The 64169-nt window shown below is 41.9% G+C and overlaps 2 protein-coding genes across 3 annotated transcripts; both read left to right on the top strand.

The window, feature by feature from the left end:
* The first annotated feature begins 11549 nt into the window (after positions 1 to 11549).
* LOC128415131 (polymeric immunoglobulin receptor-like) lies at positions 11550 to 24767 on the top strand. Its single transcript, XM_053390995.1, has 8 exons — positions 11550 to 11667; positions 14101 to 14442; positions 16134 to 16463; positions 18191 to 18343; positions 19515 to 19626; positions 21612 to 21730; positions 23152 to 23286; positions 24169 to 24767. Exons 1-8 carry the CDS (start codon positions 11628 to 11630, stop codon positions 24243 to 24245), a joined length of 1308 nt encoding a protein of 435 aa, XP_053246970.1. The 5' UTR covers positions 11550 to 11627; the 3' UTR covers positions 24246 to 24767.
* A 7867-nt stretch (positions 24768 to 32634) lies between these two features.
* On the top strand, positions 32635 to 59258 carry PIGR (polymeric immunoglobulin receptor). Of its 2 annotated transcripts, none has more exons than XM_053393389.1 (11): positions 32635 to 32775; positions 47721 to 47824; positions 49098 to 49436; positions 49889 to 50218; positions 51505 to 51828; positions 55265 to 55579; positions 56342 to 56477; positions 57127 to 57245; positions 58086 to 58214; positions 58370 to 58425; positions 59130 to 59258. In XM_053393389.1, exons 2-11 carry the CDS (start codon positions 47767 to 47769, stop codon positions 59217 to 59219), a joined length of 1896 nt encoding a protein of 631 aa, XP_053249364.1. In that variant the 5' UTR covers positions 32635 to 32775; positions 47721 to 47766; the 3' UTR covers positions 59220 to 59258. The 2 variants fall into 2 exon arrangements, with proteins under 2 accessions (XP_053249364.1, XP_053249365.1); XM_053393390.1 differs by lacking the exon at positions 32635 to 32775 and adding an exon at positions 44699 to 44791.
* The last annotated feature ends 4911 nt before the right edge of the window (positions 59259 to 64169 follow it).

The following is a 64169-nucleotide window of genomic DNA, read 5'->3' as shown; positions in this document are numbered from 1 at the left end:
TTGTTACATTGATATCAGCGTCTTGGTTTCCTTTGGATCGGTTTCTACACATTGAGGAAGGTAAAAGGAGAACTGCCTGGTTGCTAAGAAGTGAGTAGATCATAGGGTCATAGGGTTTCTGCTAAGAACAGTAGACCAAGATCACCTGGCCCATTTAGCTCAATATTTGTTGACTTTGACTGACAGTGGCTCTCCAGCATTTTGAATAGTGCTGCCTTTTCCTCAGTGTTGCCTACAGATGCCAGGGACTGAGCCCTAACTAGTACAGTGTAGACATGGGAAGTCAAAAATAATGCCACAGATCCCTGATCTCTAGTCATATTTTGAATTTAGCAATGTTCACATAAATTTGCCTAGGGTCAAATTTGATGGCTGTCAAATGCCACATTAAATGATTTTAATTTGGAGAGACTATAGAGATTTATTTGACTCCTTGCTGCTGCTGGAAAATACTGTTCTTGTATCTGTTAAATGTTTCTGTTTATTTCAACCATGTGTGTTATCTTGAAAGGGAGCTTTAAAATGTTTTCAATCAATAAAGATATAGGAAGTTCCTGATTTTGGCTATTGTTTCTTTTAATAACCAGTCTGCGGATTTTGATCACCATTTTGTTTGTCAAGGTGCCTTTACCTGAGTTCCAAACAATGCATGTCAAACTTTTAAAAAAATAAAATAAGCAAAGGCGGACACAGACGTAAGCAACCAGTTGGATTGCAACAGCCCAATCCTTAAAGGGCATTGCTGACATAAGCTCCATTATCTTCCACCTAAGGATTCTGAGTTACACAAGAGAAGTGTTTGAATAAAATTAAAAAACAAAACCCTGCCTAGAGCCTACCTCTGTGAACAGGGCTAAACAGAGTTAGGGAACAATGACATTGATGACTGCATATCGTGTCTGACTTTGCATTCCCTTTCCTCCAGCAGACTCTGTTTTGGGGCTTTGATTGGTCTGTTGAGTTGGCAAGTTAAAACTAGTGTGAGGAATGAGCAGCTGCAGGAAAGGTACTCACCCAGCCACAAACTCTTCAAGCTGCAAATGAAATGAGCAAACACTGTAGTCAGTGTAAGGGGAAGTAATATAAATGAGAGGTCAAAAACCTGGTGAATGTGTGCTAATCTTACATATGAATTCATATCAGCTGTAAATCAGAACTATCCAGATGCACTCTCATTCCTTTGCCTTCATTCTCAGCTCAGTTCCACATTCCATCCCATGTCTCTAGTTTCTGAATTTTAGCCAAATGATTGTTTCTTCCTCAGTTGTGCTTCAGGGCTCCCTGTTAAATCGTCTGATGATCCAGATAACTACCTGCCAGCTCATTCTACCACCAGTGGCAATCAAGGTCAGAATTTTAGCAGCAGGTTTGTTGATAGAAAACACAAGGCAGAGAACAACACAGCTCTGCCTCCAGTTACCACATCTGCCTTGCAATGTACTGTTTACAGGTGTGATGGGAAACACCTTAGCTACAGCCTTCAAGTTTTAAAAAACAAACTATCAGGCTTTGCATGTAATCTGATAACCTGCTGGGCACCATCCAAAGTGAAGCATTTGGGTCCCACTAATTATTATTTGAGAGTGCTAAGTGCATGTGCATCCTCAGCAAGTCTGTTGAGATACGCAGGACTTAAATGTTCCTAATGATGGTTGGATCATGACCCTTGTCTTTGTCTTCTGGACCATGAATGGAGTGCTGCATCCCATTCTGGGTGCCACCAGGTTTTAAGAAGGGGATTTACAAACTACAGTGTGTGTTGAAAGGGGAGCAACCAGCATTATAAGATGTCTGGAAGAAATCTTAATGGGGAAGGGTTTGTTCTGTTTAGCCTGGAGAAGGGAAGGTCAAGAGGAGACATGATAGCTATGTTCAAATATCTGAAGGGGTCTCATGCAAAAGATGGAGCAGGCTTGTTTTCTTTCCCCCCAGGTAGCAGGACAAGAACTAATGGGTGGAAATGGCAAAGAAGAAGTTGTCATTAGGAGAAATTGTGGGACAAGCTGCCTTGGGAAGTGGTGGACTCTTCCTTGCTGGGCATTATGTCGGCAGAGGATTGATGGCCATTCAATGATGTTGTAATTTGTAAGATTTCTGCATCAAACAGGGGGTTGGAGTAGATTACCTCCAATGTCCCTTCTAACTCCTAAATTCTGTGAAGAAGAACATTGTGATGTAGCCTTGAATTATCTAAAAGAGCTAGAATGCAGTTTCATCACCTGTGACTCTGTTGGTTACTCTGACCAGGAGCCTACAATGCCTTACATATTTTGGGGCACTGTATCCCTATCCACAGGGACTGTTTACTAGTTTCCAGGCTCTGTTGTTTTTTTAAAAATCCCATCAACGTAGTTATGTAACTAACTGTTAGGTAATGGTGATTTCCAAGGAAACAACTTTGTGTCTAATGAATACATTTTGCATCATCGTTTACAGGATGCTTCTGGCAAAGTTGGCACTTCGTACAATGGTGCAGAAAAATTCAAGTAGCAACAGCCCTTATGGAAAACACCATGGCACTGTGGCTACTTCACTGCAATTCTGAGACAACATGTCAGAAAGAATTTCCACATGTTGTTGCTTAGCTGAGCAGCAATTAACAGAATTTTCATAAAGCTATATCACTCTCTGCAGTGTTACTGTTCACCTCCATATACACCAACCAGGCTTTCACCCTTGGGAGCTCACCTGGTACTGCTAACACAGCGGCTTGACTTTACCCCCAGAGGCACACTCCATTGCCTTTCAAGACAGACAGATGCCAACAACTAAGTGTTACTGCAGAGAAGTCAATGCATTTTAGGACTTCAAACAGCATGACAGTGAAGAATTGTTAGGGAAAGAGATGACAAGAGATATAGCAATGGAAATTACAGAATAGAAGAAGAAGAAGAAGAAGAAGAAGAAGAAGAAGAAGAGGAGGAGGAGGAAGAGTTTGGATTTGATATCCCGCTTTATCACTACCCTAAGGAGTCTCAAAGCGGCTAACATTCTCCTTTCCCTTCCTCCCCCACAACAAACACTCTGTGAGGTGAGTGGGCTGAGAGACTTCAGAGAAGTGTGACTAGCCCAAGGTCACCCAGCAGTTGCATGTGGAGGAGCGGGGATGCGAACCAGGTTCCCCAGATTATGAGTCCACCGCTCTTACCCACTAAACCACACTGGCACACTAACGTTGAAGGGGAGCTTGTAGACTAACTTTTACAAAACTGACACCCTCCAGATGCTGCTGGACTACAGTTCCCACCAGGGGAGTTGTAGTCTAACAACATCTGGGCGGCGTCAGGTTGGTGAAGGCTGCTGTTGTTGATCATCTCCTGCTCAGCGCAAAAAATTCAGGATCACAGCATCCCCAGCAGAAAACGGTCTCATTTCTACCTGAAAAAGTTATCATGAGGAAGAGCCCAGCCACGTCACTAGGTATTTAGTTCTATCAGTAAGCATTTTTCTTAATGTTCAATTAGAGTCCTTTTGGCGTTTGCCTCCAAGGATGGGTCATAGGAAAGGGTTAAATGAGTGTGATGTGATTGGCCAGTGGGAATGCAAGGGGTGGAGTAAAAGTTAGAGTGGGAGGTTTTGAAAGTTAGTTGAGGTTTGGGAATTGGAGAAGGAAGAGGGAGGAATAGGCAGTGGGTTGGTCAAGTTGTATTGTGAGTGAGAGGAATTGTTAGGCGGAGTCAGATAGATAGTTGGGGATAATCAGTTTGAACTTGTTAGGAACTAAGATTAAGAAACTGTCAAGAAAAACTAACTGAAACCATAAGCTTGTTCCTGCGTGTAAAAATAAACTTGATTATTTGTTTATGTTAACAACTGTCTGGACTCCGTGTGTCCCCGTGAGAAACGGGGTGGTGGCAGCGAAGAAAGCAATCACAGTGGTGGCACAGGGTCAATAGACCGTCAAACGTCTGGGGGCCCTGTGTGATCGCCACAGTCCTGTATCTTAAGCCCATTAGATCCTGTTCTCTGTGGTAGCAGAAAACAAGTCTTTGTCATCTTCTACAGGTATGTGGTATCACCTTTCCCTGTCAAGGTTCTCTTTCCCAGGCAAACTGTACCCATAGGAATCCCTCATAGGATTCTTTTCCTGTGATGCCGATAACCTTTGTTGCTCTTCTCAGAATCTATTGCAATTTGTCTTAAGACACAGTACTTCAGATGAGGTCTGACTAGCACAGAATGAAATGGAACTATTACTTCTTGTGACTGAGAAACTATGCTCCTATTAATGCAGTCTAAAGTGGCATTCACCTTTTCTGTAGCTGTAGGACACAGCTGACTCGTGTTTAGTTTATGAAGATAAAAAGCATCACAAGACTTTAAGCGGAGGCATTTTAAACTGGCTTCTGTCAGGTCATTATACCTGATGCCTATTAAAGTGCCTATTCAGGCCAGTCTCACAATTCCTTGATTTTAGCTTGCCTTCATCTGTGCTGCCTTCCAGGTAGATACCACAGTCAGAAAGTCCCTTTATGTTCCTTCTGATGTCATTTGATTGCAAAATGTCTTCTGACAGTTACTGCATCAAGGAAAATCTGGCCCTGCCTAAGTGATATTTGTCACTTCATTGCATATGCATTTTTCTTTGGGTACATCGCAGTCCAGATTCACGAGACAGAGATTTGGGAGATATTAGAGTTAATATTTTCCCTAGGGAAAAGTGGGACATTATGGGATCAAATCAGAAACTGGGACAGCCTCTGTAAATCTGGGATTGTCCCTGGAAAATAAGGGGCACTTATGTTTATCAGACTTATGGAAGCAATTTATCTATGACCAGCTCTTGGACACCTGGGAGATCAGCTAATCAACACAGTTGTACACTCAGTGGCCAATTGCATGGGTCTTTTCTACAGAATCAGCACTCACTCACAATGGTGGCAGGTCAGGAGTAAGATACATGCAATCAGGCTCAGACCATGTGGATAAGCAGCTACTGTTTGGCTGGAAGAAAGTAAGCAGCACAGTCAGAGGTCCATCTAGTGGAGATATTTTAGAAACAGGTAAAGTAAAATCCTTGAGTCAGGATTTTGCTAAAGTAACTCTGTGGAATTCTGAAGAGCAACAGTGTAAATGGACAGGAGAAGACAGGTGCAGAATTCTAGAAAAAACTTTCACTCACATCCATTGCTGCTGGGGAGATATTTTGTTAAACTGTTTAGAAGAGTAATTAAATGTTTCAGTTCTGCCTCCAAACTGTTGCTTTTCTGTGAGTGGGATTAGATCATATACTAGCAAATTTAGCTTACGGAATTACAGTGGATTTGGTGCTCTTGTGCAATAAACCTGCTTCCACAAAACAGAAATAAAAATTGGGCTATTTCTGGTAAGAAAAGTGACAGGGAAACATGGAGTAACAATTGCTTGACACAATGTTGTTGTTGTTGTTGTTGTTTAGTCGTTTAGTTGTGTCCGACTCTTTGTGACCCCATGGACCACAGCATGCCAGGCACTCCTATCTTCTACTGCCTCCTGCAATGTTACATAACCTCATAGAATTACAGAGTTGGAAGGGACCTCAAGGGCCATCTAGTCCAACCATCTGCAATAACCTCCAAAGGGTGTGCCTTCCACTGTTGAACAGCAAACCAACTGTCATTGCAAATGAATAAGAATGAATGCTCTATAAATAGGTTGCCTGGATGTGCTTTTAGTTAACGCTCACTGATGGTTTTTTAATTTCTGAAACAATCTCACCAGTGATATCTGCACTGGTGGGCCAAATCTGGACCATGGGCTGGAGTCCCCCTCCCTGCTCAGCTTAGCCAAGACCTTGTGAGTATGTGGGCTCCCGGAAAAGACCTAATCATTTTGCTCCTCTTTGCTCCTTTTTACTGCTGTGCTGAGCTAAGCAAAGGTTTGGCATAGCATGTTGTCTGAACCAGGACACATGGTTAAACTAATCAAGAGCTGAAATCACATCACGGTGTAAATTCATGTCACTCATATTAATGATGATGATAATACATTTACTTTAAACAACAGCAAAAGCTATTTAAACACTTGGGAATGCTACAAAATCTTGAAACTCTGCTCTGTGTCAATAGGAAAAACTAGGAAAAGAAGTGTACACGCAAACAAACCAGACTTTTTAAATAAAAAAATCAGATGAAAGTTACACACAAAACCTCCTTCATGCTTTTCACATAAAAGCCCACAACAAAACCATTGATTGGAGCACAGGCCATCATAATACCCTTAAGGAAGACCATAGAAAGGCCAGTCAATCAATATATCAATGTAAAATAATGTTTGGTGTCAATGCCTTTGTCTTATGCTCAGTGAGGAAGAAAAAAGAATATTACCTGCAAGTGTGATAATAAATTTTTGCTTATATCATTTCATTATATGCTTATATCATTTCATCATTATTATTCTACTTTGAATGCTGTAGGTTCAGTTTCAAGATGGTGATTGATGGAGACTGAGAACTTACTTAGGCTTGTAACCCAGATCCGTTCTGTCAGAGCTTTATACCCTTCTAAATAGTTTGCTTCTAAGGATATTAAATTTGTTCAGTTGGGCAAGCTGGCAAGATACACTGAAGAATAGCTTTATAGCTTTATGTAATATGTAAAACAGACAATAAATATCAAAATATGATTTTAAAAATGCAGATCACAGGGAAACAAATCCCATAATGTAGTGGTAACATATGAATTGGACCTAAGGCTATGTGTATTTGGAATAATGTTTACTTTGCAGTGTTAAATTTACACACACTCCCCGTAAAAACAAGACAAAAAAGCTATGGGTGCATCTCTTCAAATGGGCTCTGTTATTCATGGCAGTGTTTTTCCAGAGCCACTTGATGGCAGCATTGTTCTGCACTTGCTGTGTAATAAGAGAAGCAAAATAGTAGACCATTACCACAAATTATGAGGTGCTGAAGTGTCTTGCTGCAAGGTGTTGTCTGATACCAATCTGATTAAAGCACACTGTGTGTGGGGAAAACACCAGGATTGGGTTGAGAAGGCTGGGTAGTAGTAGTACCTACTAGTAGTTCAGAATGCCCTTCTTCTGGGAGCTGGTACATTACAGGTACAATATCCATAAAGGCACATTTGATAAAAATGGGTCTACATATCACATTAGTTTTATAGTTACCAATATTGCCAAGATGGAAGCAGCAAAATAAGATAAAGAATAAGATAAAGACCTTGTTCACACCACCTTCTGACGCAGGAAGTTCTTGCATGGTGATGGAAGGGGAGGTACAAAGACTGAGAGTGAGATCGCTATTATTTTTCTTGGCAGCCTTATATCAACCAATCATTAACATTACCAGAGAAACAATTAGGCTTGGTCCTATCAAATCGCACGATATGGTTATTATTTATCTACCAACCTTTGAGCTAGCAAACACACTTTCCAAAGTAGGACAAAATGAAGAAAAACAAAACCAAACCACAAGAGGAGTCTAAAGGGATTAAGTGATTCAGCCCCATTGATAAAGCATCAAGGCAAACAGTTAAGCATATAGGCCAGTTGTATAAATTTAGCAACTAGTATAAATTACCAGTAAATCATTTAAAACTAGCAAACCACAGTTGCTTTTTATAGATACTTATTATCAATTTGATATGTGGATGTTAAGAAATGAAAAGAAATATGTAGATGTTAACATATGAAGCCCAATAAACAACAATGACCGAAACGAAAGAAAGAACGAAAGAACGAAAGAAAGAAAGAAAGGAAGATGGTTTTGAAGGTAGAAAACGGATGTACCATGGTACCTCGGGTTACAGACGCTTCAGGTTACAGACTCCACTAACCCAGAAATAGTACCTTGGGCTAAGAACTTTGCTTCAGGATGAGAACAGAAATAGTGCAGCGGTGGCAGAGGGAGGCCCCATTAGCTAAAGCGGTACCTCAGGTTAAGAACAGTTTCAGGTTAAGAACGGACCTCCAGAACTAATTAAGTTCTTAACCTGAGGTACCACTGTATGGGCTATCTAGTGTCACATGCACGACTATTTGACTGCAGGACAGAACCTATGTGTTCGGTGCAGTTAGCTCCTGACACAAATACATTCTCCTGAGGCCTAGGGGTACTGAAGGAACTTGTGCATGTAATCTCAGAGCCTCTGTCTACAATCTTTGAGATTTTTTGGAGAACAGGTAAGGTCCCTGTGGACTGGAGGCGGGCAAATAACCCTCAGGGTCCCTTCCAGCTGTACAATTCTATGAAAGTGAGCAGGGCGAGAAGCAAAAGTGGGTTAGCAAGAGACAGGACTTATACCTTTTTACAGCAGCCGCGCAAAACCCTGATAGTTCCATACCACACACCCCCACTATCTCCCCATCCTCCATCCATGCAAGCAAGCAAGCAAGCAAGCGGCATGGTCACAGTCCAAGGACACGCACATTCCTGCCAGGTCAAAGTGTTCAAGATTATTATGGAGCAGGGTTAATAAGATGTGTGGAAGGGGAAAGGGGTCCTGAGGGCCAGAAAGAGAAGCCTGGAGAGATGCATTAGGAACATTGTTTTATCAGGGCTCCTGTAGGTGCAGAAGGTTCTAATTGTGTTGGAGAGAACATGAGTAAAAGCCCTCTGCAGATCTTCTCCACTCAACATGGGAAGGTTGGGTACTGAGCGGATCATGCCAAAGCATACAGGGGACATTGAAGGTGAGGCCTGTATGCATGTCTTGTCTCTCCTCCCATTCAAACATCCCATGTTCAGGTGAATGTCTAAGCACTCTCTTGACTCCTATAGGGTTTGAGCAAAGAGAGGCCTTTTCTTATCACCCACAAAGTAATTACATGAACTTCAAATTATTATGCCACCTATTTTGTACTGCCTCCTTTTTGCGGTTTAGGGGTTCACTTCAAGTTCAAGGTAATGAACCGTTTCTAATTTACTGAATGAAACTCTCCCTGGACTGGCTTATGTGAATCAGCCACAGTTCTGTTCTCTAGTGCCCAGAAAGCAGGGGAATTTTTTTGTTTCGTACTCTGACCATAGATCCTTCCTCTTCTTTTAAATCAAGAACTTCATTATATTACTGACTGCGGTGACCTGAGATGCATTAGACTAGACTTGAGGCTTCCTCTTTTTAACACACAGCTTGTTTCATTTATACTCTACTTATTGAAGATAGCAGAGTGTGAAACAGAAATTTTTAAAAGGTAGGACTGAAATCAACTTGCAGCTTCATGTGTAGTATTTAAATATTCATTCAAAAAACCCAAAATTTTCAGGTAGGTGATGCTATTATCAAACCTGCACTTTGGAAAATCAACGTGCTTTTAATAGTCATCATAAGGTAAGGAAAAGTCATGTTGTCAATGATAAATTAACAGTGTAAAAAGACATTCTTTCAAACCTGTCAAGGTAGCCATTGCTTATATTGGATCCAATGTGTTTTGTTCTCTAATGCTAAATGCTGACTTTGCGATTACAGCTTTTATAACTTGCTAGGTTTGACCAGTTCTCCCAATATAGCATACTGTACAATGAGAAGTTTTAATTGCCAGGATGTTTTTTTCTCCACTGAAAGTTACAGGCTGGTTGAATAAATTCTTGCAAATGGTAAAAATAGGAAAAGTGACATTTAATGAATGAATGGAGGATACTATATAAGGATCTTTTTGAGAATAAGTAGGACTTTGAATTGCTACTATTTGGAATATGCTAAAAACCTGCTGAGAATGCATATCACTTTAAAATAATGATAACAGCTTTTTCCAAAACTGCATTCCTAGGCACACTTACCGTGTTGTCAGCCTGTTGAATGGTGAGACTGATTTCTGAGTAAACGGGCACATCTTCCTGTGAGTATTTCTCCTCCAACTTTTGTGGGTAACGAAAGGTCCCATGAAAGTATGGGTGGATATATGGCCCCAACTTTACTCTGATCCAGCAAGACAGAGCTTTGGACACAAGCAGGGTTCTGTGCACTTGTTGCATTAAAGTGCTCAGATCTGTGCGGTCAGAAGTTTGTCTTGGCTGGAAGCCGGCAGTCAAGAATTGGGACTGAACATGAAGTCCTCAGTGTTGGATTAGGAACCATGCACACAATTGTGCACAACTGTTCCTCTCCCATTTCAAGGGAGTGGGGAGCCTTACTTGGGGAAAAGGAAGAGGGTAGCAAATGGCAGGAACTGAAGCTCCATCACAAATTCCAGAGTTTCTGAAAGGAAATAACACATTTGTGTTGGAAAAGCAGTTCCTGCAGATAGGAGTGCCCTGCCCTGCTGCCATCACATGTGCACACTAACCTGGGAGTAAGCTGAACTGAAAAGTGGGATTGTGATTTATGCATCTAAAATACGCAACAATCAGGCCTGAGTAAGATTCGTTGAAGGTTTGGAGCTATACTAATTTGCAGCCCCCCAAACCCCACCCATGGTTCTTTATAGTACAATGATGCATCACTCTAGTTAAAGGAAGAAAAAAATGGTGCCTGTGGTACAGTCAGTTTATTCTTCCTTCTGTATCTTCACAACAGTTATGTGAGGGAGACTGAGCTGAGAGTTGGTGACTAGCCAAGGCAAGAACTAAGCAAATGTTCAAGAGTATTTTCTTTTTTATCTATCAAAGCTGATAAAATGGTTTTTTTTATTTGTGTTTTGCTGAGTGTTATAAGACCCCATAGGCTCAGAATATTTTTTGTAGTCCATAAAAGCTAATGCCATGATGAAATTGATAGTCTTTAAAATACCACAAAACTTATTTTGTGGTACCATATGTTATGCATCCATGTATACATTCGTGGGGCAAAAATGTGAACAAACAAGTTTAGTTTGGGCCCCAGAAAGGAAGTTGTGCAAGGAGCTGTGTGACTCCATTTGGTTTTGAAGTCATACTTAACCATTGAATTTTGGGGTAACACAGTGCTGATCTGGTTAAATTCTCTGACCCTAGCTTGGGGGACACAATGCACTGTTAGAACTAAATGCTTATTTCCTTTTTGGTCCTATTTTATCCCCCACGTCCTTTGCAGAAGCAAGAAAGCTGACAACCTCATCTATCTTCTTCATCACGGGCATGGATGTGTGTGCTTGTGAAATGTACAAATTCTACTGTCTTCAAGTGAAGACACTTGAAGCAGCAACTTCTTAAAATGAAACACACAAACAAACTAAAAAGGGGATTTTAACATGCATGAGGAAGTTCTCCAACTTTCCAGAGCTTGCAGCCACACACATGAACATTATCTTTATTCAGAGTCACTGCTGCTGACAAATTTACCCAGAAATTCCAGAAAGAAGCAAAATAGGGAAAGGGAAAGGGAAAGGGAGTTGTCAGCAGGCTTTGGGGGAGAAAACACTTTAGGGGGTCTGCTTTATTCTGCAGAAAACATTTCATTTTTTTCACCTGTAACAGCAATTATGAATGCTAGATATATTTCACAGATGATCGGCTTTCTTGGACTATATAATTGTGTGTGTGTGTGTGTGTGTGTGTGTGTGTGTGTGTGTGTGTGTGTATATATATATATATATATATATATATATATATATATATATATCTTTTACACTTCAATATCTTTAATAAATGTAATGATTTTTTGAAAAACCCTTCATATTTCTGCCAGGTTTTGTAGGGGTATTCAGAGCCTGTCCTACTCCTTGCATCCAGTTTAGATGTATGATTTTGAATAAATCCGAAATCAAGCACAATGATGAATACCTTTATTTTTTTCCTTGTTCTCATACACGGTGAGTAGACAAAAGTTGTGTCATCTTCAATAAGTTTGATAAGTTTGTTTCAGGGTTGTGAAAGAATTGGGGTTCATAACAACTATCCTCCTTCTGGTCTATCTTTGGCACTTCTGTGTTTTCTGCTTGCTCCTTCAAGAACAAATCTTTAGTCCAATATAGCTAGTAAATTGTCATTTCTCCCCTCTTTCACTCTCTTTGCAGCCAGTTTCATATATGCTTAAGATATACTTTGGCTTTAAATTTATAAAATCAAAAAATGCAAACAGAACAACAAAAATAACAACAACCAGAGTTACTCTATTGGTAACTTGGAAACTTTCTGTACACTTAATAATATTAAAGTTCATATTTAAGTCTCTTTTCCATAGTCTGAGGAAAGGATTAAATAAATTTGCTGCAGGTGCCCCTGATTTACATAGGAGGTTTCCCTAGCCACTCTGGGGGGCTTACAACATATCTAAAAACATAATAAAAACATTAAAAACTTCCCTAAATAGGGACATCTTCAGATGTCTTCTAAAAGTCAGAAAGCTGTTTATTTCCTTGACATCTGAAGGGAGGGCATTCCACAGCGAGGGTGCCACTACTGAGAAGACCCTCTGCTTGGTTCCCTGTAACTTTGCTTCTTGTAGTGAGGGTACTAGCAGAAGATGTTCAGAGGAGGACCTCAGTGTCCTGGCTGAGAAATAGGAGTGGAGATCCTCCTTCAGGTATACTATGAAATATTTGAGCTTTACTTTGACTTTCACAGATAAATCTGTTAGACTTTTTCTAGGAAACTATTTTTACATTAGAGAAGATCCAGACAAAGCAGGATCTTTCAAAATATATTGGAATGGGATTAGGATTTGAGCTAGAAAGCCTCAAGGTCATCTCTGGTTCATTGACTCTACAGTAATACAGTTCAGTTCTGGTCTGTAGAAGGACTGCTTCAGTGCTCAAGGCTGCCAAACAGGTCTAGCTTTGTTCAGTAGTTGGTTAAGTATAAGCAATTTGTCAACATAGGAATATATATATATATATATATATATATATATATATATTGTCCAGTAGCACCTTAGAGACCAACTAAGTTTGTTCTTGGTATAAACTTTCATGTGCATGCACACTTCTTCAGATAGGAACTCATAGTTTGAGACCCTTCTGAAAAAATAATATTTTGTTCCATAGCCACTTGAAGGTAACAGGACACAGGTAGTGTCTAGTACAGTCAAATCAAGGCTAGCCAAGGTAGAGAAAGTCAAATCACAGCTGGCAAATCAGATTAAGGTTATTCTATACAGAGAGCAGAGAAAAACAGGACCTTGGATAGCTCCAAATGAACTGATGCTACAAAACCCTGCTGAAGCTTTATGTAGAATGGAAAAGTTTGTAGGTGGTTGGCTCTACTTTCCTGGAGGAACTGGCTAAGTTTTTGATGGACTTTGACCTGATTTTACAGTATTTGACTCCTACATGCTGGGGAAACCTCCAAGGGTGAGTCCAAGCATGGTTGCCGGGCTGTATCCTCTGACTGGGAGGTTCCCTAATATACTACCAACAGTTATCCACCTGAATCTCATCCTTATTGGTGTCCTCTGTTGTGCACTGCAAGGGTCAGGGGCCATTTGGTAAACAGGGCTTAGCTTTCTCCCCCACCCCTTCTCTGGGGATGATGTCGTCCAACTGTGTCTGTGTGGCCTGAACCTGAAGTTGGGGTCGTACTAAGACTGTCTGAGGGAAAGGTTGGAGTTGGAGGATGTCTTGGGAGCTGTGCAGTACCTGGGTTTCCTCAAAACCAAATACGGAACTAGTATCTATTAGTGTGTGAAAGCTGTGAATCTCCACCCATGCGCAACCTGTATATACGTGTAAATAAGCCATGTGCCACAAAACATAGTAAGTCTCCAGTAACCCAACTGCAACTTGGATACATGCTATACCCTTGGAGTTATCACTGTTCAGAGGATTGTGTAAGAGTATGTTCCTTACTGGGAACCATCAATGCTTCAAATGATTAACCAATTAGCAAAATATAAACATTACCAAAGCTTTGTTGGGATACTACTTCCTTGTTCAGATAGTGAATGAAGTGTGAATTAAATTACACTTTAATAAGCAATCATACCATTCATTGCAGTCCTGAGCTCTTCCCCATTGTGTCCCACCCATTCTAAAAATATACCTGGTAGCAGTGGCAAATTTGACCCTCAGGACTGTAGCAGCATACTGCTTGCAATGATACATGCGAGATACAATTCCCATCGATCCTTAATAGGGTCAGCAGGATCAATGGGAACTGCTTCTCACATGGAGCGACATCTCTTCCCAATCCATTCAAATCACTCCCAGCCTCGTTCAAAGGGGGCTTGAATCGCTCCATGACCCTATATAAATTGTCTTATTGCTTGAATAATGTGTTGATAGCTTTTGTACCCTTATTTAAAACAGTTTCAGGAACATTATATGCTCCAAGGCTGCTGATAAGCCATGCTGGAAGATCAGTGACAATCAAGTGCTACTATGAAACCACATCAGCCAATAGACATGGCAGAAAATACTGGTGCAAGGAGTCAACCAACCGTCACTCTTGCCAGACTATCATTTCAACTAACGATTTCATTCACAAAGACTATGAAGGAAGAGTGTCAATGCATGATAGCCCTCAAAGTGGGATTTTGCAAGTGACAATGACACAGCTGGTGAAGACAGACTCCAGTAATTACAGATGTGGCATTGGCAACAAAAATGCTTATGGTTTTTATGCTGGAGTGAATCTAACCATTTGGGAAGGTAAGCAAGCCATTGGAATTCAATTCCCCCCCCCAAAAAAAAACTTAAGGGCTATTTTAACAATTTGTTTTGTTTCTGGGGTCTACTTTCTCAGTTGCCTTGATGAGATAATTTTGCCTGCTTTTTCTTTTTTTGGCAGTGTAGGGTGTGTGTTTTGTCTCTGTTGGTCTGTGTTTTAGTCTGTGTGTATTGGTGCTGTGCATGGGGTTTTGGGGGTAGGGGGAGGAGAAGGATCTGAGTATTGCTTCTTTGTTTTTCTTTTAAATGGGTATTTTGTGTATCCACAACAGGTTTTTCCAAAACTCTTTGGAAGGCAGTTGCTTTGCCACCTATTTTCTAAACAAACCAAATCCAAAAGTGCTATTAGGGATATCCTGGTTTAGAAAAAGCAAAACAAATATATATTTGGGTAAAATTCTATGCTAAGAAGTTAGTTCAAAAGACTTCTTGGCAGAAATCTGGGATTCAGATCAATCACTTTCCAGTTCTGCTTTTGCCTCACTTTTCTCTATTAACCTTCAATAATCATGGCTCTTTAAGCTCTCTCATATCTGTACTCTAATGTGGAGCCATTATCTATAGATACAGTTTTCCATTTACAGTTGTTCAAAGGGCTAATAACCCACCTGAAAAATGTAGAGGCAAACAAGGCTTTCAATAAATTGCTAGGTGGATGAGGACAAGCCCAGCTTTTGCATGTATTTGGGTTGCTTAAATGTTTTAAATGAGAAAGTCCGTTTACATTTTGTGCCTGCTTGATTGTTGTTTTATAATTCATAATTTAATTCCTGTCCTGTCCTTTCTTACAAAGGAGTCCAGGGTGGCAAACAACAAACTAGCAAAACAATACAATTACATCAAAAAAATTAAACATTTTAAAACAGGCACATATCCTCACAGCTAATGATCTTAAGGAACAGCGTCTTTCAGTCACCAAATGCCAAGGTGAACTGCAACATTTTAAAATTCTTCCTCAATGTAAATAGAGGGACGCGGGTGGCGCTGTGGGTAAAGGCCTCAGCGCCTAGGGCTTGCCGATCGAAAGGTCGGCGGTTCGAATCCCCGTGGCGGGGTGCGCTCCCGCTGCTCGGTCCCAGCGCCTGCCAACCTAGCAGTTCGAAAGCACCCCCGGGTGCAAGTAGATAAATAGGGACCGCTTACCAGCGGGAAGGTAAACGGCGTTCCGTGTGCTGCACTGACTCGCCAGATGCAGCTTTGTCACGCTGGCCACGTGACCCGGAAGTGTCTCTGGACAGCGCTGGCCCCCGGCCTCTTGAGTGAGATGGGCGCACAACCCCAGAGTCTGTCAAGACTGGCCCGTACGGGCAGGGGTACCTTTACCAATGTTAATAATGAGAGAGACAGATATGCTTGACCAGGGAGGGCATTCAGCAAATGGGACTCAGCCTCTGAGGAGACCCTATCATGGGTCAGTGTGAACTGTACATCACCCAACAGAAACACCACCAACCGGGCCTCTCCTGCTGATTGTACCAATGATGTGCCAATATCATTGATATTGGTAGAGGTGCCCTTGATTTCTTCTCTTTCTCTAGTAAAACACCTTTTTATATTTTCATATACATGCACTATTGGCTGTAGTAGGTAGTAATGATTCTTTGAAAAATTGTTTAAGACTGGCGGGGGGGGGGAGATAGTAATAAATGCTTTGATTTATTTTCTCCAAACAGGTCCAAATATGCCAAAATCACCTGAAATACTTTGGGGTAAAGTGAGAGGGTCAGTGATGATCCAATGCCCAGTGGAAACTGCCAAGTCAAGCATGAGGAGATCCTTTTGTAAGATGAGGAGATCTGGCTGTTCTCTCATAGCAGATACTAGCATGAATAAGGGAAAACAGCAAGAAGGAAGAATTGTTTTTACTGCTGGAAATAGCTCAGAAACTTTCAAAGTCTTCATAAACAAACTGAGAAAAGAAGATTCAGGAATGTATAAATGTGGAGCAGGAACGTCTGATGACAATACAAGCTCAAGCATCATACAACTGGAGGTCACAGAAGGTAAGCAGAGAAGTAAAATGACAAAATCACAAATGTCATAATGGCCCTATGAGCTGGTGGGTATGCATATACTCCCTCTGCAAATATGGGAGATAATCTTCTTCAGAGCTTCAATGATTCTTGGGCATGGGATTGGTTTTGGGGGATGCAGAATGCCTTGCTCCTCTCCTTGCTAGTCCCAACCCAAAGCAGTAGGAAGTTAATTTTTCAAATATGCTTTCCTTCCACCTCCCCTTCTAAGCCAGGCTGGCTTAGGGCTTGTTTCTGCTGTCACTTTTCTGGTCCAATTAGTGACACTAAAAGTCTTCTATAAAACCAAGCTGCCCACGAAAGAGTGTGCTGGCAGAACTAGACACACAGTTTTGCAAAAATGTTTCCTCAAGTATTAGCATTTCTTTAAAAGCAATTACAAAATTACAGTGCTTCTGGAAACCACCTGCCTAAAGGGGTTGTAAAATGCAAAAGAACATTCCTTGCCAAAACATTTAGCTTTTCCTTATCTTAGCAGCTCATCTGATAAACTCGTCAAGTCTAGACACTTCCACTGTATAGGGAATCACATATTAATCACAGCTTATTAAGTGAAGTCTAGCTTCAATTGACGTATTCTACATGACCTTATATGGAGACATCCCTTTCTGCTGGTACCCAATACATTTTTGGAAATTGCTAAATTCTTTTTCACAACCTTCTCTCATGGTAAGAAGTCCCACAGCATCTGTGCAACCGAAAAGCTAGGGGGTGGGGCAGGCAAGCTAGGAGGCACTGAGCAGGTTGCAGCACTAAAAGTGGTCCAAGACCTACTGTTTAAGACTGCTCTAATCCTATAGGCTTGAAACCACTTCCATGTGTCTGACTGTTGATAATGTTCCTGCCCTGAGCAGTGTGGATATACCCAGAGGAAGTTGAGGAGTCACAGACCTTGCCTGAGCATATACTCTTTTCATGTAAACCCACCACGGGGGGCTCTCAGTTGAAAGAGGCTGCTACTGAATAAAATCCCTTGCCTTTCTGTGTGTGGCTAAATCTGTTAGAACAGGCAGGGCCGTTTCTAAGAGAAGTTGTTCCAAATCCCTCCGGTGAGCTGTTGCCATGATACCTGTGCTCTGCTTTCTCAATCAGGGTTCTATGGGAACATGAGGCATGTATGATAGCACGTGGTTCCTGGCAGGTGTGCAGAGGTGCACTTGAATATAATATGGGGGGAGGGGAGGGCAAGTAAGCCCCACCCCATATAATAGATCACAAGATGCAGTGCTTGCACACCACTTTATCACCTTTTATCCTGGGCTGCTCTACTTTGAATGGTGAATATTTTATTGGGGAGGAGGGGCGAAGGGAACTTGGCCCCTAGGAGTTATTATTATTTATTGAATTTATATACCGCCCTATATCCGGAGGTCACAGAATAAAATCAAAATATGAAACCACAAAATACATAATTGAAATAAAAACAATGGCCCAATAACACCCTTCCCCCCAAACCCCCACATTTTAAAAGGGCATAGGATGTCAATCAAATCAGCCAAGTTAAAAGGTGTATAATGAAAGTGCCAGGCGAAGAGTTGGCTCTTAGGTAGGGTGCATGTGTGTTGGGCGGGGGACAGTGGGGAGGTGGTGCATTTTAAAAATGAATGTACAAATGATTCCCTGCGCATGGGTGACTAGATTTTAGGAAGGAAGGAAGGCTATAACTTTCTCCATGACCTCCCTTTTTAATGTGGAAGGCTGGGCTGTCCCACCCATGTGGCAGACTGAGGAAACTGTCTTGGGTGGTGGAACCCTAAGTGGCGGCACCCCCACGTCCACCCTGCCACCTCATGAGATCTTTCTGGAACCCGCTGCCACCGCCACTTCACAGGCGCTGCCACGCAACCCAGGTAAGAGAGGATTTGGTGGTTGCTGGTGCCTTTGGTGGCAGGGCAGCGGTGGGGTGGGGTGGCAAAATGGGAAAGGAGATTATAGATAGATAGGCAGATAGATACACAGTGTGTGATCAGATGAGATTCCCCACATTCCCTGTAGTCTGAAGTGGTACAGCTCAAACATATATTACTATCTTAATAAGGCACCATTACTTCACCCTAGGGGTACTTTTTGTAGCATTGCCCTTTATGCCTGCACAGTGAATCACATGCAGACATCCAATCAGGGGTCCCACAATAGCATAAAGCTCAATTCTAAGTGGACTCCAGGTGGTGAGATAGCTTGCTATGTGCAGGTCTGGCCCAATACATTTTGCCACATGGGACAAAGACAAGATGGTTCCTTCACCTTTTGATGCACAGAAGGCAACTTGGCCTGCAGTTGGATGTTATTTCAATTCTGTCAACAGTAGAACATCACTCAGTGCTTCTGAGAGGATTAGGTTGATCATGGGGGTGCAGGATAGGACACACACAACCAGAAGGCTACAGCCAGGAGAAACAGCTAGTGGGTTGCTGCTGCCCCTAGCACCTGCTGCCTGAGGCAGCTGTCTCACTCTGCCTAATAAAGCTGACCTGATGAAGTGAAACCACTGGCAGCTGTTGCATCATGATAAAGGTGGTGGATATCCCTCTTTCTGATCAATGCTAGGTGGAATAGGACAGTGCTGCTGCCCCATACAACTGTACAGTTGCTGAGTTGATAGCATCTCTGGAACTGATGCTGCTGGCATCAGAAGGGCCAACTAGCCATGTATCAACTGTGCAGCATCTTCCATGGTACTGGCTGCAGAACCTCCACTTACTCGACTGCCTCCTGGAGTCAAAAGGTAAAGGTGAGAAGGACCCAGTTCCTACATTGCCATGCTGTAGCCTCTTTCAGCTTCATCCAGCAAAGCCTTGGCCATCGTTCTTCTGACAACTCCCTCTGAATTCCAGTTAATAGCACTGAAATACTGTTCCCATAATCCCCACTCAACATGATCAATGATCAGGGCCAGTGGATGGGAGTTGTGGTTCAGCAACATCTGTGGGGCTACAAGTTGGCCACCCCTGGTGTAGGAACATTCAAGAGCATCTTGATTTTCAATGATCCTCAATTACAGAATCTTTTTCCTCCTAACAGAATTGGTTTTCTTCAACATCGTAAATGATACAGCAACCACATATGAGCCACAAACAATCTGGACATCTCCCCAAAGTTATGTGACAGCTACAAATGAAGTTTACAGGCAAAGGTAAAGTTAGAAGATGCCTTGTCTAGTTTAAGCACATTCTCATGCTCAGTGGCATCCAGCCATTTCTCTAAAATTTAAGTTTAAAAAAATGTCATCCAACCAGTCTGAAAAATAGGCGCCAGCACTTCCAGAGGGTAGTTTAGCAGCTGATGCCAAGGAAAGAATGAGAAACTGATCCAAACTAATGTGCTGAATCTTCCAGTTAAAATACTAGCATGTGTAAATGGGGGAGAGCTGCTAGTGTTCTGCACACTTAATAGATGAACTGCAGTTTCCCAGAATAGCCAGTCGAATGCTTAGAAAGTAAACGTTGAAAAAGAATTATGCGTTGCAAGAAATAAGGATGAGCCAGTAGATGGCACTCCTTTCACTGGTGTTAAGACTTATTACACTGCTGCAAATGTTATTTCAAACAAAAAAACAAAATTCAAGGTCTATAGAAAAATTAGACAAAATTGATGAACTGATGGGTGGGAAGGGTGCAATTTTGTAGACTGGGCAGAAATTGGAGCAATCATCAAAAGGGTGGGGAGGGAGTGGTAAATGTTTGAGTGTCCTGTGCATTTCTCCTCTCTCTCTCTCTCTCTCTCTCTCTCTCTCTCTCTCTCTGTGTGTGTGTGTGTGTGTGATTGGTGGTTGCATCCTTTTTTTGCCACACCCTCTGCTAGATTGAAGTCTCTGAAGAGTTAGTTTAGGGTGACTGTGGCTCTATTGTAAAGGGCAAAACATGCCAATTCCCACCACAACACAAGGGTAATTTTGAACTCTTTTGCCCCAAGTCCTAAAGGTAGCAAGGATCTTTAGAACACCAGACTATCCCTTATCTCCAGTGCTTTCTTCCTGGGGGTACGCAGAGGTATGCATACACCTAAACATTTTGTGAATCTAAATTTGGCCTCATTAAGGGGCAGTATTTCAATATGAGTAGGAAAATGAGAGTACCCCTAAAGTAAAAAACCACTGCTTATCTCCAGAAATAACCTGGTGAGCCCCTCACTCATGGCATCATGAGATGCCATCAAGAATGCTTTTAACCAAGTATTTTTACTAGCCAGTAATGCTTAAGGCACCTGTAGTGTAGGGGCCCTGTCTGTGGACCCCCCCCCACCTTTCTCTCACCAAGGTGAACTCCCGAACTCCTTTTGATTCCACTGGGTGATGCTGCTTTGAGGCATTGCTTGCCAGCTTCTACCCCTTCTGATTTGCCTTTATTTCCTCTCTCCCCTGCTTATTCAATCTCCCCCATCTTCTTGTCTCCCTTTTATCCTGGGCTGCTCAACTTCTCCTCCTCTGCTACTTGTCCTTACTATCTCCTGCCTTTTCGTCACAATTTCCCTTACCTTGGGACCTGCTATTGATGTGCTACCATTTACCAATTTATCATCTGGCTGGTTGGGGGTTTCCATCTTCACCGGAGTGTTGCCCCACCCTGTCCTTTACAGTCTGCCTGACTTACCTTCCAGGCCGGCAGCAGAACCATTGGAGTGATGAAGAAACTGGCACTCCCAGCACCAAGGTTTCACCCCAATCAACTCTGCACTTTTTATAAACAATATTGATATCTTTTTCATTGTGATGCTTACAATAAAATAATTTTGCGTGGACCATAAGGAGAAAAAGTAAAATAAATATCCACCCCACCCTGTACAAAAGATGAATGCCATTGCTATTAAGGCCCTCTACTTCTCTCTCACTATTGCTTCCTGAGCCATTCCTGTTTCCCTGTTGACATCCTCTTGGTCTGTTACTTGAGATTTTGGCTCCTGTCTTCCATCTGACTCATGATGGCAACTTCGTGGTCTAATGTTTGGGCTGCTAACTTGTATGAGCTGCTCCTGATCCCTGCACTGACACCAAAAGAGACAGATGTGTAACAGACATTCACCAGCCACTGGGGACGTAAAAGTTTACACATGATGACAAGCAAAAAAACCCAAACCCAAACCAAACCAAAAAGGTCTTTTTTGTACTATGTCTATTTTTAGATTGTCTGAAACTGAACTAAATCTACTTCCAATTGTGATACCAATTTTGCTTGGATTTCTTGTTCTGGCTGCAGCTGTTATCATTGTATTTCTTAAGATAAGGAAGCGAAAGAAAGATGGTAAGCAAAGCCGTCTATTCTCTTGGTGCTTTTGTGCATTTGGTTCTTGTTGGGGCAGCAAAATATGGCACAAGACAGCCCTTACTGGCGTCATGTTCAGTTTTCATTCACAATGGATGCAGGTTGACTAGATCTTGCTGGTCCAAAGTGCGTCTGATTTAAGCTGGAGCATTTGTCCATGTATCCATTATATCAATGCACTTGAATCACCAAAAGTACTGTAAGAGCCTATTCTTTCCTTAGAAGTAAGCCATACTGAGCTCAATGAGGCTTAATCCCAGGTAAGCAGGTATAAGATTGCAACCTAAGTGCTAAAAACATAATTCCTACAAGGTATATAAGGAAACAGCAGAAGGGCAAGAACATGTTTCTTGAAGGCCTGGCAGCATAAGACTTTAACCTTAGAAAAATGAGGCGAAAGAGCTACAGTAGCAACATGGGCCTTATAAGTGACAGTGTTTTAAAGCTGGGTTGCCACTACCAAAAAGGTCACACTTCTTCTCTCAGCCAGGACAAGCACCTGGAGGAAGCTCTCAGCAAAATGTCCTCAGTTCCTGAGGACATTGGCACGGCAGAATTCATTCTCTAAGGTATCCTGGTCCCAAGCCATGTGGAGCTTTAACAACAGTACCTTGACTTTAGCTCAGAAACAAATGGGCAGGCAGTTCTCTCAATACTGGCACAATATGGCCTGTAAAACTACCCCCAATTAGTGATTGTGCAGCTGTATATTGGACCTGCTGAATTTTCCAAACCTGCTATGCAGTAGTCTAATCTAGAAGTTACCACCATGGTATCTATGATAGGTGCAAACTCTCCCTTTTCCAGAAGAGGGTGCAGCTGGCAAGTCAACTGGAAAAAAAGGAATATTTAGTTATCAAGGAGCAGTACTGGCTTCAAGAATGCTCCTCTGCCCCAAATCTTGTGTACCTGGTTCTTACAGGGAATGTGATCCTATTCAGAAAAGGCAGAGTACCCACCACTCCTGGTTTCTTAGGTCTCCTATCTTCAGTAAACAGTGTGACTTATCAGGTGAGGGCCTAAGTTATCCATGATTTTTGCCTCAATAGAGAGGTAGAGAGCCAATCTGAGTTTGTTTTATTGTTAAATGTCAGAAGCAGTAGTGGTATGTGATGGACCCAGAGCTCCATCAGTGGTGGTGGTGTGACATTTGCCAGGACAGGATGGGTGGGGGCAAAGCATTGCTTTTAAGATGTTCAAAGCACAAGCTATTTGCACATGAATATTATTTTGCTCACTGGCTTCTCTGGGACAACTCTCACTGCCACATCTAGTAAACCTGCATAACATATTGAAACATCAATTTATTTTGAGACTAGTGGTATGTCTTCTTAGCCACAGAAGCTACCCCAGTAGTCAATGGATGAAAATGTAATTATCTGTTGGGTTTTTACCAAAAGCTTCAAATGACATTCCTGCAAGAAACCCCGAAGGAGCAATAGCACTGGCTGGCCGACATTGTTCAGGAGAACGACCCATGGAAGAGCAAATAGGCTCAGCGGATGAACAAGAATCTGCCCTAGACACTGACAAAGGTATGCGTTCTTTCTGCTTCTGTGTCTTAAATTTCCTTTGTTAGATGAATATCAATAATATTAACCTCCTTCCCAAAATGTTGGCCACAATCCATTGCACAATTGTGTGCAATGGGCTCCTTCCTTCCTTCCTTCCTTCCTTCCTTCCTTCCTTCCTTCCTTCCTTTCTCTCTCCCCCCCCTCTCTCTCTCATTGTTTCTGCATGCAAAGAAATATGTGAGGGGCAGTGATGGAACACCCCCTTCAGCACATCTCTCTTATTGTGTTTTATTTATTGAGTCTGAGGGTGACGGTTTAAAGCAGAGAGTCTTCCCTCCTCTGTGCATGGAGATTCCCCGTGGGATTTAGAACTTTGCAAAATCACAGTTTCATAGTTCTGGTGCATGGCTCCCATCTGTTTAAACCCTTTTGCCCTCATTTTCAATATCTTTTGTAATAAGGAGGTTCTGATATAATTACTGGATGACTAAATTTTTTAAAAAAGAAGAAGCTATGATCAGCAAGCTTTATTATGTTTAACCGACTAATATAGTACAGTTCTTTGGTGTCTTACATTAATTTAAAACTACTGCTTTGTATGGGGTTGTTATGATAGGATACTATTAATGCTCAAATGGTATTAAAGCTTCTCGTGGCTGTAGAATGTTGAAATCTGGAGTCAGGGTATATTCATCACATGGAAACTACTGAATAAAATAGCAAAAATGAGGCTGAGGTGGGGTTTTTTTAAAAAAAATATCTTTGCAGAGTTGGTGGTTGTCAAGCCATCCTGTTTTGGACCACGTTCAAGTACTTTAGAGACAAGGACATAAAAGTAGTTCCAAATAATTTAGCTTCTATGATATAACCTAATATTTCTCTCTCTCTCTCTCTCTGTTTTAGTTGAGGTCCTAGTTGAAAATGAATATTCCCTGCTCAGCCATGGGGCAAATCCCGAAGACTTGAGAGAAACTGATTGACTGCCTTCTCAAATGAGGTTGCATATAGTTAACAGAGAATTTTGAAAGCTTTCATTATGTAATCTATTCTATGTCTAAGCAGCAGTCATTCTGCATTATATTGTCCCCTTCTGATATTGACATAAAATTATATCAGAAATACAATGTGAGGTACACCTCTTATTAGTTTTAAAGCAATCACCAGGACCTAGACACTTATAAGGCTTCTAATTCTGTGAATTAGAATGAGTCTTTGCAGTATGTGTGTGCCTTTGGAAATTAAGGGAATTTTCAAAAGCAGTTTGTGCTATGACATGAGATGCTGCTCAGAATTGGGGGTTAGTATTAAAATATATACTGGTTATGTGCTAGATCTTGGGTGCATCTCAGATCACTCTCTGGATCCTTGCTCTTGTGATCATCTTAGCCATGATTCATATACAGTGGTACCTCGGGTTACATACGCTTCAGGTTACATACGCTTCAGGTTACAGACTCTGCTAACCCAGAAATAATACCTTGGGTTAAGAACTTTGCTTCAGGATGAGAACAGAAATCGTGGTCTGGCGGCACGGCGGCAACGGGAGGCCCCATTAGCTAAAGTGGTGCTTCAGGTTAAGCACAGTGGTACCTCGGGTTAATTCGTTCCGGAGGTCTATTCTTAACCTGAAGCACCACTTTAGCTAATGGGGCCTTTCGCTGCCGTCGCTCCGCGGCCGCATGATTTCTGTTCTCATCCTGAAGCAAAGTTCTTAACTCGAGGTACTATTTCTGGGTTAGCGAAGTCTGTAACCTGAAGCGTATGTAACCTGAAGCGTATGTAACCCGAGGTACCACTGTACTTAACCCGAGGTACCACTGTATGAGTTTTGTATTGAGAGAGGTGATGTCAGGAGCTGGAGTCAAACATAGGTCAGCATTAAAAAACATGGTGTCAGTGTTTCTTTGTTCAAAGAAACCAAAACAGTGCAGGCCTAGTGACCCCAGCAACTCTTCCCAGTAGGTCTTGCTCCGATGAGGCAGTTGCGAGAATTGAAGGTCCCCACCTTCCCACTGCTCTCAAAGACACCTCCTTTCTAGGGTGTTTCCCAAGCAGTCACAAATGACACCTGCACACAACCAATCTCTGCTCTTTTCATTTCTCTGTGTGTTCTAGGAGACCAGGGCAGAGGAAAGCTGGTTGCAGCAGGAAAGGGAGACTCCCTGGATTCTTCAGCAGCCTGTCTCAACTCTGCCTCTTTGGCCAACCTCCTCTCCAGCTTCTGCTTCAGCCTTGGAGTCTGAACCACTCTCTGCCACAGCTTCTTCCTGCTCATTAAATCCAGTTACCTCTTCTGCTTCTGACACTTCCTCCTCCTCTGATTCTGCTCTTTCTTCTGCCTCCGGCACCCATTGTCATCCCACCCCCACTCCCCTTGCTCTGAGCCTTCTTCCCCTGAGGGTTTCCTTTGGCTTTCCCACAGCTGGTGCCCCCCCTTTTGCATCCAGTCAGTCCATCACAAGTGACCACAAAATTATTTGGTTAACTGAGTTTCATGTGGTGGCTTTGTTGCTCAAATGCAAATAGTGAGAGCTGATGTAGAAGAGCTGTGGTTCAGTGGCATGAAACAGATTTCAAGCCATTTCCCTGGCATTTCCAGATATGATTGGGAGAGACTCCTGGTCTAAAACCGCTTTGAGGTTTTGTTTATATAATAATATAAAATATGCTTTTATATATAAGTATATAATTTTTATGAAATAAATAAATAAAACTCCCGGGAGCCAGTGCTTTCCAGTGGACAATAATGAGTTACCGGTAGATGATTTTACTCCAGTGATCTTACTCCAGCAGGGGTCAGCAAACTTTTTCAGCAGAGGGCCGGTCCACCGTCCCTCAGACCTTGTGGGGGGCCGGACTATATTTTTTTGGGGGAGGGGGAATGAACGAATTCCTATGCCCCACAAATAACCCAGAGATGCATGTTAAATAAAAGGACACATTCTACTCATGTAAAAACACACTGATTCCCGGACTGCCTATGGGCCGGATTTAGAAGGCGATAGGGCCGGCTCCGGCTCCCGGGCCTTAGTTTGCCTACCCATGCTCCAGAGGATAAGGCAGCTCCCTATGTTCTTATATGGATAAAAGCAATGGAGATGGATTAGCTCCAGGGTGGCAACTAAATACTAGCAGGCAGCATATGAAATGAATGTGGTGAAATCACCTTCTGACAACTTCAATATATCTGAAAGTAACATATGACTAGGCAATGGACCAGCGTGTTTTTCTAGGATGTCACAATTTTCCAAAGTTTGCTGATTTTAAAACATTTGACCATCCAAAGTGCATATTTCAGAATTAAACAGACCACAAATAGGCCAGCGTCCCCTCCCTTCCAGCAAGTGCTCTCTGAAATTGCTAAAAATATTGCAATTGTTTGATAGGTTGCAACAATTTCACATGTACTTATTCCTACTCTATAATAAATAAGGCAGTGACCCAGAATAATATCGTGGCAAACTGTTTTTACACTGTTCCTGTTGTTATAATGTGGATTTGTTTTTGTTTTAAAAAACTTGTGCTGGATTTTGATACTACTGGTTTTTTTGATGCTACGTGCTTTTTTTTTCTTTTAAAGAAATGTTTTAATTTTTGTTTTAAAAAAATCTTCCAGTGTTTAAAATACAAAAATTGTTGTTCGCCAGCTTATGTGTGAGGGGGTAAGTAATAATGTAAATAAATAACCAGTATTGGATTGTAGTCACTCCTTCTGTTGGATGAAGGGAACATTTAGATCAAACCCATGTTGTATTAATTTCATTGTAATCAGAGTGTGCTGGGGAGAAAAATAATATTCATTGCACATATATTTTTCAGATATTTGTTTGCCCCCCCTTTCTGTACAAATAATAAAATCTGAGTTATTTACAAAACTTTGGCTATGATTGTCAATAAATGCAGTCAGCAATTGAGCTTCATTCATGATGATTAAGCAATTAGCACCATGTATAAATCATTGTAATGGTTCAAACTCATTACATAGATAATAGCCGGTGCCTTTGAGTGCATTTCCTTGTTTCTGTGATGTTGAAGTTTTGTACAGCAATAACCATGATGGAACCACAGATGAGAAGCAATATTTAGATAAGCTGTATGCAAACAAGGGAGAATAAAGTAACTTTGGACCTGATACTGTATACAGCGGTACCTCGGGTTACAGACGCCTCAGGTTACAGACGCTTCAGGTTACAGATTCCACTAACCCAGAAATAGTACCCCGGGTTAAGAACTTTGCTTCAGGATGAGAACAGAAATCGTGCGGCGGCAGCGGGAGGCCCCATTAGCTAAAGTGGTGCTTTAGGTTAAGAACAGTTTCAGGTTAAGAACAGACCTCCAGAACAAATTAAGTTTTTAACCCGAGGTACCACAGTATTTTTCATTCAACACTGGATGGATGATGCAAATATTTCGCATCCTTAATAATGACAAGATCTACCGTATTTTTCGCTCTATAACACGCACCAGACCATAACACGCACGTAGTTTTTAGAGGAGGAAAACAAGAAAAAAATATTCTAAACGAAATAGTGGATATATGATTTTTGTGGTTCATGATGTGGCCACAGACATGTGATCTGACAGTGAGTTTGGAGTAGCCCAATGCAAAAATCCTGAGGATCCATGTGGATCCATGCTTTGTAATCACGGAGGAGGGAAGGAAGGGGAACCATGGATCATCTGCTCACAACTGCAGCAGATCCCCCCCCCCGCCACCCACAGGCATTCACTCCATAACACGCACAGACATTTCCCCTTACTTTCTAGGAGGAAAAAAGTGAGTGTTATGGTGCAAAAAATACGGTAATTAATAGGAAGCGACTCTTAACAGTCAAAAAGGAACCTACATATTCCCTGTGTTGGCACCTCTTCCCTCTTCAGAAAAGAGAAGATTGTGTTTATTGTAAGCTGAAACATTGTTTTATTTATTCTGGGGATGAGTACAAACTGAAAATCCTTGTCCATCAGGTTTTGTGCTTTTGTATGTAAAATCAAACAATGAGAGAGGCTGAAGTTCAGGCTTCAAGTTTCCAGAGCCACCTTAGTCAGATGGCTGTAAATCTGGCAGTAGGGATATTTCAGGCTTCTAGGATCTGCTTCGCTTTTGCTAGAACTCCAACAAACATCAAGCAGAGCCTGGAGCAAATGACATAATCTTCGAAGTTAAGGATTCTGAGCCCAGGAATTTCTTTTGAGCTCACAATTCTTCCAAACTAGCACTCCCCCTACTCACAGTTCTGGTCCCCCCTATCCCTCCTTCCTTCAACTGGGATAAAAAAATTCTTTCTAATCTACTTAATAATACTAAGATCTACTGCTAAATTCTACCTTCTGCCCAGTCCTGCTGTAAATGGCTATTTTTTTTATTTTGAATCCACCCATTGTAATGCATAACCCTGAAGAATAGGTCCACCACTTCTAGTGTAGGGGAGCAACATTGAATTATTTCACATTTAAATATGAATTTACCTAATTCACACTTTCTAAAACAATTACAGAAAGCATGCACACGAAAGCTCATACCAAGAACTCACTTAGTTGGTCTTTAAGGTGCTACTGGAAGGAAAATTTTTTCTAAAACAATATGTGACTTGAAATACAACCATCCTTTACACTGCTCCAAATTTTGCAGTGCAGTTCTCCAGCCATGGAATATGTACAAAAATGCACATACTATTGTAAACTGCATTTAAATGCATATATTAGAGAAAATAACCTATAAAATGCATTATAGTAGGGGAAATTTAGCTTTTCAAATTTACATACTTTAGGCAAAATTGCATAAACGTGTGTATATTAAGAGAAATGTGTACTAAAATGCTGATTAATTTTCATGACATTTTCATGTATTTTCAAGAATCATAGAATTATAGAATTCTAGAGTTGGAAGGGACCCTGAGGGTCATCTAGTCCAACCCCCTGCAATGCAGGAAGCTCAAGTGAAGCATCCATGGCAGATTGCCATCCAACATCTACTTAAGGAGGATCCATCAACTTCAGAGTGAGTCCTTCCCATGAATTTTCTTTAAAAAATAACAACCACAAACCAATGTGGAATATGGAGAACTAACCTTCAGACTGGGATGTGGGTAGCACTGTGGACTAAATCACAGAGCCTAGGGCTTGCCAATCAGAAGGTTGGTGGTTCGAATCCCCGCGACGGGGTGAGCTCCCGTTGTTCAGTCCCTGCTCCTGCCAACCTAGCAGTTTGAAAGCACGTCAAAGTAGATAAATAGGTACCGCTCCAGCGGGAAGGTAAATGGCATTTCTGTGCGCTGCTCTGGTTTGCCAGAAGCGGCTTAGTCATCCTGGCCACATGACCTGGAAGCTGTACGCTGGCTCCCTCAGCCAGTAAAGCGAGATGAGCGCCGCATCCCCAGAGTCGTCCGCTACTGGACCCTAATCTTCAGACTGGAAAAAGAAGAAACTGAAATTGACATATTTACACATCTCTAACCACTTCGTTCTTCAACCTGGATAATATTTAGGGTCATCTGGAATTGCCTTTAGTTTGGTTGCTGCTCCTCCTTACTGTTCCTTTTGGAAACCCTGAAATTTCAGCAATTTGTGTTGTGCTCCCCCCCCCCCCGCTCACTCTCTGTGTCACCACAGATAGCTTTCCCTGTTCTTAATTTTGCATTCCTGTGCACCATTGCATACACACATATTAAGGGAGGGGTCCTTTTACTAGTGTGTATTGCCATAGTTGAAACACTTCAGACGAACCCTCTGGATGTTTCCTTACTTGCCTTCTTGAGAAAAGAGAAAGGAGAAGTTCCGTAATGCAGCCATGGAAGGGTACACTCTGAACTGCGTGTTATTTATCTAAACTGGGTCAGAGCATTACCAAATGAGCAAACATGGGAAATATCATTTTATAATGATCCTTACCAGAACTTGGAAAAGTTATACTTCGCCTGGCCACCTCCACCTGCCCATCTCAATGCAAAGGAATTGATTCTTGTAGGAGAAAGGGGCAACATTGCTTGTGTTTAACTTTTTTTTAAATCAAGGAAAAAGCATTTGGACTCTCAAATAATTTGCTAAACCAAACAATCAAACTGTTAAAAATGTGCAGAATGTCATGAGAAGTCCTTATTTATGGTGCCACTGTCCAATATTTGCCCATGACAGTTGTATCATAGAATCACAGCATTGAAGAGTTGGAAGGGACCACAAGGGCCACAACCCTGAAATTAAGAGTTTCATGCCCAGTCTCAAATCTTCCATTCTTGGGCAAGGTGATTGAGCGAGTGGTTGCTGAACAACTCCAGGCACGCCTGGAAGAAGCGGACCATTTGGATCCCTTCCAGTCGCGATTCAGGCCTCATCATGGGAATGAAACTGCCTTGGTCGCACTGGTTGATGATCTCCGGCGGGCTAGGGACAAAGGTGAGAGCTGTTTCCTAGTTCTGCTGGATCTCTCAGCGGCGTTTGATACAATCGACCATAACATCCTTCTGGACCGTCTTGAGGGGCTGGGAGCTGGGGGCACTGTCATACAGTGGTTCCGCTCCTTCCTCCTGGGCCGTGTTCAGATAGTGGTGGTGGGGGATGAGTGTTCAGACCCCTGGTCTCTCACTTGTGGGGTGCCTCAGGGTTCTGTCCTCTCCCCCACGCTTTTCAACATTTACATGCAGCCGCTGGGAGAGATCATCAGGAGGTTTGGGCTGGGCGTTCATCAGTATGTGGATGATACCCAGCTCTACCTCTCTTTTAAATCAGAACCAGTGAAGGCGGTGAAGGTCCTGTGTGAGTGTCTGGAGGCGGTTGGAGGATGGATGGCGGCTAACAGATTGAGGTTGAATCCTGACAAGACAGAAGTACTGTTTTTGGGGGACAGGAGGTGGGCAGGTGTCGAGGATTCCCTGGTCCTGAATGGGGTAACTGTGCCCCTGAAGGGCCAGGTGCTCAGCCTGGGAGTCATTTTGGACTCACAGCTGTCCATGGAGGCACAGGTCAAATCTGTGTCTAGGGCAGCTGTTTACCAGCTCCATCTGGTACGTAGGCTGAGACCCTATCTGCCTGCAGACTGTCTCGCCAGAGTGGTGCATGCTCTGGTTATCTCCCGCTTGGACTACTGCAATGCGCTCTACGTGGGGCTACCTTTGAAGGTGACTCGGAAACTACAACTAATCCAGAATGCGGCAGCTAGACTGGTGACTGGGAGCAGCCGCCGAGACCATATAACACTGGTCTTGAAAGACCTACATTGGCTCCCAGTACGTTTCCGAGCACAATTCAAAGTGTTGGTGCTGACCTTTAAAGCCCTAAACGGCCTCGGTCCAGTATACCTGAAGGAGCGTCTCCACCCCCATCGTTCTGCCTGGACGCTGAGGTCCAGCGCCGAGGGCCTTCTGGCGGTTCCCTCATTGCGAGAAGCAAAGCTACAGGGAACCAGGCAGAGGGCCTTCTCGGTAGTGGCGCCTGCCCTGTGGAATGCCCTTCCAGCAGATGTCAAAGCGAAAAACAACTACCTGACATTCAGAAGACAACTTAAGGCAGCCCTGTTCAGGGAAGTTTTTAACATGTGATATTTTAGTGTATTTTTGGTTTCTATGGAAGCCGCCCAGAGTGGCTGGGGAGGCCCAGCCAGATGGGCGGGGTATAAATAATAAATTATTATTATTATTATCATGCTTTACTGACTGAGCTATATAATCACATTCCACATAGCATTTGGTATTGTACTTGACCCCCAGGCTGTGCACCTGGTCCTTTAGGAGCAAAGTTGCCCCATTCAGGACCAGGGAGTCCCCCACACTTGCCTGCCCCCTGTCTCCTAGAAAATGTACTTCTCTCTTGTCAGAATTCAATTTCAATCCATTAACCTCCAACCTCTCCCAGATACAGGACATTCATTGCCCTTACTGGTTCTGGTTTAAACAAGAGGTAGAGCTGAGTATCATTTGTATACTGATGAAGTATATTTACTAGTGCACTTGCGTGCCTCAATAAATGTAATCATCAGTACACTCTTTGAACATTAAAATTGTGCAGCCTCCAAAACACATACGCTTCCAAAACAGAGTGTGTCATAAACAAAGATTGAACAGTACACTGGTTCTCAATTAGCTACATATGGTGGACCCCCCGTTTTGCAAATGCCAAGTCACAGACTCCCTATTTTTGAAATTTTTTATACCTCTGTGGTAGTTTTTGTTACATGAATGGTGTCATGGACCCCCTGGGTAGGTTATGTGGACCCCAGGGGGTCCACAGACCATCAGTTGGGAATCACTGGCATGGTACATTTGTGGGATGGTATTCCTTTAAGCAGTTTCAACAGGTGGATGGATGTACAGGGCTGGAGTTAAGAGGAGGTCTTATGACACTTTCACTTTTGTCAAATCCAGTGTTGTGCCAGCTGTACTTAGGAAGCCCAGGGACAAACAGCCATAAAGAGTGAAGTGACTCAAGGGTCAGATTTTTGACACAGTAGGAGGATAGAACAGAAGAGAAAAGGCGCTTTTTGCACCAGTGGTCTGCTCTGCACAACTAATCCAGAATGTGAGTAATGCTTCTTTACTATTCTCTAGAAGTGTGAAATTATATTGCTGCATTTGTAACAACAGAACAACAACAACAAATTTTAAAAATGAAAATGTTTGATTTCCAGGCTCTGAGACATTAGCCTTCATATTTAGAGGGTCAATCTGTAGAGGTACCAAGGAAATTTAGGACTGCTCCAGAGATGCTTACCACAGTTACTTTGAACATTTTGTTCAGGAGTCATTCCAAATCATACAATTTATCAATTTATGTGGAGGCTATTTTAATCACTAGGCGGCAGACACATTTTATATAAACACTTTGATGAGTCTTAACCATGTTTACCTGAGGTAAGTCCCCTTGATAGCCTGCTTATGAATTCAGGCTAGCTGTATATTTTTAAATGGGTACTAAAGAATGGAGGCCTTGTTTAGTATATAGAGATATATATGGAAACCATATGGATAAATTTTTTGTTAATTATTTTGGCACTATGTGTGTGAAGGGGTGAAAACACCACTCAGAAGCTGCCACTGAGTGACACTTGAAGGGGGCTCTGCTGTTGCCCCAAAGTCTACCGCTTAGAACATCAGTTGGTGATTGTGGCAGGAAGGGAGCATGAGGCTGCATTATGCAGGCATTGTTCCTAAAGAGTAGCTGGTAGATCTACCAGGATGAGGCACAAAAGCACCTGCACATCAAACCAATCAGGTTTGTGCTGCTCGTAGGAGCTGCCCACTTACACAAAGTCTCTATGTACAATCTCACCCAACACAAGGCTGATGTGATGGACTGTCTTGGGGTGAAAGCCCAGCTGAGCACTACAGTGCCTTTGGAATCCATCCTTCCTTCCCCTGCTCAGCAGGAACCTCCAAATTCACCTCAAATTCTGCCATGGATGGAGTTCAACATCAGTGTAAGGAAGTGCGGAATTCACCTGAGGACTTGCACTAGTCATCAACATTATTTTTGCTACCCTTGAAATTTCTGAGATACTTTGCCAATTCAGGAATCTTCAAATTCACCTCAAAATGTTGGTCAAATTGAAATTCAGTAACAACTCTGGGTGAGATAAGCAACCAAAGGAGCATCTGGTTCTCCTCTTTGTTGTGAAGCAAGATCATCTCCACCTAATCTGAACATAAGTGTGTTGCAGAAAGGTGCTTGGCTGAAGGTGCACCATTCAGTAAAGGGTAAAGGGACCCCTGACCATTAGGTCCAGTCGTGACCGACTCTGGGGTTGTGGTGCTCATCTCGCTTTATTGGCCGAGGGAGCCGGTGTACAGCTTTTGGGTCATGTGGCCAGCATGCCTAAGCCGCTTCTGGCGAACCAGAGCAGCACACGGAAACGCCGTTTAACTTCCCGCCGGAGCGGTACCTATTTATCTACTTGCACTTTGACGTGCTTTCAAACTGCTAGGTTGGTGCACCATTCAGTAAGTCAAATCAAAGCATAGATCAGGGCCACAGTCATAGAATCATAGAATCCAACCCCCGCAATGCAGGAATATTTTGCCCTACTTGGGGCTTGAACCCATGACCCTGGGATTAAGTGTCTCATGCTTTACTGACAGCCAATGTAACTTGGAGGGGGGGGGGAATCAACTGGACCCAAAACAAGTGAATCATTTAATCCCTTAGCATAAGGTAGACCTACCCACCAAGTCATCATAAAGGAGTTTTTGTTAGACACAATTTCCCCAACATGCTGTAGTAATGTATGGCAGGACTGATGTCCTGACAGAAGAAGGGGGAAACTTTCCTATCACTGGATTGCAATTGAGGTCCACAAATTTCATTCAGAGAGCTGCCCTGACAAGCTGAGTTTTAGTGCTTTGGGGACAATATCTGGAAGGTATAGTGTATTCCTAACTTTAAATAGACTAGGTCTGCTGCAGTTCTTTTTGCCCCCAAACCACATATTTATTTATTTATTTAAAAAGTGGGATATCAAATTAATCTGCCTCCAGATTTACCGTACTTTTACAGAAGTTTGGAATGAGGGGTTGGCAGGTCCTTGTGGAAGGCAGGGTGTTACATCTCAGAGCAAGGAGAGAAGCTATGTTTTCCTGTGGAACCATTCCTAGTTTTCTCCTCTCTTCTAAAGTTTGAACTACTTCCTTTTACATCTTGTGGTGTGACAGAAGGCAATCAGTGTTTTAATGTTTGTGCTCCAAGTTTTTAAAAATGTAAGTTGAGTGGTTAATGTGCATAATAACCAGCCATTGTGCACATTCACCAGGCCGCAACTGCGTACATTCACCACCCAGCTTAAATCATACCTAACATATATTTCAAATTAGATATAAATAAATGAGACTATTATAAAGGAGCGTTCATAAGGTCTATCCCCCTTTATAAACCATATTTCATATTTCATTAATGTTTCTTTTTAAGGCCTAAGAAAGGTCTCGAGATAGAAGTGAAGTTAAGATGCAGGTGTGCAGTTCTCTGAATCATCTTTATTCCTTTTCTTGTGAAATTAACTTCACTTCTACCTTAAGAACTTTCAAGCACACTTCCAATTCTTCTAGATTAGTTCTTAAATCAGATAACTTGCCCATAAGTAGGTCATTGCAGCTGTATTATTAACTCAAGAACAAAGCCCACTGTATGATGGTCACTGTATTGTTTTTTAAATAACTCTTAAGCAATTCTACGCTCACTTTTGACTCCTATCATGATTCAGAAGCAAAAACCATGACTGTATGCAAATGATGAGCAGAGGGCACCTTATGATTATTCTAAAAAGTGGTAATGCGTCTGGTTTGTGACTTGAGATTTTTAGTTCATTTTTACAAAGCTTTATGACACTTGCATTCAATAAATGCAATATACTTCCTGAATGGCGATAGCTCAGTTGTTAGAGCATGAGACTCTTAATCTCAAGATCATGGGATTCATTCCATGCCAACCTCCCCACCTCCTCAACCCTTCCCATCTGCCTCCTGGTAAGTAGCAGTGATGCAAGCAAATGGAGCGGCAGCATTTACCTTAGCCCCTTTCAGACCTTTAATCTGTGTTTATTGGGCACACATGAGGAGGGGCAGAATATGAGCAGCAGCTCCTGCCCCAGGCATTTTTATTTGAAAGCTATTTTATTGGAAATTGTAGGTTCAGATCTGCATGGCAAGAAGGCCCTATGAGCTGTATGTGTATAAATTATATGCAGACATAACTGTTGAATGTGTAGAGTTCAGCAGTGAGGACAGCATACAGAAATTCCATTTCTCCCCTCCTAGAGCTACAATCCCTGAAAAGAAGGCTTGACTGTCAAACCACTCTGTGAAGTATAGCTCTGGAAGGGGAATAGGGGTCTTCTAACAGCACTCAGCACACTTAAGAAGCTACAGCTCCCAGAATTCTTTTGTGGAAGCCGTGACTGTTTTAAAGTGGTATATTGTGGTACATTGCCTAACATTGGTTTTCCAATCTCAAGACTGGCTGTGGGCCACTTCATTCCCCACAATGCTCAAATTCTGAAGAAAAAGTAGGGAGGGTTAGGGAAATGGCAAGTTTTCTCATCCCAGCTCCACCCTCCAATTTTAACTTTCTAACAACAGTAACTGAGGGGGAGGGGAGGGAGGGAGGGAGGGAGGAAGAGGTGGTAATACAGAATAGTGCACCCAGAAAACCAGCATTTGAACAGTTAGTCTCTTACCAGCACATGTGCATATTAAAAAGGCTCACAATGGTATGGGCCCACTTGATTTCTTTTAAACACTTTGTATGCATCAGAATTTTGCAGAATAACCATTTCATAATATGATTAAAGCTACTGTTATCAAATGAAGATTTAACAGTTATAGCTCAATGTGCTAGTTATATATATACAGTGAAGCACGTTCAGGTGTACATGTAATTGGCATTTGGTTATATGTTAACAATATCTTTCACATTACTTCAACTTGACACTATTAATCTTATATGTATATACAGAGGTAGATAATAGTGCAGATAGGAGGTAGAAAACTGGGTGACTTTGCAGAAGTACTGAAACTGGAAATGTGTGCTTGTGGATAACATGTGAAGAACATGTGAACAGGAAGTTATGCATTCCCCAAGCATGCAGAGGAGATGCGTGAGTTTCCCTTTCACAAGGGAGAAGTGTGGAGAGTTTAAGCATATTCAGTAATGCTTGCTGCTTGCATAATTCACGAAGCTTCCCATAAACTTAGAATTGTAATTTTGATTCCTGGTCAGCTTGTACAATGTACCTAAACAACTTTGAAAAGGATAGTTAGCTGTATTGCTTCACTCCTGTGAAATTCAGGTTTTCTCTGTATTTTCCGTTGATCAAACACATTATCAGAATAACTCATCTGGGGTAGAATGGATATCCTTAACAGCCAGGACAATTTTGACAGAGATCAAATGAACTGTAGTTTCATAAGGGATGGTACATGGATTTTAAATCGTAGGAACGTATTGGGTTTGTGCTTGATGAACTCTTGAGATATTTAGTTTGATTGTAAGATTGGCAATGGAACCATAATTAATTGATGAATTAATCTTCAAATTTGTGGCATAATTTATGTGCCGTATTTACTCAATTCTAATGCTTACTTTTTTTTGGCCAAACTACGTGGCGAAAATTAAGGTGCACATTAGATTGAATGGTACATTTCACCAGCAAATATTTTTTTTGGTTTCAATGTTCTGAAAATTGAGGTGTGCATTAGATTCGATGGTGCATTAGACTCGAGTAAATACTGTAGTTGTTTCATTTTTTAAAGAAAAGGTGTCTAAAAAAATATGATTCTGTTTTTAGAAGGCTTTATGATCAGCCCAGATTCTCAGGGTCACGACTGTAAATGAGAAGCACTTTGTAACGTTCTACTTTATTAGTCTGTGATACTTTCAGTAATGAATTAGCAATGGCCTTTGGTCCACCTTTGTTCTAAAGCGTGTCTTACAGGGGTTTAATTTTGCAACAGCCAAGCCTTTTGAAATCATCCATTTTCACAGTCAGTTTCAATAACAGAAATCAGGGCCATTTTCCAAGCAATTCCCCATTGTGAGGTCATATTGTTCAGAGTGAAGGTGGTTGCCCGGTCAAAACAATTATTTTCTCCTATGCTTTTGTGAATTGTGGTTTGAGGGTGTCTCTTGCTAGTTCACGGCTTCTTTTTTTTTATAGTCAAGACTTTTTGTGGGTTTTTTTGTGACTTTGTATTTTTAAAAAATTTCTATACTGCTTTATATTTTTAATAAAAATCTCAAAGCGGTTTACAGCATATTAAATGAATAACTCAATAAAATAATAGCCAGATGATATTTGTATTTCATTTCCCCCTAAACTGCCTGGTGAATATTAACTAATTGTGTGCCGGGAAATAAGAGATTATAGAAACTGCTTAGCTCCGACTGTGAATGGTTAGGGTATAGTGGAGGCAATGATTAAGAACTGCCATGGAAAGGCTGATGGAAGCCCTTCCATGTGGTGGCCATAATGGGTGAATCACTATATAATACAAGTCTGGGTTTAGTGCTGGATTTTGATCTTTGCAGCTGGGTTTCAATAATCAACAAGCTGTTATAGTTCTGTTATCAGGTTGATTATGATTATTATTATTTTGCAACCCACAGTGTAAAAGACAGGAAATAGCCATAAGGTGGTTGTGGTAAAGAATGTTACCTTATCTCTTTCCTGGCTTCTAGTACAAACATATATATTGTTACAAAAGTTGAGTGTTTCCCCCTTTCCCCCCTGAGCAGTGGCAAGAGCCTATGGGGTTCCCAGGGTCTGTGGTCATTTGGAGAATTGAGACACCACGGAGACTGTCATAGCTTTGAGAAATATGATTTATTCACCTATTTGCACCTTCAGTCTGCATGGAGAGAGTCCAGATCTTACAGCATGGTCCTTTCAAGAGGGGCTTGTCCAAGGCATCTCTCCCAGCCAGCTCTGCAGTCAGCCTGCTAAAGATGGATCCTTCTTCTTCCTTCCTCCTCCCAGCAACCCTTGCTCAAAACTTCTCTTTTCCTGTCACCTCAAACACACAGTTACCCAGGCAACCTTCCATACCCCGTCTGCTTGCATCTCAGGGAATGGGGGGAAGGATAGTTCTCTTGCATGCCAATGACCCTCTATTGTTCCTTAATGGCCCTAGCTTAGCCAGGTTGCCCAGGAATCCCTCTGCAGCTTATATTTCTCCCTTCACACCCGAAATAATCAAAATCCTAGCATTTAATAATTTCTAGGGTTTAAGGGGTCCCTCTGTCTATAATATACATACATATCTGAAGGAGCATCTCCACCGCCATTGGTCAGCCCTGAGGTCCTCTTCTGGGGGTCTTCTGCTGGTTCCCTCACTGCAAGAAATGAAGGGCCTTCTTGGTTGTGGCAGCCTCCCTGTGGAACATCCTCCTTTCAGATATCAAGGAAATAAACAACTGACTTTTAAAAGACATCTGAAGGCAGCCCTGTAACAGGAAGTTTTTAATGTTTGATGTTTTAGTCTGTTTCAATGTGAGCTGCCCAGAGTGGCTGGGGAAACCCAGCCAGATGGGCAGGGTATGTATGTATGTATGTATGTATGTATGTATGTATAAATAATATATATAGAGAGAGACATATATACACATGACACATTGGAAGTGTGAATACGACTGCAACCTTTGTCACCACAGCAAACATGGAGATTGCATTCCCTAGATGTGGCTTTAGCAGAGCTACATACCAGGAGAAGGACAGTTTACATAGAGTCTTAGAATCAAACATAAGTCTGAGAATCTAATCCAGGAGCCTCACTAGGTCTTTAAACAATTTAGGACATAGGCCCATAAGTGATTTTCTCAAAACATTGCATATGTGAATGTAAATTACGAGAGGCAAATTTTGGCTGACTTTCAAGGTGCAAATTATAAAAGTTACACACCCACCTACACACCAATGTTCCCGAGACTGTGGCTTAGATGTGCTCTTGGATTCTTGGGAATTTCAGGTAAAAGCAGCAGTCAGGAATGCTTTCTACCAGCCATGGCCCTATCTAGAGCAATCAGACCTTACCACAGTTATCCAAGCATTAGTGAATCTCAGACTCCTCAGCTATACAGCTGCAAATAAAACATTTTGAATGTGTTGTAAAGTGCAATATACAGTTGTGACACTAGATAACTCCAGGTTATCTTAGGGACTGGTTGCCCCTGTATCAACTGGTCCCTGCCTTAAGACATACTTCACAGACCCTGTTGAAATCACAGAATCGTAGACTTGGAAGGGGCCCTGATCCAGCTCCCTGCAAAGCAGGAATATGCAGCTGGCCTGTATGGGGATCAAACCTGCAACTTTGGTGTTATCAGCACCATGTTCTAACCAACTGAGCTGTCCACCTGCAAATACAATCATATTAGCTGTTTAAATGATGAAAAAGGGATGTTTTTTAAAAAATATTTGAACTAATCTTTGAAACTTCGATGATATTTTACTGAACTTACGTTGCATCCGTTTCATCCCTTTTGCACAAGCGGCCTGAAGAGGGCTTTTCTCTACAAGGCAGCAAAGAAACCTTTTCGATAAAACACACATACTACCAGGAAGTGGCAGTCAGCTGTTTCAATTACAGAGTCCCTGGCAAAGGGAACGGGGGGGGGGGGCGAGAATCAACTTCAATCTTGCCCAAGGCAAACAAAGCATAAAAGGACATATTGTGACCGATCATAACCACTCTTATGGGCATTAAACAAGAATGTTCTAGAATGTTTGTCCCAGGAGTGATGCTATTTCTTTGACCCACACGCTAGATTTCCACAGCAAACGAGGAGGGAAAGACTAGACTCTATTCTTCATATATATGGTAGTTGGGACTGATAAGATGAGGGGTCAGCAAAGTTTACCTCATCTGGGCCGGTTCACTCCTGCAGAGATTGCTCCGTGGGCCAGATTGTGTCTGCGCAGATGCGATTTCTGGCATCTGAGCAGACATGATTTCCTGCGCCGCAGAAGTGAGTCCCTGCTCTGCGCTGCACCGGTTTAGCGCAGTGCGTGGGGACTCGCCAAGCAGGAGGCTCAGTTAGGGGGTGGCTCTTGGGCCATTTAAATGACCCCTGTGGGCCACTTGTGGCCCATGGGCTGCAGGTTGCCGATCCCTGGATAAGATGATGCTATCTTCTATAATAAAGCACACATTGTGGTATGGGATTACTCTAAGACAGAGCTTTCCAAACTGTGTGTCGTGGCATGTTATTGTGTCAGCTGCAGTGCGTAGGTGTGTTGTGCAAACACTCCCTGCACTTCTCCTGGGGCTGGAAAGGGGTTACTTTAAGCTTTGGTTTGCTAGTCAAACTGAATTACTGTGTCGCAAAATGGTGCATATCTAAAAAGTGTGTCACCAACATTAAAAGTCTGGAAAGCTCTGATCTAAGATCTCCAGCAAATCATAGTTCACAGCACCTTCATAGAAATAGATAGATTAGATAGTATATAATACAAAATTTTATATAAAATTAATAATTGTTGATACATTTAATATGAGTTAGACTCCCCCTTTGAAGGAAATGAGTCACTAATGAAGTGACAGTAATAAGTGTTTTAAAAATACTCTAAACCACTATGCAGTCAATCTGTGAGAGAAGAGAAATGCAAATATAGCTGTCTGTCTGTTCAGGATAAAGCTTGTACCACAACTTCCCGCTTCCTGATATGCACCAGTGATTTAAATCTGCTAGTCAAATTTTGTTTGTACTGGCAGCCTCATTTTTTCCTGCTGCCAGAAATGATGATGGATCTTGTGTTACTTTGATTTATATTTTTCTTTTGATGTTTGAAGTCCTGTCACAATAAACCATTCTTTGCAATCCCAAATCCTAGAAATTTAAAGCAGAATTACAAAATGCACCATATTCTGCTATTTTTATTCCTACACGCAGTGCTTTTCTTTCTGGGTGTACGCATACCCCTAAACATTTTGTGAATCTACGTTTGGCCTCATTGAGGCTCAGTATTTCAATATGAGTAGGAAAACGAGAGTACCCCTAAACTTTTTTTTAAAGAAAAAAGCACTGCCTACATGTGTGTGAGAATGACTCAACACATTTATGTTGATTTTTAGTATATTTAGTATATTTCTTATATTTGCAGAAACAAATGTTTGTTGAGATAAGTACCTTTAATAAAATGTTTGGTATGAGATACACCAATAGTTTAAATCAATGGAAGTTTACTTTTACTGATAGGTCTTAAAATTTAGGATAACAATGAAAAGTCTCTGAGAATTCTCGCATTTACTGGTAAACCTCAAGGCCAAGCAAATGACTTTTACTAAATTTCATTGCCTTTTCAGTTTACCATGGTATGCTGGACAGCATTCTGCATAAGCATTGTGACACAAACATTTCTGTACATTAAAGAAAACAACTTCATTTCCCTTCAGTAAATAACCCAATTTTATCCACATTTCGGTGATTTAGACTGTGTTTTGCTTGTCCTTCTGTACTGATTGTCTGGGCTAGTGTGACAGTGCAGAAAATTCTGAACAGTACAGCTACTCAAAGAACCAAGTCACCAATGACTGCAGTTCAATTTTTGTGAGGAAAAGGAACATTGTTGGTTTGATCAGGACTAAAACCTGACATAACCTCTAGGTTGGGGCCAGCATCAGGGGTTGGCAATGTCTGGCACCCGCCAATGCCTACATTAGGGCCCTCACTGCTGATTCCCAGAGCTCCCTGGTCTTGCTCTTCCTTTTCCTCTTTGTTGCCTGTCCTCTCACATGTCCTCTCCAACCATGCAGACAGCAAGAAGGTTAAGAAGAATGAGCAACAGCCTCTACTTGCCTCTGCTTCTGGTGCTGAATGGGAGGATGAGCAAAAGGGCAGTGGTGACAGTGACAAGGAGGCAGGCCCACTCAGATATGAGGTGCCATTGAAGCATCTTGCACAAGCCCACACACGCCCCAATCTGGAGCCAACACTGATGATGGAAACCGGAAACCAAGGGAATGGTAGGTGTGGGAGGATGAGGCTTGAGGACAAGGGCAGAGGGGAGAGGACCTTGAGGCAAGATGGACTAATGAGAATGGTGTATCTGAAGAAATCCCTCTGTAGCAATGAGGGCCAAGATGTAATTGGATATAGCATCATAGAATCATAAAATTGTGGAGTCGGAAGTGCCCCCTAGTCCAACTCCCTGCAATGTGGGAATCTCAATCCAATGAGGGACAATGAGGGAATCCCCAATCCAATTAGAAATCATACCAGACCCTGCTTACCTTTGGATATTATGCAGGAAACGGAGAATGATATGTTCAAGTATGAGGGCTTTTGTGAGAAAACCTATTTAATCAACTGAGAAAATATTTCAAGCTTCCAGAGAATGAGAGGACCTTGGTTTAAAATATTCTAAAGCCAAGGCCATCTTGTTGGTTTTATACCAGTCTCTAGCTGGGAAGTGTTATAGAAGACAGAGGCTCAGAATCTGAAAGGGCATTTTTTTCATTGTCCAGGTGTTAATAAATAGCCTAAGACAAGTAGCCATTGAGCAACACCACAGCAAGAGGAAGAAAGAACAACAAGGCATCTTTTATGCAAAGGAGGAAATAAAATATTTTCACTGCTGGGAATTACCCCTTATAACAAAGTCCATCACCTGATGCCCAGAGAATACATTCTTCAGGCTATTTGCACACTGCTTACTTGGCATTCGCTATAGTCTCTGCCTGCATGAATGCTGCAAAACACCCCTTCCTGGCTGGTAAGATGACTTGGCTGCCATGACTACACGCGCGCCCCTGCACAATTGCACTCACACAAACACAACCTATGCCTCTTCCCATGCGATTGTTTTCAAGCCTTGAGGAAATACAGTAGATCAGAGTGAAGCTTCAGGCTGCCTCAGGCCATGCCTCAAATTCAGTGTGAAACACTTGCAGTGCAATCCTCTACATGTCTGCTCTCAGGGAAAGGAGGGGCAAGCAGAAATTAGTGGGTTTTCTTGGTTTGTTAAAAGCCTTATGGTGGAAGAGGAAAAAGCAAAGATTTTGGATGTACATTCCATGATGGGAGACTTTGCAGGAGGGTTAGTACCTTACAAGAACTAACTTACTTGCAAACTGAACATGAAGTTGAACTGGAATTGGGGTCAAGACTTGGAATGAAGTCATATGTTCAGGTACAGGTTCCAAGATAAACAGCTGATACCCATACCCTTAGCCTTCTGAGCCTTTGGTGTTGCCACTGATTTTGCTCCTGAATGCATATATTGTGCAGCAGTAGAAGAGCTGTGTGAACCCATCCACCCACCCAAGGCCATTATGGGTGCCAAGGTGCGAAGGTGCCAAGGACTCACATGGGCCCCAGTAGCTATGGAGGAATTATAGAGGTGGGAGGGATCTTGCAGAACAGCTAGTCCAAACCATTGCTTGATGCAGAACATTCAGAGCTACATGAAGACTGCAGTCATACTCTCCCAATGGCATACTCTCCCGATGGCAGTGTTACATTTGCCAGGATGGGGGGGGAGTGCAGGTTGGGGGAACTCTGAATTGGTGGCAGCTTCCTGACTGTGGGAAGCTGCTGCCATCAACCCAGAACTTTCCCGACTTTGTGGCCACCTCACCCCATCCTTATTTCAGAGAGAAGCAACACCACCGCTGCTGAAATTTAGCCCCCTAAAATGCTGGTGATGATCCCATGAATGGCTGTCCATTCTGTGCTTGATAAGCTCTAGCTCGGAATAGCCAGCCAGCTCTGTAGGTAATAGATTCCATTGTCAAACACCTCTTACCATCAATAAGATCCTCCTCATGTTCAACCAAAATCTACCTCCCCCTAACTGAAGATCATTAGCTCTCACCTTGCCCCTGGGGCAAAGGAGAAAATTCAAGGCAAACGCTGCCCTCTAACCTTTGTGTTTCTGACTAAAGGAGAAGAGGTGTAAAGGTCAGATCAGCTGTAAACTTAGAATGTAAACTCTCAGGATTTTAAGGAGTGGTTTTTGGCAGCTCTTGAGTTGCCTAACATGTAGCCTTCTTTCTTCTTAAGTCAGCACGGGCAGCAAGGAGAGTGCCAGAAACACTATTTAGGGAAGCAAGAGGTAGGTGGCAAAGACCAGTCTTTGGGAGAGTACTGTGTTTGTAAATGTATGTATCACCCTATTAAAATTGGATGTGGGTGGAAGAAATCGTCACCCTTTTGGTCTGATCCCTGAAAGGAAGAGACAGCAAATGCCTACTGGAGGGATTGTTCCCGAATTGGGGTCTAATTTAGCATTGATTCAGATTTCTAGCAATCAAAAGTTGGAACCTTTTGAAAAAGGGAACTGGGTCTCACGTTTTGGTTCAGTCCGTGCCAAACTTTATCGTATCTACTTGATTGACCAGTTTCTATTTAGACTGCCTTGGCTGCGTGTTCCTATGTTGTTCAGCCCTTTTTATTTCTGAATAAATATTTGCAGGAAATTTAAGACAATGTGATGGGCAAGAAGATAGAGACAGGACAGAATTCTGCTCTGCAAGCTGCCTTGGTTGTAAGCTCTACTAAATGTAGGCATTAGAAATATTGAACAAACACGCTGTGTTAGAAAAACTCTGCAGGAATATTGTGAGTGAATGAGGGCTAAGAGAGTGGTACTGGTTAAACGCTGCCACACACACACACACACACACAAATTTCCACCATCACAATCCTCTGCTCGAGTGCAACAGGATAGAACGGCAGGGGGTGTAAGGAAGCAAACATAGAAGGTGACTCAAGATGGAACATACAACGTAATTCTGAGCAGAAATCTCTATCAACAGATGACAGAGCTGCTAAGTTTGGAGGCTCCAAAAACTTCAACATCGTGAGAATTTGAATGTTGTCTTCTCAGTTTCCAGTCTTTACACCATCTGCATCAGGAGTGGTGATGGGCAGGATTATGGCCAATAATCTGAAGCTGAATTTGGGGAAGGGTCGTAGCACAGTAATAGAACATTTGCCTTGTTTGCAGAAGGTCCCAGGTTCAATCTTCAGCATCTCCAGGTTGGGCTGGGAGGACTATTTACCATATCTCTGGAGAGCTGCTGCCAGGCAATGTAGACAATACATGAATCCATGGTCTGACTCAATGTAAGGCAGCTCCTTATGTTCCTAATCCTGACAAAATGGAGATGATGTGGGTCAGTAGTTCCTGAGCAGCTTGGATCTCAAGTGCTTGAAGGAGCACCTCCCAAACCAGACTTTGCCAGCAGTGGAAGAGACCCTGTTCATTGTTTAGGAAACGGAGGCAGTGAGGAGGACAGTCACACAATATGGCATTCCCCATGGCAGCACCGCACCTATGGAACTTCCTCCTGGGTGAAATCAGGCTGTCTCCTCACTTTGAAAATGCACCTGTTTATCCAGCTATGATTCGAGTTTGGGAGGTATTGCCTGTTGCTGTTTTATTGCTGGGGGGGGGGGGCTGGTGAATGCTTTTAATGTGTTCTTTGACATTGTGTTATCTGCCTTGTGCTCCCTTTTGGAAAGGAAGATGTGGCGTGAAAATAACAACTAAATAAATAATTAACAACACACTTTTAAAAGCATTGATATATCCTCTTATTCATAACGCCAGTTAGGAACAAGCATTATTATATTTTTTAAAAGCCCAATGAAATAAAAGCATCGGCTTTGGCTTAGCTCTGAAAGAGTCCCTGGCATTCAACAGCATCAGGCTGGAAGCATCCTTTTCTAGCTCAGTTATACATACTAGAACCCAGTAACCCAGTTTGCACAACACACCAGGACAAACCGTGGCGTGGAACTTGCACACACTTTGCTCTTTTTTTGCTGCTGCACTATGCTAAACCAAATTTTGGCTTCTCGGTGTTTTCTTGAACTGGGTCAAGGCTACAGCTCAAGACAGGGGATGAAAGAGCTTAATTTTAAGTCCCAGTTTGGATGACATACTAAGCCAAAACATGGCCTAGCTCAGTGTGACATGGCAGAGAAGGGGGTGGGGGGAAGCAAAGTGAGCTCCTCTTTGGGAGCCTGCACATTCACACAGTCTCACTAAACCCAGGTTTGGCTTAGCATGTTGTGTGAATGAGCTCAGTCTCTTGTTTTTCTTATTATGAACAGCTGCTAGGAGTCTCAGGGCACTATAACTATATAATGCTTCCTGACTTTTATATATGTTTACTTGAAATGCAGTTTCGAATCATGAGAGTTTGAATAGAGCAAACAAAGAGCAAAGACTTGCAGGGACAAAAGGGTATAGAGATAAGGCTTGGAGAGGTGACCCAGCAAACAGTGGGGCAGACCACCCAAAAAACTGCCGCTCCATGGCATGATGTGAGCATTGCTTCTGTTCTGATGACATATGTAAGCAAGAATATTGTCCCCTAGAAAAGTTTCAATGTTGACGAAGATGATAATGGGGCCTCTAGATATACTGAGATATAACAATCCCTCCTTGCCAAGGGGATCTCTCCACACATCCTACTGGAATCAATAGCAAAACTGCCATAGATTTTAATAGAAATAGATTAGGTCCTATTAAACTGTGGCAAGAGTGTTTTCTGGTCTTTGGTGTATGTTGCCAGACACATCTGTACATTGCGACTGCCCTCTAGTGCATCATTTTAGAATTTTATCACGCAGTCAAATCTATGTAGTTCATAAATCCTTTAAACCTCTCTAACTTTTAATAAATGAACTGGTTAGTCAATTAGTATAACTATTACTGTATGCAATGAATTTTGAGGATGTTTCTTCGAGCTCACAATTTCTCTTAGCTAAATAACACAATGTTATGGGGAAATTATCTCAAATACATTACCCGGATCAAGCGATATTCACAATGCCAGCCTGAACATTGCTAAGGATTCTTATTTTTTATGTTTTCACTTAAGATTCTATGCAGGATTATTTAGTTGATGTACAATTGAAGCCTGTTTAACACACACACACACACACACACACACACACACACACACACACACAATATCCCTATCTTAGATGTTGCCTATTTACAGATGTAATAATTTCTTTTTGAATTTCAGTTTGTATGAGAAGCCCGGGATCTCAGGTTTAGGACCCTTGAGTAAAATGGCCGTCCTGGCCTTCATCTTTTTGTTGGCCTTTGTCCAAGCTGAATCTGCAAGCCGTGAGTATTTAACCAACTACCAGGATATTAAGAACACAATTTATACATCTTCATAGGGCAGTAGCCCAAAACATTTGTACCCCTTGATATAGTTTAACCAACAGGCACTTATGAAGAAACAAATACTTAAGGAATGATCTTGCAAATCCCAGTACATATAAGTCCCATGAATCTTAATGGATGGATTTAAATTCATGGAACGTAAATATGCCTAACTTTGATTGGGATATGTACCTGTATATTTTAGTGTTTGTTCCAGATGGTACTAAAATTAATTCTGCTTATTTTTTAAAAAATTCTGATAACTTGGGTGATGCCCTGGCTTTTCTAATCATATGTTGATGTTTCTAAAGTGTAAACTGCGAAGAAGTGGCCTCCCTCAGTAATATGTTGCTCAGCCTAAAAAGCAGAGGCAGGCTTTATAGATGGTTATTATATAGATGAAAATGAGGTGCTATAAAGGCATTTGATACTGTCCAGCTGCCCTTTCTGTTTGCAACACAACAAACCTGTAATGTTGGAAGAACTTTTAGAATGCAAGGTGTTTAATCAAATCCAAAATAAGAAATCTGTATAAATGGGATTATACCCCTAGCATTCAATTTAACCATTTTCCCTAAAGGGCTGCTTTCCCCCATACAGATCTGCAGAGATCCTGAGATCATAGACCCTTCTGTGCATGTCACCTCTCAGAAAGGTCTAGAGGATGGTGAGGAGAGCCTTCTCTGTAGTGGCTCCCTGTTTACAGAAGGCTCTCCCTACAAAGGCCTGCATGGCACCAACTTCAGCACCAGACAAAGACATGCCAGACTTTCCAAGGGTCCCTATTTTCCAGGGACAGTCCTGGATTTACAGAAGCCATCCCGGTTTCTGATTTGATCCCAGAATGCCCTGCTTTTCCTTAGGATGTCCCTATTTTCATGGGGAAAATGTTGGCGGGTATGACATGCTTGCTTTCCCAAGCATTTGGGACGCACCGATATGGTACTGTAGCATTAAAACAGTTTTTAGTATGCTTATGTCATTTATTATTATTTACAAAAATGCAGGATCCTCAACCTGTTTGGGGTGAAGCTACAGATATGCAACATGTAAGGTGTCGGGGCAGGGCAGAATGGGATTTAAGTTTCATTGGTCAGCAGATCACACAAACTGCATATGGCAGGGGCTTAATCTTATGTAAGGCTTGTAGTTGACACTCTCCATAATTTCAGCTTTTATTTTAGTGATGCCGTGGCAGCTAGTGATGTGCACTGTTGGTTTCCCTTTTCAGTTTTAACTTCAAGTCCCATATTTGGACCACGGCAGGTGACTGGGTTGCTTGGAGGCTCAGTGACTGTGAAATGCTTTTACCCTCCCACTAGTGTGAATAGACACAGCAGGAAGTACTGGTGCAAGGAATCAACACGGCAATGTTCAACCATCATTTCTAGCAATGGCTATGTTGCTGGAGCGTTCAAAGGCAGAGCCTTAATAACAGACTTTCCAGAGAATGGCATATTCACTATATTAATATCAGAGCTTAGAAGAGGAGACATGGGGATGTACAAATGTGGTGTTTCACTAAATGACAATGGACTGTCTTTCAGAGTGAAGCTGGATGTTTCCGAAGGTAAATATATAATGCTACTTTATTTTCTGTCAGAAGCAGGCTACAAATATCCATTTATCTATGGCTTATTGGCAGATGAGATTTTTAGTTTCCACTTTTTCCTGCTTCATCCTCTGCATAACTAAATAATCTTATTGTTTTATTGTTTTATTCTGGGACAAACAAATTCTGAATACATATGAGCTGTGGATGGGAATGTAAGTGAGTGGGAAGGGGGGGGGTAACATAGTGGTAACTGTGTCACTTCTTGACACGAACAGTTGTAGATGGGGAGTGAGAAAGTCCTTGAAGTCTCCAACTGTTTAATTACTTTTTTTGGGGGGGGGAGCTAATGGAAGAAATGTAGGAAGTCATAACATGTAGAACCATGGAGCAATACATAGTGCAATGCAGAACATGAGATTGTAGAATGGAAGATGGAGAATTGGTAAAGCTATGTCTCCTTACTATAGATTCAACAGTTCCGGATGAAGCTCAACTCATTTATGTTGAGCAGCATGGATCAGTGACTATGAACTGTGACTTGGGTGCGCAATATGCAAGTGCTCGGAAGTACCTGTGCAAGATGTCAAAGAATGATTGCTACACTGTTATTGACTCGTATGGAAAAATTGACCCAGCCTACGAAGGAAGAGTTATGCTGACCTTTCTTGGGACTCCTGGATCATTCAGTATCTTTATGACCCAGTTAAAGAAGAAAGATTCAGGGTCATATCTCTGTGGAGCTGGAATCTATGGGGCAGGGGGAGAATCCAAGGAACTGGATATACATGTCTATGAAGGTGGGTAATGGGCTGGGAGATTTTGCAGTCCTAAATGCAAACAATGTGCCCTCTTAATCCTTGCCTATCATGTCTGATAAAATCTAGTAGGCGGGAATTGACTGGATGGCTCTAGGGAGTGGACAATGTCTCACTATGGGAGGACGTTATGCCCACTGCCTTGAAGGAGGCCCCTCTTGAAGAGGTCCTCTCTGGATCCAGAGGTTTTACAAAATTACGATCCAGTCTCTAATATTCCTTTTACTGGGCAAGGTGATTGAGAAGGTAGTTGCCAGCTAGCTACGGGTATGTCTGGAAGAAGCAGATTATTTAGATACATTCCAGTCCGGTTTCAAACCCAGTTTCAGCACCGAAACAGTGGGAAATGCGATCCTGTTGGTTTCCTTGACATTTCCGTGGCTTTTGATACCACTGTCTATGGTGTTCATCTGGAGCAACTCAAGGAAGTGAGAATTGTATTACAGTGGTTCTACTCCTATCTGCAGTAGTAGTACAGTACTAGGAGAATGTTTCTTGGCTCCATGGCTTTGGGGCTGTGGGATCCTACAAGAGTCCATTCTGTCTACTATATTACAACATCTCTATGAAACCATTCGGAGCTGTCATCTGGGGATTTGGAGCATGGTGTTAAGGTAAAAGGTAAAGGTACCCCTGCCCGTACGGGCCAGTCTTGACAGACTCTAGGGTTGTGCGCCCATCTCACTCAAGAGGCCGGGGGCCAGCGCTGTCCGGAGACACTTCCGGGTCACGTGGCCAGCGTGACATTGCTGCTCTGGCGAGCCAGAGCCGCACACGGAAACGCCGTTTACCTTCCCGCTAGAAAGCGGTCCCTATTTATCTACTTGCACCCGGGAGTGCTTTCGAACTGCTAGGTTGGCAGGCGCTGGGACTGAACAACGGGAGCGCACCCCGCCGCGGGGATTCGAACCGCCGACCTTTCGATCAGCAAGCCCTAGGGGCTGAGGCTTTTACCAACAGCGCCACCCGCGTCCCTTTGGAGCATGGTGTTATTAGTATGCTAAATGTCATTAAACGTGGCTTCTGTAGTTGACCACTTTTGTAATGTTTTATTTTGAAATCTTTAAGATAATATTTCAGTTTTCCGTTAATGATGTTGCTTTGAATATACACTTGACTTTATTCCATAATGTTTTATTCTATATTGTTTTATCTAATATTTTAATGTAAACTGCTTGAAGATTCCCCCCCTTAAATACATAAAGGGGTATAGAAATGAAATTAACAACAACAGCAACAATATAATTTCATGCCTTCTCTTTCTCCAGGGTCTTTGGTGCCCAAAGGACAACCTGTAGCAAGAGGAGTCCAAGGTGGATCAGTGTCTGTTGAATGCCATTATGATCCAAAAGAGAATTATACACGCAAACAGTGGTGCAAGTTAGAAAAAAACAGGTGCCTTCCATTAATAAATGACTTTGGGTATGTGATGGATTCCTATGAGGGAAGAATAGTGATGCATGATAACCCAAGTAATGGAACATTCACCATCCTGTTGAACCAACTGAATGAGAAGGATGCAGGGTTCTACTGGTGTGTAGTAGATGGAAAAGAGGAAAGAAGGTCAGCAACAGAGCTGAAGATTGTAGAAGGTAACAGACCATGTTTCTTCTAATGTGCTTCTCAGCAGAACTATATGCCTCTTTTGTTCAGTGTTGCAGAGCCTAAGCTGATACAGCACAGCAGGATCAAATGGAATCAGTCCTAAATATTATACTTGTTTTTCAAAGGGACTTTGTTGCAGATAATGAGAATAATCCAGACAGGATCAAGCTGGATATGACATGAAATGCGTTATCGCATAAAACACCCAGTCTTGTTTTTTGTTTGTTTTTTGTTTGCTCTTGCCCCATAGTAGAGATATTTATTAAAGTTTCCAATTTTTATGCAAACAAAAAACAAACAAAAAAGTTAAAAAAACATATAGTTCATAATACATACTTTTCCATAACATATTTGTCTGACCTCCTCATACCTCCCCTTCTTGTATTCCATTTCAAATTATTTGTTCAGCAAATCCTTAACTTAAAGCATTACAGCTTATAAACACCTTGTTTTCTATCCAATCCTCTTTTTTTTCATATTCCTTTATATCATTACAGCTAGAAACCACTCAATTTCAATCCAGCATCATTCAACAATCCTTAATTTTACAATATTTCTGTAAATAGTCCTTAAATTTTTTTCAATCTTCTTCTGCCGACTCTTCTCCCTGGTCACAGATTCTGCCAGTCATTTCTGCCAATCCCATACAGTCAATCAGTTTCATCTGCCATTCTTCCAGAGTGGGTAAATCTTGCGTCTTCCAATACTTTGCGATGAGTATTCTTGCTGCTGTTGTAGCATACATAAAAAACGTTCTGTCCTTCTTTGGCACCACTTGGCCAACCATGCCCAGGAGAAAGGCCTCTGGCTTCTTCAAGAAGGTATACTTAAATACCTTTTTCAACTCATTGTATATCATTTCCCAGAAAGCCTTAATCCTAGGGCACGTCCACCAAAGGTGAAAGAATGTACCTTCATTTTCCTTACATTTCCAACATTTGTTATCGGGCAAATGATAGATTTTTGCAAGCTTGACTGGGGTCATGTACCACCTGTACATCATTTTCATAATATTCTCTCTTAAGGCATTACATGCCGTAAATTTAATCCCGGTGGTCCACAACTGTTCCCAGTCAGCAAACATAATATTATGTCCAACGTCTTGTGCCCATTTAATCATCCTGAGTATTCCATTTCAGCAGCAAGTTATACATTTTTGACAAAGTCTTAGTTTTGGGTTCTAACAATTCTGTTTCCAATTTAGATTTTTCCACCTGGAAACCAACTTTCTTATCCAAATTGTAAACCTCCATTATCTGATAATAATGAAGCTAATCTCGCACTTTATCTTTTAATTTCTCAAAACTCTGCAATTTCAGTCTGTCCCCTTCTTGCTCCAAAATTTCCCAATATTTTGGCCATTTGGCCTCCATGTTAAGTTTTTTCTGAGCCTTAGCCTCCATTGGTGACAACCACCTTGGGGTTTTATTTTCCAGTAGATCCTTATATCTAATCCAAACATTAAACAATGCTCTCCTGACAATATGGTTTTTGAAAGCTTTATGTGCTTTAACCTTGTCGTACCACAAATATGCATGCCACCCAAATACATTGTTAAAACCTTCTAGATCCAAAATGTCTGTATTCTCAAGAAGCAGCCAGTCTTTCAACCAGCAGAATGCTGCTGATTCATAATAAAGTTTGAAGTCTGGCAGGGCAAATCCACCTCTTTCCTTTACATCAGTTAATATCTTGAATTTTATTCTAGGCTTCTTGCCCTGCCAGACACCCAGTCTTGTTTTTGGTTTGTAAAAAAGGGGCAATATTCTCTGGGGGAGAGAGCAGGATTGGTTCAATGATAGGTAGGGTTTGGGAAGAAGAATGTAACTTATTTCCTGAGACCCCAGTGAAAACACCCCTCCCCCATTTGCATTAGTGATAATGGGAACTTTCTTTCAGTGGAAATCCTACATAGAGTGTGGGAGGTGGGTAGATGGATAAATTGCAGTGGGTAGGTGGGTGGGATGGGTTAGACTGCCCTTCCCAACCCACTGGGGTTTTGATCCTTGTAGGATTATTCTCACAATGGTAGTTTACACTAAGAAAAAGTGCATATTAAAAGTCTCATTTAATTCCCATTAATTTCAGTAAGAGAGACCAACTTAATTCTATCATTGAGATGAATGGGAACGAAAAGAGATTTACTCCTGCTAGATAATAGCCAGTTCTTTAACATCACAGCAAATAGTTTCAGACAAACTCATTTGTGGATCTGGCTGTCTACATGTCCTTATTAGGGTACATTCAGAATAGCAATTCTTTGCAGATTCTGCTAAAGAAAATAAGGCAAGGATATGCTATCCAATTTTGAAATTTAATCACTAACTCTGCTTCCTGGTTTTATTGTTGCTGTTTACCTCCTTGAAGAGATAGGACTGCTCTGATAACTGCTTGTCCAGAGCTGCCATTGTTATACTCCTCCGCCACTTCTTTCCTTTACAGGAAATGTGTATCCAGTGCAGCCATTCCACTAGATAGCTTGTTAATTCCATCTGCTAATTTCTTAAGAAGCTAAAATAGGCTGTCTACACAAAGGGGCGGAGGAAGGGGGTGCAGTGGGGGTGGGGTGCCCCGGGTGTCACTACTAAGGGGTGTGTGCGACAAAATGCCAGGCTGCACTCTCCGTGGGGCCTGCAGTGTGCCTGAGCTACACATCTCTCCTGGGAGTGACGCGGTGGCTTGGGCGCCCGCGGACTCTGTGCTGCCCCAAATGGTCTGCCCGCCACCTCCCCCTCAGCTGTAGGGCGGCTGAAGGAGGAGGCAGACAGACTCCTCTGAGGCCCCACGGAGTGTCCTGCCTCAGCTTGCCCCATCCCGCGGTCGGCTGGCCCCATCCCACGGTCGGCTAGCCCTGCCCCATGGTGCTCGATCAGCTTGCTCCGCCACTGTCTATACATCATATATTTGAAGCACCTTAAAAACACATTTACCCCTGTGTGGAATCATTGGGACAGTAGTTTGCCCCTTATAGAGCTACAATTCCCATTCCCACGATCCTATTTGGGGAGTGTGCATGCTTTGAAGGAACTTTAAAGGTATGGCATATACATTGCCTTTGAGCCTAATAATCAGCCAGCAGGCCCTGCCATTTCATAGGCCTATAAACCTAGGGTTGGAGGTTTCATTTCAATTCTTACTATGCCTTTTATCTTTCCGTTGAAAGGGAAAAACCCAAAGTACATTCTACTTGGGTTTTCTGCAGCAAATACTATCTATAATTGCCTAGTTCATGCATTCTATTTGTCACATGACATATTCATCTGCTTAGGAAGGTCTGGTCTGGTCCAGTTAGGGGCGTTTGATGTGATATATTGTATACCAGCTATTTCATTTAATAATGCTAAAATTAGGCTCTCTGTCTTTGATTTAAAGTGATTTACTGATTGCCTATTTACTTCTAATTTCCCCCCGCTTTTGAAACAGGGAAACCCAATTTAGTAATAAATAATGAGATCAACGCTGTTGTCGGTGCCCCACTGAAACTATCATGCTCTTACTCATGTGAATATGCTGATTATGAGAAGTATTGGTGCAAGTGGAAGAATACTGGATGTGAACCTCTCGTCTTATCCACCCAAAATGAAAACGGCTTGGTGGTTAACTGTGATGCAACCAACAGAATTTTGTCGCTGAATTTTGACCAAGTGTCACGAACAGATCAAGGGTGGTATTGGTGTGGAGTCAGACGTGGAGGTCACTATGCAGAAACAACTGCAATGCATCTGGAAGTGCAAGAAGGTGAGCTTCAGTTCTGATCAGAGGGACAACACAGTAGGTTTCATATCCTGTACTGTCTACATTTTACCAGGCCTATTATGGGTTGCTTCCAAATTTTGACACATTGTAATTAGTGAGCACTTCAAGAGCATCTAAAGATGTCCACTCTCAAGTTATGGAGCAGATTTATGCTTGTGGGTCTTTGCCTTTCATGGATGATGTGATTTAGCTATGCTCCTGGTTTCCTAGAGTGCCATAATTCATATTTAAACCACTCAGTTAAACAATTCAGAAGATACTTTTTCTATAATTTGATTCTGCGAGTAACACAGATTGGCAACAATTAAACACAGGAGCATTTAAAGGCACTTCCACACAACAGATTATTGTGGATTACTGAGGCATGCATGCTCTTTTAGCCTCTGCATAGAGCCCTTTGCCCTTCCTTTGCCAATAATTAATGTTACTTTACAACATCTTCTCATTTTGTCTAAAGCAGGAATCTATCACCCAGGATCTTAAACCATGGCTTGGTTTAATATCCTGGTTTAATATCCGTTTCTATGATAGTAAACCTTTTGTTTGGACAAAATGAGAAACTGTAGTTAATTAAAGCCTCCTTGGTTTTATTGTGAATAATAGGGCAGGTATGAAGGGGGTCTGTGTGCAAGCAATAAGCCATGATACAACCATTATCAGAAGGTACTGACTATTTTATTTCTTTCCTGCTTTTTGTTTTCTTATATGTTGCTTGATACCAATTTCCCAAACATGCCTAAATAGTGTTTCAAAACCCTAAAGAAGATTCCAGTGCCGACAAAGAACCCAGTGATATAATTCCTGAAGTCAACCCTAGAAGCAGGGGCCTTCCCTTAAATGAAGCTAAGGAGGCAACTGGAGTTGAGAGCCCCGTAGACAGGTGAGCCACTGTAAAAGCCTTAAGGATGATATGTGAGTGCATTGTATAAGAAGAAGCAAGAGGATCTAAAAGAAGAAGCAAGTCACATTTTGTTACTGAATTTATCAGATACATTTTGAGCAATCAGATAAACTGACAGTTGGCACTTGCTGAGGGCCAGGCCTGCTCCCCTTTGTGTAAAAATACAGTCCAATTTGAAATACAAAGAGAACACACAGGGGAAGAGTGCAGAGCCAGTTCTCACCCCCTTCCTGTGATCTACCTCCCTGCAGCTTTTCTCCCCAGACATTTTTCTCCTTGTCGGAGAAAAGGGCTTCAGCTGAGGAATGAGAAGCAGAAGGGTAGGAGAAGGGTCCTCTATTTCTCACCTGCATATCCCTTTGCTTTCAAAATTAGACCTCCCTCCCTCTTTCTGTGTGATTGGGGCTCTTCCATGTTGAAAAACTCATGGAGCTACCATAAGCATGTAAAGTTTGCTCCTAATACTAATAGATTCTGGGAATGTACCTGAAGTCTTTAAAATATCGTAAGAATATAAGTAACGCCATGTCAACAGAATATTTAGGCAAGTTTATCTGTTTCCTATAATTTGTATACACTGGCTATGCATTCTAAAGTTACTACAGTGCCAATTCAACTTCTCTTTCAGCCATGAAGATAGCAAAAATTCCTCAGTTCTGGTCTCCACTTTAGTCCCCCTTGGAGTTGTGTTTCTGCTTCTTGTCGCAATTGGTATTGTTGTGAAGCGCAAGGTTTTCAAGCATTCAGGTGAATCTATACAAGTTCTAGGCTGTGTGGAATATAATTGTAAATTTATGTACTTTTTGTTATAATTTGAGTTATAATTTTAATTTTGTTATAATTTGAGCACTTGAATTATCACTTCCCAAACAATATATTGTGAACATTAGCAAGGTGAACTTCAGAAACGTTTTCCTTGGGTTCATGTTGCCTTGGGATCTCTCTTTGTCTCTTAACTCCTGTTAGAAACAACTCACAGGCCATGAATGCCCAGATGCACTTGAAGGCTCATATACTCTATGAAGCTATACTGGCGTCCTTTTCTCTTCTGGATCACGGTTAAGAATAAGAGTGTAATGGTCCTGGTATGAAGTATTCACATGGGTGGCACAGCAGCACAAGCACTAATTCTACTTGTTAGCCTGATGAGAGACCCACAAATATTTTCTCTGGCTCCAATCCTATGCTTGCTTTCTTTGTAGCTGCAATGAATGAAGAGGACCTTGCTTCAGAATTTGAGATTGGTGGATATGTCTCAGTATTTTGGCTTCTCTCCATGTCTCATTTTCCCCCCCAGTCTTAAGTTCAGTTATCCACATTTCTACATCGGTTTGCTTTTTTTTTTTAAAAAAAAAAAGTCCTCACGAAAATCCATCAGCATTTTTGTGCAAATTTCTCCTACTATGTATGTTTTTTATATGCAATTTTGCATAAAGTACACATTTTTTGCAAACCATTTTTTTCTGATATAATGCATTATTTTCACGAGTATATGTATTTATATGCACAATTTACCAGAGTATTATGGATTTTTGTTCACATTATGTGCTGAAGAACTGCATTGCATTTCCCCTCTCCTTTCTACAGATTTGGTCTCAGTTGGAAGCTACAGGACAAACATCAGCATGACAGATTTTGAGAATGTGAGACAGTACGGAGCAAAGGACAATGTATGCATGGAAGATGCTAATGAGACCCAATTAGGCACCATGGATGGTAAGACCCTTTTATAGCATTTACTCTAGCTAAAACTAGGTGTTAATGGGGAGAGACAATGCAATATAGTGATTCAGTTAAGAAAGTTGTGTATTCATGGAAGAGCTTTCTATTATTTTCATGTTCAGCCCCTTAACATCTCTCATTCTTTACAGAGAATATAATCAGTGGCAGTCCTAAGGAGACTGGTAAACCAAAGAAGACAAAGAGGGTAAGAGCAAGCTTGATTAGCAGGACTGTAATAGTTGCTTGGTAATCCCAGTTACGAAGCAGGGGGGGGGGGGGAAACACCTCATTTTAAAAGCTTCTAGTGTTCTTTGCATGTTAGTTACTGCAAGGGCTTTGGGGGCAGTTCCACCCTAAACTGTCACACTCCTTCTCTTTCTTTCAGAAGGATGCACAAACTGTCAGTTAGTTTAATTTGATATTTCTCTTCCTTTTTTTAAAAAAGTCTACTTTCTTTTCTTTTGTTGTCTGTTGATGGTAGCTTCAGATTAACTGTTGTTTAAATTTACGTGTCTGTTTGCTAGCCATCATGGATGTGGTATAGACTGTTGCAGATAGTAAACTAGTTAGATCAAAGTAGCTGCCTTCATGAGTGCAGCACATGAAAGGGTGCCCTGGGGAATGCTGGGAATGCTGCTGGCCTCACCCCTGGATGGCCACACAATGGTATGGATGCCTGCACTAAAGGAGCAAAGCATGTGAGAATTTGTGTGCATGCGGGCTTCCACATTACTGATCATGCAGGGGTGCAAATCATATGAAAACCTACGCATGAGCAGCTGCTTCTTTGATGCAGAAATCTAAGATATCTCTGAGTGCTTCACAAACTGGAGTTCTCTCTCAGGAAGTGGCCATTTTGTCACATGGACCAAATTAAAATAGTACTGGGGTTTCTGTTTGTTCTTTTAGGGCTCCACGGAGGAAATTGAGATGGCTTATACCACAGTCCTGCTGAATGAAGGCAACAAGACCCCTGCAAGAAGAGACCAGGAACAATAGAGCTTTGCAGATGGCTGAAGAGTTTGATTGCAAATGCTTTGGAAGCTAATTATGGAATAATGACTAAAGGCAGCCTATGATTAGAATAAGTGAATAGTGAGCTATGCTGAGATGCTTATATTTCCCCAAATGGTCTCAGTTTTGCCACATACTATACAATATTTCTTGATCAACATATGCTCCTTTAAGGGTCAATAGTTTCATTTCAAAGTTATAGAAATCAAATTAATAAAATTTTGTGATTTAGGAGAAATGTACTGATGGTAAGAGCAGTTAAACAATGGAAGCAATTGCCTAGAGGGGTGGTGGGACTCTTCCCTCACTGGAAGTCCTCAAGCACAGGCTGGACAGTCAACTGTTGGAAGTGCTGTAGCTCTGGATTTTCTGGATGAAGCCTGGTGTTGAATTCAGTCCCCTACAAATCTGTGCCTGATTGATTGATCTTCTTTCTCTCACCACATCCACACAAAACATTTAAAGCACTATTATACCACTTTAAAAGTCATGGTAACTGTATTTTGTTATGGGTGCTGACCTTGCAGAGCTGCATTTCCCAGCACCCTCAACATTTCCCATGAGTCTTCATGACTGTTCAAATACTACAATGGTGCTTTAAATGTATGGTGTGGAAGCCCCCCACCCTCTTTCCACTCCACCACATTTTAGAGATTTTCATTTCATGCAATTTTATTGAGAAAATGTAAAACAAAACAAAATGAAGCAATAATCAGAAAAGCAATGAAACTAGGATCACATAATCATGCAATCGTGAATAGAAGGGAAGGGATGGGGAGGTTGGGGGGGGACTATGATTCTGTACCTGATTATATCTGTGAAATGCTGGAACATTTTAAACTAATAGGAATTGATTTGGAAACTTTATACAAATGTTGTGCCCATCTGTATACGAAAACAACAGCTGGATTTTGCTGTTGATGGACTCTGGATAATGAGAAAAATAATCGTTTAAAAATTAATTCAGTAAACGCAAAACATAAAAAGATTATTTTTTTGTTTGTGAGCATGACTCTGTAATCTATAATCATCTGGAATCAGTGACTTTATAGTTATTTGTATGCAATGTTTTTGAGCAGTGTGTTTTCTGACATAAAAATATCCTGAATGTGAATTTGGAAGTTGAGTTTGTTGCTGATTTTGAGAGAGAACTCATGATTTTGAGAGAGAACCACGTTATCAAGATCTGGATATATGTATCCATTACTAGATGAGGTGTTTACATTTTACAACAAGGAGACATCCCTGAATAGCAAATGCAACATAGTTCTGTTACACACTTGATAGAGCAAACTGGAATCAAATGTTGAGCATCTGGTAACCACTCTTTCGTTCATCATTTTTGATCTGTGGCCATTTCAATAGGAACCAAATCACTGGGGGGGGGGGAATTTGCTTTGGTAAGAATAAAAGGGGTTGGGGGTGCAGACAAGCACCTTTGTTTCATGGACATGCCAGTAGCATGATAGTTACAGCTACAGAATGGCTCCTTTACTGTGCCTCATATATTATATAGTGATAGAGTTGAAACCTTTGGTCACACTGCAAGCCTATAGTACTACCGTATATCTATTTTGTGAAATTGGTCTTGTTTACCTTCCTTCTACTTGGTTTGTTTACACAAAGAAGTCAAGTTGCACAACTAGATCTACAAGCTACATGTAAACATAATGAATAGAGCATCTGACTAGATTGGTTCATCATCCCATCTGGGCAAAGGATGCAAATCCCAGCTGAAATATTCCTATGTGGTTGGCGCTAATGCATCTATTGACCAGAATTTTTATTGCTGCAAGGTAGCTATAGGAGACCAGCACACTCTTTCTCAAATATCACACCAACGGTTTGTTTCTAGAAAAGCCAGCAAATAAATCAAAATACGTAATCATTTAAATATTAACTTTTGGACAATCTGAATTGCCAAGTCTGCTAATTATATCACATCATTTCATCTGATATAATCAGTTGATATGATGCTACAGTTCCTCCAATTGTATTCATTTGTACAGAATTTCAGTTTCTATGCATTAGAACTGAAAAGAAGTGGGGGGAATTCTCAAGTTATTTTTACTGACATTTGGTGAATGTATATTCCGTGAGTTCGATTCCCCCCTTTCCTCATTTTATCAATTTTAGATTAAAGCAGATGCTTGCAGAAGCACTTCGGTGGTTGGCTGCTGTGAGAAAAGGACACTAGAATAGATTGGTTATTGGCTGTTCTTATGAAATCTTTCTGGAAAACCACAACAGAGTCTATGCCAAAGTCTCTCATAAAACTTTTTCAATATAAGCCCCTTTTCTACCTCAAATACATCAATGGACAATTCTCAAACCTGCCCCTCTCTTACACTGCCAAGTTTCCAATCATCCCGTTGAATAATTTTCTACCTATAAGCCATGAACCTACTGCTTCAGTTTCTTATTATAATGATGGGATGTGATTTAGCTGACTCACAGACAACATAAGGTTGTCTAACAGAACTAATGACCAAAGTTGCTATAAAAGATTCAGACAGCATCTCTAATATTTGCACTTGTCAGTTGTAATAGGGTAATGACAGTTTAAGCCAGAAGAGGGTGCAAGAAGCACACAGACTAAGAATGATTAGAGGTGTTCTCATCCCTCTCTCTCTTCCTGGCACTGGGGATGTTTTTCTAACAGGAGGGGGGGGGCTTTTGGTGGGAAGCTGCAGGTGGAAGCGAAAGTGGTCTGCAAGGGGGTGGAGATATTGTGACCTTTTTGTAGGGTTAGAGGCTGAGGAGGAAAGTACACCTTGTGAACTTGCTGAGGGAAACCGATGCAAGGAGAGGGGAGGTGGTGTGGTCATGAGGGAAACTGAGACAGGCAGAGGAAGTATATTGTGGTCCTGTCAAGGGAGGGAAACTGAGGCAGGGAACCTCTGTTAGGTACTCTGTATAAATAGCAGCCAATCTGACACCACAGTTGCTGTAGCTTTTGCAGGCAGTGCTGGGGAAGAAGAAGGTGGCAATAAGGTTGGGGCTGTGTGGATACACTGGCAGGAGCACCAGATTGGCCCGGACAGTACAATACAATTGCGTCTTGCACTGGGGTGGCATTCTGGGAGTGGCACGTATATACACAAAAACATGTATGCACAAACCACTCCCTTGGAACCACTGCTTGGTCTTTGGAGGCACTGTTGTTCCTGGGAGCTGTTCTGCCTCTTCTTCAGAGGCCAAGGTCCCTTTCTGCAGGGTGGGATCCCTGCCTGTCTCCTGGCAGATCCCAAGGTCCCGGCTACTACAGAGTTGTTGTTATGGGCTGTTCCTAAGTTTCTGGGATCCCCAGATCCTCCTTGGCAAGCTATTCTGGGGAAAAAGAGTAATCTGGTGAGGGAAGAATATCCTGCTATACTGCATGTCACCAGCCAGATGCTTAGGACTAGAAGACAAAAGCTAGATTTATCCATCTTCCCAAGCCTCCCCTCCCTGCTTCACAGGTGGTGGTGGGGAGTAGTAAATTGATCATCTAACTCAGGCTAGATACATACAATAACAGATGGGGGCCAGAAAGTCCTATATAAATGTTAGTCTTCTTATTACAATATTTTGATGTTTCAAGACATATAATTCCTTCCAAACTATTAGTTTCAAAATAAAAATTGAGTCAATTTACACATCATTTATGAAGTGCACACTTGCTCTGTCTGCTCATTTGAAGACATAATATCCCAGTCCTAGAAGTGCTTCAGTCTTAATCCAGATTGTTGACCCAGATGGATTTCTGCTTGTGTTTTATGTATGTGTTTACAGTATCGATACACCGCCTTTAAACAGTGCTTCTCAAGAGAGGTTGCATGCCAGTATGTTCCCTCCTAAGCCCCTTAGGCAAATATCTGCCACAGACAGAGACTACTTAAAGGATAGATTTTAGATCTCAGATTAGCACAGGCTATAAATTCCACCACTCACCACTGAGAGCTGTAGAATGTTCCCAGCTGCTAAGTCTCCTTATAGTATAGCAGTAACAAGCCGGCAGCATCCTACACAGAAAACCCCCCCCCACCTTGTATCTGGATCAAAAACGTGTGAAAGTCCAGGAACATTTTTTGACAGAGTGTCACTATTTATAGACTATTATTGGCGTGCTCTGGTCCATGGGGTCACGAAGAGTCGGACACGACTAAACGACTAAACAACAACATTGGGTTTTCAAACAAATCTGGGTGAATAGGACTATTACTACAAATTGCCCTCAGGCAATAATTGGCCAAAGTCTTGGACCTGATAAGAAGTGTTAATTCTGCAATTTGAGGCAGAGGTAAGAATGGACAAAGAGAGACACCGAGAGAAGTGCTTTTGGGTTCTGTAAACTAATATTCTGGCATGGTCACTGTCTCTTTCTGGAAAGCTGTGGTGAGATAGAGATGGGCTTTGGCTACTTCGTGGGACTGTTTTTAAAAGCCTATACAGTGGTACCTTGGGTTACGGACGCTTCAGGTTTCAGACTCCACTAACCCAGAAATAGTACCTCGGGTTAAGAACTTTGCTTCAGGATGAGAACAGAAATCGCGCGGCGGCAGCAGGAGGCCCCATTAGCTAAAGTGGTGCTAAAGTGGTGCTTCAGGTTAAGAACAGTTTCAGGTTAAGAACGAATTAAGTACGTAACCAGAGGTACCACTGTATTTCATTTCATGGTGACTATTGGAGTGTTAAGCTGTTCGTCCAGCTCTAATTAGCCTGAGTATTTGTAATTTACCAGCCCCGAGTGACCTCCTCAAATATGGGTAAGCACTATGCCTGGGAACTTCTTCCTGCTCAGAGAAGTGTAGCAACTGTAGCACTATGTTCCAAGTCAAAAGCAAAACTTCCTCAACCCAGCAAGCCAAATTCTGTGCACTGTACAGCTCACACAAAGGATTATTGCATTAGATTTGTTCTGAATAATTAAAACAATATGCTAGAGAAAGGCAG

The sequence above is a fragment of the Podarcis raffonei genome, chromosome 6 (assembly GCF_027172205.1).
Source record: "Podarcis raffonei isolate rPodRaf1 chromosome 6, rPodRaf1.pri, whole genome shotgun sequence".
NCBI lineage: Eukaryota > Metazoa > Chordata > Lepidosauria > Squamata > Lacertidae > Podarcis > Podarcis raffonei.
Note: the sequence above shows the minus strand (reverse complement) of the source record. Positions and strands in the feature narration are given on the sequence as shown.

Excerpts from the sequence above, each read along its gene's own strand:
- PIGR (XM_053393389.1), top strand. The coding sequence starts at position 47,767 with ATGGCCGTCCTGGCCTTCATCTTTTTGTTGGCCTTTGTCCAAGCTGAA. Across the intron at positions 49,437-49,888 it reads GAAGCTGGATGTTTCCGAAG|ATTCAACAGTTCCGGATGAA; the intron begins GTAAATATATAA and ends TCCTTACTATAG. Across the intron at positions 50,219-51,504 it reads GGATATACATGTCTATGAAG|GGTCTTTGGTGCCCAAAGGA; the intron begins GTGGGTAATGGG and ends CTCTTTCTCCAG.
- LOC128415131 (XM_053390995.1), top strand. The coding sequence starts at position 11,628 with ATGATGAATACCTTTATTTTTTTCCTTGTTCTCATACACG. Across the intron at positions 19,627-21,611 it reads AATGAAGTTTACAGGCAAAG|ATTGTCTGAAACTGAACTAA; the intron begins GTAAAGTTAGAA and ends GTCTATTTTTAG. Across the intron at positions 23,287-24,168 it reads TGCCCTAGACACTGACAAAG|TTGAGGTCCTAGTTGAAAAT; the intron begins GTATGCGTTCTT and ends TCTCTGTTTTAG.